General features: G+C 42.3%; 3 protein-coding genes and 1 pseudogene across 4 annotated transcripts in view; all 4 read right to left on the bottom strand.

The window, feature by feature from the left end:
- LOC148003594 (disks large homolog 5-like) overlaps nt 1-4664 on the bottom strand; it is an 8312-nt gene extending 3648 nt beyond the window's left edge. The window contains exons 1-4 of the mRNA XM_087568910.1: nt 4503-4664; nt 3623-3782; nt 2162-2293; nt 1309-1492 (exon numbers count right to left, since the gene is read on the bottom strand). Coding sequence (XP_087425036.1) covers nt 1309-1492; nt 2162-2253 — 276 coding nt within the window. The 5' untranslated portion in view covers nt 2254-2293; nt 3623-3782; nt 4503-4664. The remainder of the gene's footprint in view (nt 1-1308; nt 1493-2161; nt 2294-3622; nt 3783-4502) is intronic.
- Nucleotides 4665-26324: 21660 nt separating this feature from the next.
- On the bottom strand, nt 26325-42097 carry LOC148003593 (disks large homolog 5-like). Of its 2 annotated transcripts, XR_015629383.1 has the most exons (7): nt 41908-42091; nt 41029-41188; nt 39562-39693; nt 38709-38892; nt 34956-35042; nt 31445-31625; nt 26325-27366 (listed from the first exon to the last, which is right to left on the bottom strand). XR_015629383.1 is itself a non-coding variant. In XM_087568883.1 (5 exons), the coding sequence occupies exons 1-5, from the start codon at nt 42035-42037 to the stop codon at nt 35037-35039; spliced, it is 612 nt and encodes a 203-aa protein (XP_087425009.1). In that variant the 5' UTR covers nt 42038-42097; the 3' UTR covers nt 34251-35036. The 2 variants fall into 2 exon arrangements, 1 of the variants encoding a protein (XP_087425009.1); XM_087568883.1 differs by lacking the exons at nt 26325-27366; nt 31445-31625 and having other exon boundaries at nt 34251-35042; nt 41908-42097.
- Nucleotides 42098-43602: 1505 nt separating this feature from the next.
- LOC148003591 (uncharacterized) lies at nt 43603-53870 on the bottom strand. The gene is made up of 2 exons (XM_087568900.1): nt 53458-53870; nt 43603-43894 (listed from the first exon to the last, which is right to left on the bottom strand). Exons 1-2 carry the CDS (start codon nt 53791-53793, stop codon nt 43673-43675), a joined length of 558 nt encoding a protein of 185 aa, XP_087425026.1. The 5' UTR covers nt 53794-53870; the 3' UTR covers nt 43603-43672.
- On the bottom strand, nt 48047-49040 carry LOC148003592 (reticulocalbin-1 pseudogene; annotated as a pseudogene).
- Nucleotides 53871-72089: the final 18219 nt, after the last annotated feature.

The following is a 72089-nucleotide window of genomic DNA, read 5'->3' as shown; positions in this document are numbered from 1 at the left end:
CTGATTCCTTCATAGAAGACTTTGGAAGTATCAGAGAAGGCAGTGACTCATGGTCAGTTCCCAGGAACATTTGATCACATTAGAGTTCCTGTGACATTAAAACAACCTCAATGTCAGTCAGAAAAAGGCTAAATAAATAACATACAGTGAATTTTCTGAAATGCAGCACTGTGTACAATATTGAGAGGGAATCTATCCTGAAAGAATGCCGTGCCCATGATATAGTCAGCAAAGCAATGTCAGCAGAGGGTTGCACTCTAGGATTCCATGCAATATCATGGTGAAGCCAATAAGACAATCCAGAATCTTCCCGGGGGATAACTCTGATCAGGTAAAGTGAAGAAATCTAATCCTTATTTTTAAAATAGCTGAATGGTTTAAGAATGTGTTGAGACAAATAAGAGAGGGGGCTCCACTTGGAACTTGGCGAATGATGCAAAGACTGCTGGCCAGCATAAAACAGGAAGCTTCATGTTTGTTGAGAGACCTAGGCTTAAAGGACTAAGTTAGATAATGACTGGACAAAACTGCATGTCATGAACTGGCCTCCCCGCATGCTCCCTAAGATGCAGGTCAGCACAGCAATGCACCTTTCTTGGTGAGAATTGGGGGTACATACGGATAACTTTGTTCTTGAAGTCTCAAGTCTCTCATGGCAACCCTCAGCCTTTGAGAAACCTTTTCCACATCCTTGCTCTTCTTACCAGCTTCAGGTTGTAAGGCCCAGATATGAACTCTCCAGGAGCACTCAAATAAGACAAGACTGACATGCTGATACACAGGCTCTGTAGTTACCCAAGATCTATGAAGCATGAAGTCACCATCTTCATATACAGGGACATGAGGGGAGGAAGAACAAAAGCCACCACAAATGACAATGAGAACCATTTCTTTGGCATTTCCACCAGGCTCTCCTCCTTGAAAACTACTTACTTCCTGAGTCTCACACGATCCCTGTAAAGAAAATGAGCTCCGGGCTTTTGCTTCATCCCTCAAAGCCCTGTTCTAGTCTAAAGAGGGGCTCCCACATAGCACCCTCCACACATAATGGCATGTAGTGCTGTGCTGTGTGATCAACCTATCTCCCTTAATGAAGTGCAGATTCTCGAAGAGCAGAAGCATTTGCTTTCCAAACATGCAGTTTCCTGAAGAGGGGCTATCTCCACAGAAAGCCTTGTAAACCATCACATGAATGAACACTTGGATGAGACCTAGGTCAGGACATGGATCAGTCAATAGACAGTTACATTGGTTGTCTATGTTTATGGTAAGACATGAGGACAACCTGACCCTGAGCCCTAACCCTACCTGCTGTTGCTTGGCTCTGGGGTCACAGATGTTCATTCCGGCCTCTTCACAGAGCCTCTTTGCCTCCACAGAGGATGCTGGCAGTTCAGTCTGCTCCACCAGCAGTTCTCTCTTCTCATTCAGCAAAATCTGTATATTGTTCTTCAATTGAGCTTGTTCACGCAGGAGCTGGGAGTGCTTGATGCTGAACCACAAACAAAAACTGGTAAATCCCAGCCAGCTTCTATTTGCCTGTCACTCCTGCAAGTCCAGCCATCCCTTCAAGGGCCCTCAGCCCCAGACATCCCCAGAATAGGGCTACACTATCCAAGTTAACACCAATTAGAGGAGGTCAAATCCAGAATCCACATTCCCTGTGATTGAAAGTACTTCTGAAAATCCTGACACTAAGACGGTTTATATAAATCAAGGAAGAAGAAATGGTCCATAAGGGAGCTTGTATGTCCATGGTATGGTGAAACCATCTTCACGTTGTGGGGAAAGCCCCTCTGAGGGTTAGTTGATGACCCAATAGCTATACAATCTTTCCATGTGTTTCTCATGGATCACAGATCTTTAAATCTCCTGTCAGAGTCCTAGAGATTCAGAGTTGATTGATATTCCCATCATGGTGCAAACCTTTTCTATCTAGAGGATCTTTAACAGGGAAAATAACAGTTGGAGGGTCTTCTACACCCTTCACATGTACGACAAATGAGTCCAAGAGCTACAAATCTAAGACCCTTGCCAGGAGGCAGGCTTCTTGTTAAGAGTCAGACACTACAGAACCAGAGCCCTGACTTTTGTTAAAGTCATACAGGACAGAAGCATTTCCTGCCTAGTGCTGGGTTCGTCATCTCTGTCAGCGACTCACCGGTAGGAACTGTTCACTTGTATGAGCTCCTTGTACCTCTCCATGGCATCACTTATTGAGTTGGTCATCATTTGCATAGCCATCATTCTCATCTCATGTTCAGATTGAAGGACTGGCAATTCGACATGCAGCCTGGGTTAGGTCATGGCCAAAGGAACAAATAATGTTTTGAACTCACGATTTCAGAATTAGGTGAATGTAAATAAAAATATATAATAAAAAATTTCAAATTCAAGGAATGGTGGAAGGGAAGAAAATGGCAAACTCAAAAACCAGACCAAAACCCAACAGTGAGACTCAATCCACAGAAAATATTTCTATGTAAATAAGCAAACATTTGTTTTGAAATAAGGACTCCTTGGAATCCTGAGAGATATGGTTCTGCAAAGACTCACTATATAGGAGGGGGCAGAGCCTGAGAGTTGCCTGTTTGGGAATAACAACTGTCAAGACCAAAGTGACCATTTCTAGGTCACAATAAACAATCCCTGGATAGTTAAAAAAAATAAAAAAACTAAAGATCAAAGCAGGTGAAACAAATTTGTTAAAAACAGACTGTTCTCTCTATTACTTAAACTCAGTATGTACCACATACTTGCTCCTTCAAAGTATTTGTACTGGTTAAGTTTATTATCCTGGGCACAGGACAACAGAGCCACGGTACCAGTTGGAGGGACCTGACCTTCAAGAGCTGGCCAGGTGAGCATGATGGAATTGACTAGTTCAGGAAGAAGATTCCTCCAGTCTGTGCCACAGCCTTGGGCCCAAGAGAAAGCTGTGATGACATTTCTCTTGTTTTGAAAGAAGGTATACTCAATCCTTGGTTTCTATCGTTACATGAATTCCCAGAGGGCATAACTAAGTTTGACCAGCAAGAGGATTTGTAGCACCTCCTCCCCTCAGGAGAGTCCTGGGTGCCACCAAGGTATACAGAAGGAGCAAAGTGCTCTGTTGATCAGTGTGGGCCTCCACGTACTCATCACTATCATGACCTACAAAGTGTTGATCAAACAAATCCTCAGACCCCATCAAAGGTCCCAGACGTCCTGATCCTGAGTAAACACCACATATACTTCCACATACATACATACCAACCCATATCCAAACACATTTAGAATGCCAACTACATGCATGGAGGTGCCATAGAATCAGTGTATAATGAACAAATTCGGAGGAAAGAGTGATGACGTGCAGGCATTTCATTCACACACACAGTTGCAGCAAGTGTGACCAGGTCCTTCCAGCTGCTGACAGAACCAACGCTAATCCAAGGATCTCAGGGTCAAGTACAAAAAGGTTGACCTTAAACACACAGCACCTAGCTTATCTCACAAGCAAATGCCTGCCAAATCTCCTTAAAATCCAGGATGAGAGGTGAAACTCTCTCGTGCTATGAGGAAATCTCGGGTTAGCAGAGAGAGAGCACAAGACAGTGAACAGGTTACTGGGCATAATGACTACCTGTGGTCCCACTCATCATAGATATAAAGATCCAGGATTTGGTAAAGTTCATCCCTCTCGAATTGACACTTCTGGATTTCAAATTTGAGTTCCTCCAGTTCCTTTAGACACTCCTCTTGGGTACTGATGACATTTTGGGATGATGCCTTCCTACCAAAACCTGTAGATAGATAAACCCAAGTGAATTTGCATATTTGATGGCCCATGGGCAGAAAAGATCATTCTGAATCCCAAAAGGAGGTTGAGGAAGGGGAAATGGTAGAGTCTGGGTGAATCCTTGAAAGAGCAGAAAAGCTTTCTTAAAGGTGGATTCTTAAGCTATGTCCCTCTTCCCAACCTCTAATGCCATACTCGTAGCACACTCACTAATACAGGACCCTTCAACCTGAACAGTATAACCTGACTGATACATAAACATCTGGGACATTGTTATCTCATATCAGATGTGGAGCAGTCAATCCTGCAGTTCATAATGATTAGCACCATCAAGCTCTAATCATGTGTGTTGCAGCCCAAAGTGTCTGAGAACTCAATTCATGACTAGGGGTGCATCCTTCCTTGTTCTCGCCATCGGAGACTTTATGTAATCTACAGTAATCTAGAGAATGAAGTGCTTCAACTCCCAATCATGTATGGTCACATTGTTAATCTCACAGTGCCTCCTCCTGCCATTCATTGACACTCACATTTAAAAAGCTTCAAGAAAAGACACTGAAGGCTTACCACTTTATGGCTTTCTCTCAAATTAAAGATTAGGAACTCCTGACTCTTGGTTTGCCTTTGAGAAATCCCAAGGCTCCTGCTTGTAAGGCCTAGTCTGAGAAGGCACATCTCAAAACTACCTCCTTGAGGATGTTCCCAAACTCTGCCCAGAACTCACCAAGCCTTCCCCAGAATGATTTCCTCCTTCCTGTTTCACTAGAGAGGGGGTCATCTTCCTTCTGCCTTGGTGTGGTCTCTCCTTGATCTCCACTTTCCTTCCGAAATAGCCTGAGCAGCTGGCGAAATATGCCTGCTTGTGAACCCAAAGGGAACTGAAGGAATATCCCAAAGGCAGTTGGTGTCACCACAACACTGGTGACATCACAGAAGATTCTAGGGAGCTCTTAGATACAAAAGATTGTCCAGTGAACGGCTTACGGGTGATGTCACTGGAAAATTCTATGGCCTACCTACTAACCAGCTTTCCCCACACTGATGAATTTCTGTGGGGACCCTTTCCTCCAGTCTCTCATGTGTCACTGGGAATACCATTTGGCAACCTATTTCAAAGCTAGATATTTCTCTCTGTTTCATTAGAAGTCAACAATGCTTTTGCTGGGGATAGTTGCTTACAACCCTGAATTGGAGAACAGATTTTTCTTAGCACCCAAACCTCTAGGGACCAAGGAGGAGGGAGATTTTTCTTAAAAGTAAATCTACTACTCGAGACAATGCATGTGACACACATTTCGATTCCTAAGGTTTTCCCTTTTTCTGGAGGGCAATATATTTCTTCTATACCTCTGAGTGTATAAAACCTGGAAATATTTGCTTACTGTGCAGTCCTTGACAGCTGACATTGTTTCCATTTACATATCCATGTATTTCACAAAATCAATGGTCTATAATCCTATTTTTTGCAATAAAAACTGCTTTTCCTTGGGAGCATAGGGATCAACTATAGGGCATATATAAAATAATAAATTTCTGTTCCTTTTTTATATTATTCAGACATCTTCCCTTTCTCAAATATAACAAGACAATTAAATTGGACATCAGTGAGCAAATGTCAACCTGGACCTTGTGTTACTACATTGTAACCACATAGCCATCCCTTCTCCATTATCATTCTTCCTGAATAGTCAGGTCTAGGCATGAGAATATTGGGGGCTGCACCATGATCCTTTACTCCTACAAAACATAAGAATCAGGAGGACGGGAAGGGAGTGGAATGGCCTGAGTTCAGGTTGAACCTCAATTTTAATGGGTCCATAAGTTCAGGAGGGAGTCCATTTGGCATTGTGATATATGGATTCTGTATTCTTATCCTTGGTGTTATAATTCCACCTGAATGTGTGCTATAATGCCACCCAACCTCACAGATGTAAGAGTGAAAATCATTTATGACCCTTCTGGGAAGAGCTCTGTCTTTTACTATCATCTGGAGTTATACAACGTCACTATGCAAAGCTCAGAAGAAAGGGGTGCAGATGTGCACCCCTTAGAAGTTGAGGATCTCTTCTGATTAGGGCACTTGTTTTTCCTATGTAATTTTTCCCTTGCTCTTTTACTAATGGTGGCTGACTTCTTTCCTGGCCTGAGGTAAACTGGAGTCCAATCTTTTGATTACCGAAGCTTCTATTTTTGAGATGGCAGGCCCATCAAGGGTCCTACTGCATACAGAAGGTATGAATAAGTGTCAGGGGCTAGAATAAGTTAAAAAGGTCTGTGACAACAAAGAACTGATTAAGAAAACAAGAGCCCAGCTGCTCATCAAGATCACAGTTGTATGATAGTAAGAAAATGTGAATAGGGCATCAGGTGAAAAGATAAATTAATTAGGAGGTCATAGGCCTAGAAGGGGTAGCCTTTGCTCTCAGTGGAGCTGCCATTCTTCTGCCATTCCTCACCCTCTGCCACAGGACCAGAGACTTACCCAAACAACTGGCTGGCCTTGCCAAAGACCTGGCAGGGCTTCTCCCTGTAGAATAGGACACGTAGAGTTCTTGAGGACTCACCAAGAGGTCTCCTCCACACAGGTTCCTTGTTGTCAAAGGGAAATGTTCCTGCAGAATCCTGCCATGGCAGCAGGAATTTCAACCTGGCTGCTCTTGGTCCAGCTCACTGGGTGCAGGCCTGAGGCCCAGGGATATCTGGGGAAAGAAGTAGCAGGCACTACCTCACAGCTCTCTCTTTGTTGGATGCAACTGCTAGGACTGTGATAGGATATTTGTTTCTTTTGTGTTTATTAGAAATACCTACAAAGCTGATTAAAGTTGTAACATGCCTTCATACCCAGCGTGCAGAATGTTTCTACATCGTTGTTGTTCCTGTTTTATGTTTGGATTTTGTTCTTTAATCCCCTCTGGGCCCTGCAGGGGTCGGAGAGGGAGAGAGAGGAGTAAGCTTGGGCGGTGGCGCCCTGGCTGCCGGCACCTGCGGAAGGAAAACTTGCCCAGGCACAGGCGCTGCTGCCGGCACCGAATATAATGATAGAAATATTCTATATCTGCGGTGTTTCTGGCTATGGATTCTGGCTGGCTGTTTGCCTCCTGTTTTTACTGCTGTGACTAAAGAGGCAGATTTTAGTTCTAAGTTTAGTTCATCTCAAATAGCCATGTGTGACCAGTGGGTGCCATTTGGACAGTGTAGCCACAGAAAACTGAAGCAGTGTAACCAAAGACTCACCTAGGAGTCAGTTGACCTCCTAGAAGTGACTTGGGAAAATGTTGGCAATGATAGCCTCTTGGGGAGCTCAAATTCACCAAAAGCAAACTGTGAATCCTTTACTCTTCTGCAATAGTCATAATGCAACTGGTCTCACACCTACCCCAACCCTCACCAAAGACACTTGAGAGGGAGCTAAACCCACTGTGTGCTTTAGATTTCAGTGTAGAAAGCACTTCCTTCAAAGTGGAGCAGACTGAGATTGCCAAGTCCTTTGTGTGGCTCCAGGGACTTGGGCCTGACATGGGTGAGGAGGAAATGAAGAATGACATTGGACACACATACATGGGGAAGGCTGGGTCCGTGAGCTGGAGAAAATGCAGCATCCCAGAAGCTCAGCATGTTTATTATATAGAGTTGGCCAGGAAGCAGGGCTGTTGCACAGGGCAGCAAGGAGGTGGGCATTACATGCAGATAAACAAGGAGGGGAGGACTATGCATATGTAACTGACAAGGGGCAGATTTAGCTAATCTCAGTAGGAGCAGTCTCTGCAGGGAGCAGTCTTCAGGCTTTAAATGTCCAGATGGGGCCAGGGAGAAAGGTAGAGTAGACTTTTTCTGCACACACTATCAACACCATCCTGAGAAGGCTTTGTCATGTCTCTGAGCCTCAAGGGGCATGGGGGCCTTTGCCTTTTCCCCATGGATAAATGGCTTTGGGTCCTTGGCATGGTCATATCATGTTTACAGCACACATCCACTCAAGGCTGCACTTCCTCAGGGCTTCCTCTGTTCCCACAGTGAGATCTCAAAAGAAAAACAGAAACCAACAAACAAAAAATGTTCTTAGTGAACTGGTTAATTCTCTAAACTGTACAGATCCAGTGTCCTAAGTATAGGACTTCCTCAAAGGCTACAGAAAATCCTGTAGACCTAAAATAAGCAAAAAACAAACAAACAAAAGAACCCCCCCAAAAAAACAAAAACCAAACAAAGACCCTTGCCCCCCACAAAAAATGAATAGGAGAAAAAATTATTAAAGGTTTTCATAGAAAATTGTTTAAGAAAACCACATGGGAATTGTACTTATAGAGTTAGTGTGCTGAGATGTGAGGCCCACTCACAGCATGCAGCATTTGGAAGTCTCAGACAACTTAACAGAAGAGCACACCTAATTATTCTTTGTGACCACTCTCCACATACTTCTCACAGCTTAATACTAACCTTCATAATTGAGTTGGGGACAGTATTCACCATAGCAGATAATTGAAGCATTAGTGCACACAGACACAGACACACACACACTCATACACACAGTCACACACACACACACACAAAACACACACACTCACATGCATACACACACACTCACACATACAAGCACACACTCACACACATACACACATAGACACACAGACACACACACAAGCACACACACATACACACACACACATACACACAAAACACATACAAAACACACTCAGTAGCACACAAAAGAGAAATGTATATTCTATGAAGTTTCTTGGCATATTTTTATTTGTAAGACTCAATGCTGGAGTATTCTTGGTTTTGCAAAAAGTGGGGGGAAAAGTCAGGCTTCATTTTCCCCCTTTTGAAATGACAGATATCTGTGTGTTAAACATACTCTGATGGCTGTCCAGGCTGCCTCGGCCTGTTTGACAGCATCCAGGTCACCTTGGTCAGGACAGTGTTTGCTCTTCTTATTGGCAGCTTGTTTGCATCACAAGAGATTTTCACATCCTTACCAATGTTAGAAGTTTGGTGACACAAGCAGCTTGAGAAACAGTAAAATTATTGTGGTTTTGCCTTTCTGGAGGACATTAAAATTTACAAGTTTTGCATATGGCTTTTTTTCTTAGCATTTAGTCCTGCTTTAGTGCTGTTCAAATGTGGCCATGCAGCCAGCATCCCTTTGCTCCAGGCTCTCAGCACCCCATTCCTGTCACTGATCTGATACATACTTGGTCCCAGAGATGGGCAGCAGAGGGATTTGACACACAGCATCCACTCTGCTCCACTGCTTTGCTTTTTGTAAATTCTTTACAATGGCTATTTCATGATTTATTATTACTACAAACTTGACTTGACTTGATATTTTGAGATAGGATCTTATTACGCAGCCCAGGGTGGCCTTGATTTCCCAATTCTCTGGCCTTAGTCTTCCACCATTCCCTGATTCTCAGTTTGTTATTAGAGGTAGTTGAATGGCCCCATTTCCAAATCAAATGTTCTTCTGGCTTTATTATTTTGCCCTTTCCACAGACTTTTATTAATTATGCAAAGTAGATGGTGTTTCATGTTTAAATACTAGATATATTGACTCATCAGTCCCAAAGACAACTCTGTGAATTAAACACTCCTTATCATCCTCACTGGGCTGATAAGGGAATTGAGTCACACAAAGGTAAAATAACTTCTCCACAGTTGAACATCCAATGGGTGTGAGAGCCAAGCTTTGAGTCCAACTACAAAGTAGATCGGCCTATAATGTGTCTACTGCTGCTGTATATTCAAATGCTAAATTCTGTACCTTAAGGTCTGGTTGCTCCAAGACAAGGAGATCCTCATGTATACCAGATTTTCTTTTCTTTTTTTTTTTTTTTTTTTTTTTTGCCTCCTAAGTTATCCCTGATTGGTTAATAAAATCCTTACAACAAGGGCTGGGCAGAAGAGAGGGGACAGAGCAAAGTTTCTCTGGGCCTGGGGGCTCAGGCAGGGTCCACAAGGAGAGGGAAAAGACATGGAGGAGAAGGAAGGAGACAGCACCCCATAGGGTAGGTGGATCGTGAGTGTATTACCATGAGGGCCAGCCTGTCAGAACAGGCGTGGCCCAGGCAGAGCATGGCAAGCAATACCTCGGGGTTATTGACAGGGAAGCAGAAAAAATAGCACAGAAGGTTGATGTCTGCCCAGCTCTAGTACTTTAAGGCTTATTCTAAATCTAAAAGTTTTGTGTCTTTTATTTGGGAACTAAATGATCTATGGTGGGGTAGAAACCCCCTAATAATATTTACTGTAGCAATGGCCACTCAATTATTGTGGTATTTTAAATATAACACACATTGAATTTCACAATTCAGATGCAAGGCTTTTTATATTTCCAATGTGACTGTACACCTGAGGTCATGTCTAGGTATAGAGACAGAACATGGCAGAAATGCCTAGAACATTTTAAGGTCACCACACTGACCACAGGAAAGCCACAGGCTATACAGACTATGATGGATGAGGAGAAGGCTTAGTGCTCTCTGGAGTCCCCTTCCCTAGTCTTGGGATAAGACTTCCAGTAAGCCAAGACCATATTCCTCTTTCATTTCTCAAGGAGCCAGGGGTAGACCCACATGTATGATTTCTTTGCCTGCAGGGTTTTTTTTCCAAGTGCTGCCCTGTTTGAGGACTTGGCAAAGTAAGCACCATCAGAGGAAGGCCAGCATATGAATTCTGTATAACTCTGCTGTGACAGCATGTACCTATCAAGTACTGGAAGCCTTGCTGGATAGATTAATCAACCTCTAGGATCAAAAGGAAGCAACCCGATGGCCACATGGCTGTAAATCAAGTCTGAAACCATAACCCATTATGGAAGTTCATCCTTGGATCTTATGTCAAACAGCAGTAGCATCGAAAAGAAAAACAAAAGTGAAATGGCAAGGTGACGGGTAATGACCCCATGGCAAGGATATCTAAGTCATGTGGAAAGATCCCAGTGCAAAGACAACTAGCAAACATACATATCCATGAAGCTTTCACCAAGAATCCCCATTTTGTGTTCTAAAACATTATATATATACACACACACACACACACAGTGAATCCTCATTCATGGTCAGCTATAGGGATTGATTCTCTGGGAACCTGACTTTGAGATTGAGATAGATGTATAAAGGTATTTGACAAGTGCTCTTGGGGACAATGGCTGTGACAAAGAGGAGAGAAGGGGATTGGGCAGAGAGCACTCTGGCTCTAATGCAGTCACAAGGGCATGCAGGCAGCCCTGTGTGGGGCTCAGGAGCTGGCCTGACCCTGAAGTCTTAGCCTGCACTGGAACAAGCAGGAGGCCTGGCCTTGAAGTCCCCATTGGCTAAGGATGAGGTTCCTGGTCAGAAACTAGTTACCACATTGTAACCACATGGCCATCCCTTCTCCAATATCATTCTTCCTGAATTTCCAAGTCCAATCATGAGGATATTTGGCGCTACACTCTGATCTTTTACTCAGAGCAAACATAAAACTCAGGCAGATGGGCAGTGAGTGGAATGGCCTAAGGTTAGGCTAAACCTCAATTTTAATGGGTCCATAATTTCAGGAGGGAGTCCATTTGGCATTGTCATCTGTGGCTTCTGTGTTCTTATCCCGGGTGTGGTGACTCTGTCCCGCACTGTCTCTTTCCAGCAAGAATACGCAGGAACCCTTCATGATAAAAGTCCTGGAAAGAATAGGAATTCAAGGCCCATACCTAAACATAGTAAAAGCCATATACAGCAAACCAGTTGCTAACATTAAACTAAATGGAGAGAAACTTGAAGCAATACCACTAAAATCAGGGACTAGACAAGGCTGCCTACTCTCTCCCTACTTATTCAATACAGTTGTTGAAGTTCTAGCCAGAGCAATCAGAAAACAAATGGAGGTCAAGGGGATACAGATCGGAAAAGAAGAAGTCAAAATATTACTATTTGCAGATGATATGATAGTATATTTAAGTGATCCCAAAAGTTCCACCAGAGAACTACTAAAGCTGATAAACAACTTCAGCAAAGTGGCTAGGTATAAAATCAACTCAAATAAATCTGTAGCCTTCCTCTACACAAAAGAGAAAAAAGCCGAGAAAGAAATCAGGGAAACGACACCCTTCATAATAGACCCAAATAATATAAAGTACCTCGGTGTGACGTTAACTAAGCAAGTAAAAGATCTGTACAATAAGAACTTCAAGACTCTGAAGAAAGAAATTGAAGAAGTCCTCAGAAGATGGAAAGATCTTCCATGCTCATGGATTGGCAGGATTAATATAGTAAAAATGGCCATTTTACCAAAAGCAATCTACAGATTCAATGCAATCCCCATCAAAATACCAATCCAATTCTTCAAAGAGTTAGACAGAACAATTTGCAAATTTATCTGGAATAACAAAAAACCCAGGATAGCTAAAACTATCCTCAGTATAAAAGGACTTCAGGGGGAATCACTATCCCTGAACTCAAGCAGTATTACAGAGCAATAGTGATAAAAACTGCATGGTATTGGTACAGAGACAGACAGATAGACCAATGGAACATAACTGAACACCCAGAAATAATCCCACACACCTATGGGCACTTGATTTTTGACAAAGAAGCCAAAACCATCAAATGGAAAAAAGATAGCATTTTCAGAAAATGGTGCTGGTTCAACTGGAGGTCAACATGTAGAAGAATGCAGATAGATCCATGCTTATCACCCTGTACAAAGCTTAAGTCCAAGTGGATCAAGGACCTCCACATCAAGCCAGACACACTCAAACTAATAGAAGAAAAACTAGGGAAACATCTGGAACACATGGGCTCTGGAAAAAATTTCCTGAACAAAACACCAATGGCTTATGCTCTAAGATCAAGAATCGACAAATGGGATCTCATAAAACTGCAAAGCTTCTGTAAGGCAAAGGACACTGTGGTTAGGACAAAATGGCAACCAACAGATTGGGAAAAGATCTTTACCAATCCTACAACAGATAGAGGCCTTATATCCAAAATATACAAAGAACTCAAGAAGTTAGACCGCAGGGAAACAAATAACCCTATTAAAAAATGGGGTTCAGAGCTAAACAAAGAATTCACAGCTGAGGGATGCCGAATGGCTGAGAAACACCTAAAGAAATGTTCAACATCTTTAGTCATAAGGGAAATGCAAATCAAAACAACCCTGAGATTTCACCTCACACCAGTGAGAATGGCTAAGATCAAAAACTCAGGTCACAGCAGATGCTGGTGAGGATGCGGAGAAAGAGGTACACTCCTCCATTGTTGGTGGGATTGCAGACTGGTACAACCATTCTGGAAATCAGTCTGGAGGTTCCTCAGAAAATTGGACATTGAACTGCCTGAGGATCCAGCTATACCTCTCTTGGGCATATACCCAAAGGATGCCCCAACATATAAAAAAGACACGTGCCCACTATGTTCATTGCAGCCTTATTTATAATAGCCATCTGGAAAGAACCCAGATGCCTTCAACAGAGGAATGGATACAGAAAATGTGGTACATCTACACAATGGAATATTACTCATCTATCAAAATCAATGACTTCATGAAATTCGTAGGCAAATGGTCGGAACTGGAAAATATCATCCTGAGTGAGGTAACCCAATCACAGAAAAACACACATGGTATGCACTCATTGATAAGTGGCTATTAGCCCAAATGCTTGAATTACCCTAGATGCCTAGAACAAATGAAACTCAAGACGGATGATCAAAATGTGAATGCTTCACTCCTTCTTTAAGAGGGGAACAAGAATACCCTTGGCAGGGAATAGAGAGGCAAAGATTAAAACAGACACAGAAGGAACACCCATTCAGAGCCTGCCCCACATATGGCCCATACATGTACAGCCATCCAATTAGACAAGATGGATGAAGCAAAGAAGTGCAGGCCGACAGGAGCAGGGTGTAGATCTCTCCCGAGAGACACAGCCAGAATACAGCAAACACAGAGGCATATGCCAGCAGTAAACCACTGAATTGAGAATAGGACCCCCGTTGAAGGAATCAGAGAAAGGACTGGAAGAGCTTGAAGGGGCTCAAGACCCCATATGTACAACAATGCCAAGCAACCAGAGCCTCCAGGGACTAAGCCACTACCTAAAGACTATACATGGACTGACCCTGGACTCTGACCTCATAGTTAGCAATGAATATCCTAGTAAGAGCACCAGTGGAAGGAGAAGCCCTGGGTCCTGCTAAGACTGAACCCCCAGTGAACTAGATTGTTGGGGGGAGGGTGGCAAGGGGGGGAGGATGGGGAGGGCAACACCCATAAAGTAGGGGAGGGAGGAGGGGGATGTTTGCCCGGAAACCGGGAAAGGGAGTAACACTCGAAATGTATATAAGAAATACTCAAGTTAATAAAGGAAAAAAAAAAAGAATACGCGGGAACACACGAATCCTTCTGTAGCCAAAATGCTTATATTTATTAATAATAGAGGGCGGCGGGGCGCCAGCATGGTGCGGCTTATATATACCATAGCGGGGCGCATCCACACCTGATTGGTTGCTTACCCATGATCTCATTAGGCACGCCCCAGAGTGGGCAAAGACCTGGCACAAAGGTACTCTTGCACATGCGCATACAATTAACTTCCTGAAAGGAAGTCGGCTGACGCCATCTTGTAATGGCGAAACTATCTCGGCTTTCCACATGGGGCACAGTGGAAGCCAGCGCCATCTTGTGGTGGCGAATGTTATTGCGGCCCTCTACATCTACCCCTTATTATTTTATTAATTAATAATAAATTATTTTCTAGGCTGGTCTACGTCTCTGCAGTTATGTCCATCTGCTGTGGCTCCTGTCTTAGGTCGTTCCTCTACGTCACAGCCTTATCTGTCGAAGGGTAACCCTATCGCCACCGGGCCCCATGTACTGTGCATGAGGAAAGTTGCCCATCTCTGGATACCACAGTGCTGTGTGACAGTAACTGTTAAGTGACCTAGGGCAAACTCTAAAAAGAGGCCAGCCAGAAAATGAGTTAGTGGGGAAGTCATGATCACCCTATCGCGTGCAATGAGGAAACCTCAGCGATGTGGAAAGGCTGATCAAAGAATCATTGAGTGTCTCTCATCCCAGTGCAATGGATCTACAGATCCATAGGGTGCAAGAGCAGAGAACTCAGATACCGACTAATTTTTGAAGATAGATAACCAAATTTCAGCGGGGGGGCCCTTGTTCAATGGCCACAAGTGCTTGAGTGACAACGAACTCGTCAAGTTTCTGTTGAGATCTGATTTTGCAAACCAACCATAGCATGAACACTAATCCACAGCATAGGGCTGCACCAAACAGAGCCACTCCAGATAAGTAGTGGGCACCTCATCTGGTTCACCTCAGCTGTTACCACCAAGGGCCATAGTCAAGCCGCTCCTATAATAAAATTTAGAATTCCCAATTGTTAACAACTACTCCGGATAGTTCACCCACTGTGCTTCTCTAACCATAGATTGGGGGAGGGTAACTCCAGACACTGTAGACACAATGGCTATAGCAGTAAATGGCTGCTACAATAGCAGCGAAAGTGTCAAGGTCTTTCCCAGGACAGTTCAGGATCAGTCATTCTTCTCTGGAACAACCAGCAGGCAATGGAACCATGTCTGAGATCTGCATAACCAGGACAGAGTTCCCCAGTCCACAGCAGCTTTATGCAGGTGGCATTCCTCTGAAGGTATAGACTGCAAGATGACAACACCAGTTAAGGCAGCAAGAGTCACCAGGGGAATGAGGGGGGCAGCAACGGCTGGAGTCCAGTCTTTTACAGCAAGCAGCAGTGCACAGAGGGTCAGAGAGCAGGCCACAGTGGGACGGGACACACGCAGCGGTAACACGGACTGCAGCAATGCCAAAATCTCTGTGATGACAAAAGATGAGGGGGAATCTTCCATCTTCTTCTCAGGGTAGAGGAATGACTCCAGGGACCCGAACCAGGAGAGCTGAATTTTTATGTAACCAGGATCAGCAAGTCTCAGCAACCACCTCTGGCAGCTGGCACACTCTTGTAGCATCCTGTAGAAAAAACACAAACATTCCCTCTTCCCCATATACAATATCTGGACAGGATCATGTCAATATGTGAATCTTTCTATTTCACCTAGACAGAAGTATGCCTAGTTGTAGGGTGCCATAAAGTTTGGCATCCAAATTTTAAAATTGAAATAAAAGGAGCATTATTTAGCATACAGGGATAACTCCCCCTTTTTATTTATTAAGATATAGTTAAGATATTATTTATTAAGGTAAGTCCTCGAGGATTGAATTGAGGACACTGAGCACTTGTATTTATAAATTGACTTGTATACCAAATTATTGTTTCTAGCATTATTGTTTTGGATATATAAAGAATGAGATTTTTTGACTAATTGTTCCTATGTAAGGCCTATAATCTGTCTGGTATCATTGTCCTCCCTTGTTAAGGAGTCTAGGCAATCTAGTTTGAGTTCTTAAATGGTCTGTTAAGGAACAGTACTTAGTGCTCTTAACCACTAAGCCATTTCTTCAGCCCCTCACCAGCTTTATTTACCTAAACATAAGCATTAATTAGAAATGTCAAAACCTGTAAATATTGCCTAGATTTAGTTGTACTAGAAATCCCTGAGCTGGGAGGGTGAGGCTGAAAATTGAAAGTAAGCAAATGGAGTCTTCTTCTTTTCATATTAACTCCATTACCATTTTCAAAGAGCTGGGTCTATGGTTTTGTTTAGTTGTCTGAGCCAGAGCACTGAAAGGACAGTGAGTTGTCAGACAATCACACTGAAATCACTCATTGATTTTAAATAGAAAACCTGTCTCTAGTAAAGAATTAAGTAATTGAAATCAATTGTAAACCACAAGCCATACATTGGCTATCAGTATGTGAATTGAAAGCTTGATTTAAAAACAGTGGCTAAACCACAGAAATTAATAATCTGTGTTGAAGCAGCAGAAACTCAAGAGAATAAACAAGTGATCCAATCATATATGTAGCCTTTTCATTAGATGAACCACCTATAAACACAGTAAGCTCATTTCCCATGGGTTGTATGCACAAATATATAGGAAGTACAAAAGCATGTAAAGAGTAAAATTATCAATTTTGCCTGAAAAATTTGTATATGTAATAGGCCAAATATCAGTATTTTGTAATAACCAATTTAACTGTTGTTTGGAATAAGATGTTTTACCAGGTTTCTTTTTAAAATACTTCCATGACTCTAGCCTACAATTTTGTATTAACACAACTGAAGCTTTATCTCCAATGTGGATAACAAAGACCTAAGTCCTCTGGTAGGTGAGGTACTTAGCCAATTAACATATCCTTAGAAGCTTAAAATTAGTTTCAAATATTCTTTTCTGGAGTAGTGCAACAGCTACTCCCCAAATATTAAAGCTTATTTTGAGAGCAAAAGTTTGTAGTAAAAGTTTCCATATACACTGAAAGATTTAAAGTTCTGACTTCTTACATTGAAGAAGTGACAAAATTACATAATGTAAGGCTATTAGCCATTCTTTTGTAAAAATTTTTAATGATATCACTTTATGGGCTCTCTAAAATTATAAGCAAGCTCACGAAATGGAAACTCACAATCGCCAGGACGTAAATAAATTGCATAAAAACAATCCTCTGAATCAATCTTGAAATGGCAGTTGGAGTAAACAAACTGGCTGTAATGCTCTCACAAGTTTCAAAACCTCATCAATCCTTCGTAAATCTTGTAACAATCTCTATCTGTTTGATTTTTTCTTAATTACAAATAAATTTGAGTTAGTCAATGTAACACTGGCAATCCTTAATCACAATCTTTAAGTTCTCCTTGTAACACCAGAACACAGCCACAACTTTGGAAAGTCACCTGAGTCCTGAGTATGTGACTAGGCAGCTGTTCTTGGGGCAGTGGAATTAGCATCAAAATACAGATAACTTCAGGGCAAATCACAACTTTGGAAAGCAAAACTCAACTTCTAACAAACTAGCCTCTAAAATCCAGTCTCCAAAACACCGTTACAAAGTTTGACTGTCAATTCCTACAAATGAATGCACGATGGTGTGGTCTCCAATACCTGAACAAAGAGACATTGCCCTAAAATCTTTTAGAAGCCTGGTTTCTAGAATAAGAATTCCATAAAAATATTATCTCAATTTAGACCTGTTTCCCTAGGTTGGCCCATGTCACATGTGGTCTAGAATGACTTTATCCAAATTAGTTTTAAGCCAACTTTCTGTTACCAATGTTATACCTTTTTAACCATATCTAATAACTTGAAAGACAATAGCCCATAACCAAGGCAAGTAGAGCATATTTACACATTTAAAACCAATGAGAAACAAAATTGAAGTGGCTACACATATCTTAATATTTAGACCAAACACCATTTTTACCTTTTTAGCTATGATTTTAAGAGAAGCACCTTGTCACCTGTTGAGTCAAAGAAGAAGTCAGGGATTTTTCTAAGAGAAACAGCTATCAGCTCTTGCACCAAAGAAGCTGAGGAGCTGCTGGTGCCTTTAAGATCAGCTCGTGCAGACGCTTAGACCCTGGGCAGCTTCTCCAGCTGACCTAGACTCCTGGCTACATGTGCAGGGCTTCAAAGGCCGATAGAAGCTGCTTTTTATTCATTTGTTCCTTTTTGAAACGAGTTAAAACCAAATCAAGATGTGAACGATTGACAGATAAAGTTTTCACCATTTTTTTCTTTTGAACATGAAACATAAAACATTTAAGCAACAAGAAACAAAAACCACAGACATAAACTGACATACAGGGACAGCTTGGTGCACCAAGGACAGACAATAGACAAAGAGGGGAAAAAACAGATGGTATCAGCAGAGAGGTAGGATTTTCCCTTTCCCACCACTTCCATGGTGACTATCCACTCGAATGGAGTTGATATGGACGATGGATTGCCTCAATTCCTGGACTAGTCCATCAACGTGTTGAAACCAAATTCCTGTAAGATACTGAGATATATTACGGTATATCTAAGCAGCCCGACTGACATTCACAAATGGTATGGAAGTGAAACACAGTCCTGAATATTTTTACTCACAACCCAATTACATTAACTCCATCAAGCTGTGCGTGGGCGTTGAGATGTCTTTTTGTTTGATTCTCCTGAATAAATTTTCAGGCGGTCTACCTCTATCAAGTCTGATCAGTATGACTCTGTGAAGCTTCCAGAGCCTATACACACCTTTTACAAGCACAAAGACAAAATTTTTCTCCTAAAATACTGTGTTCCTTTTATCTCCTCCTTTTTTCTCTCCCGGGGCATTTTTTCCCCAATCTCTCACCTCTGAAGATCTGAAGTCTTCAGAGGGGACTGTCTGCTTATTATCTTTTTTCCTTGAGCTCTTTAATTTTTTACCCAACGCTGTTTCTGACATGCCGCCTTGTACCTCCTCCAGCACTCTCTGCTTTGCTATTACAGCTGGGCAGCTCCCATGCGACCTCTGACGCCATCTGGCAGTAGCTAGAAACTCAAAGGCCAATAAAGAAAGCCCGAGGGCTGCCAAAACGATAATAAAAACTTCTGCCGCATCTAGCAGGGGGGTGAAGTAGAACAAATCAAGACGCATGTCTCTCAGGGCCTACCTTTATACACTACAGTTCTGGATTCCTTCCACAGGCGGAAGACCCCCTCTTGGCGCCTGGCGATGGCGTGGCGTCCCGGGTTCTCGGCACCAAATGTCCCACGCTGTCTCTCGCCAGCAAGAATACGCGGGAACACACGAATCCTTCTGTAGCCAAAATGCTTATATTTATTAATAATAGAGTGCGGCGGGGCGCCAGCATGGCGCGGCTTATATACACCCTAGCGGGGCGCATCCACACCTGATTGGTTGCTTACCCATGATCTCATTAGGCACGCCCCGGAGTGGGCAGAGACCTGGCAGGAAGGCACTCTTGCACATGCGCACACAGTTAACTTCCTGAAAGGAAGTCGGTTGGCGGGGAGGAGGCCAGTGCCATCTTGTAATGGCGAAACTATCTCGGCCTTCCACGTGGGGCACAGTGGAAGCCAGCGCCATCTTGTGGTGGCGAATGTTATTGCGGCCCTCTACACTGACTCTGTGAAACGATGCCAACTAACCTCATATATGTTAGGGTGAAAATCATGTATGACTTTTCTGGGAAGAAATCTGCCTTTTCCTACCATCTGGAGTTATACAACATCACTATGTCAAGCTCAGAATAGAGGGGTGGAGATTGTGGAGGCCTTAGAAGTTGAGGATCTTTTCTGATTAAGGCACATATTTTTTCCTATGTAATTATTACTTTGCTCTTTCACTAATGATGGTTGACTTCATTCCTGGCTTGAAGTAAACTGGATTCCAAGGTTTTGGATTAGGGAAGCCCCTCTTTTTGAGATGACAGGCCCAGCAAGGGATCCCACTGCATACAGGTTCCTATTCCCAAGGAAGTTGTTGCTGCAGAATCACAGCATGGGGGCAGCAGCACAGGACATCTCCCAGCTTTCTCTCCTGCAACTGCTGCAACTGTAATAAGGCTGTTTGTTTGTTTGTTTGTTTGCTTTTTATTGGAAATACCTACAAAGCTGAGCAGAGTCAATACATGCCTTTAATTTCAGGACCCACAAGGTATTTTTTTTTTTTGCTTTTGTTTTTGTTTTTTTTTTTTTTTTCGTTTGATTATCTGTAATTGTTTTTAGGATTCTTATTGTTTTCTTTGGTAATTCCCTCTAGCTCTTCACTCTGTACCTAGAATGTGAAGCCCATGCTCTGCATGGGCCTATTATTCATGTTAAGCATTTTATTCTTACCACCAACACCACAGATGATCACATTATTTACTTTCAAATCAGGAAAACAGGTAGAAAGAAGAGAGCTATGTTGTTTGGTCTCAGGTAACCAGCCAATCAGGAGTGTAGGATGGCTTCCCAATGTTTTGGATTAGGTAAGCTTCTGTTATTGAGATGAAAGGCCTCTGCTGAAGCCTCCAGTTGAGTAACAGAGAGCCTGGAAAGACTGAAAGAGTGGTTGTGCCCTGAAGGTGAAGGCTGGCCCTTCAGTGCCTCTGCAGCCTGAGGCAGAGTTCTATTGGGAACAGAAGAGCACTTGGCCAGAGATCATAGGGGACTGCATTTTGGTTGAGCCCTAACACCTGGATGAGCAGAGGCCTCCACAGTCCTGATAAAGGGAAACAGATCCACATAGATGTGAGGGAACAGTGGATCTTTGAACTGCATGTTATCTACTTCATATATCTTTGCTGTGAACATAGTATATGTAAATGACAAGGGCATCCTACTTTATCACATCTAGTCTCTCTAGATTTTCAAATGTGTGCAAGTTTAAACACAGTAGAGTTAGTTCAGCAACACATTGTGTCCCATTTTGTTAAAGACTTTATTTTATTTCTATTTATATATTTTTTCTTTTTCACTTTACATCTTGCTCACTGACTACTGATACCTAATTACTCTCTCCCACAATCCTCCCCCAATTCTCCTGGCACAGTCTTCTCTGACTGTATGTGGGCCAACTGTCTCAGTACCTCCCTTCTTTTAACAAAGCCTTTCCTGGGGGCATTGGTGAGGATGCTGGTTTTGAATGCCTTGGACTTGGCTTTCTTCATGCTCCAGTTTGCTGGCTTTGGGAAATTTGTGAAGAACTGTCTGTGAACTTGGTACTTCCTTCAGATGGTACACAAGAAGCAATGGTTGTTAATATTTCAATCAAACCTATCCTACTAATATCCTAACAATGACAAAGGTAATGGGAGGCTACACATCTATTCCATTAGTTTTCAGTTCTTCTCAGAGCAGCAGTGTAGAAGCCCACAAAGCTGGCAAAGTGAAGTGAGGTCACGCAGGGGTCCTAAGAGCACAGTCCTACTATCTTAGAGTAACTCCTAGGGACTTACCAGATCCACACACCCATAGCTCCATATGCACTGGACCCCAGGGAAGTGCTCAACATTCATATCTTTTGTCACTCAGTTTGCCACAAATGTTAGAAATCTGAAAAGTTCAGGAAACTTGAAGGTGTGAATAAGTCCCAGTGACTGGAGTAAGCTCAAACAGTCTGTGACAACAAAGAACTGATTGAGCATCCAAGAAACAAGACGCTCACCAGGATCATAGTTTTATCCCAGTAAGAAAATTTTAATATTAAGGCTTCAGGTGAAAAGGTAAATTAGGAGGTCTAGGCCAAAAAGTTTATCCTCTGGCCCCAAGGTTGCAGCCTTTCTTTCAGACTTTCCTGGCCTTTTGTCACACGATCAGAGTTCTCAACAGGAAGCAGGGTTATCTGGAAGGCGCATAATACATATCCACAGATTACTCTTTAGGTACAATCTGATAGGCAATTTCAAGTCTTAACGTGATTCTCTCTGTCACTCTCTCTCTCTCTGTCTCTCTCTCTCTCACTCTGAATCTCTCTCTGTCTCTCTCACTCTGTCTCTCTGTCTCTGTCTCTGTCTCTCTCTCACACACACACACACATACACACACACAGTTTGTGGCTACAGTCACTTTGCATTCTTTTGTTCACTCTGCCTTTTTTATTACAGTTTTCTTTTCTCAAACTCCCACTCTCATGCACACGTCTGTTCATTACCCTTTCATTCTCACACACACTCTTCAAACACACCTCACATTCAATCTCCACTCACTCTTCACATGCTCTTCTCATGCTCTCTCATTCGCTCTCACATTTGTTCTTACATTAGCTCTGTCATGTACTCTCTCATTCACTCCCTGATGCTCTCTCTCATTTACTCTTCACATGTTCTGTAGCCTTTCTCTTGCCCCACTCCTTTATTCATGATGCAAAAGCGTGTAGAAAAATGACATTTTATAATCATTGCCAAATCAAATGCAAAGAATGACTACATCCCACCAAGAACTAAGAATTACAACTGTTCCCCAAAGTTTCAGGCTTGCCCTATACCGAGGCCTGTGGCCAATATAATAATAATAATTGTAAACGTATCATTATTTGAACTTTAACTCTTTACTTTTATACTTCAGAGTCCAAAGCTCCCAGATCAGCTAATTGCATTTTCCTGTGACACTCTAATGATAAATGACATAGGCAAAACTGCCAGGCAGTGGCCAGAAAGAATCAAGGTAACCCTTAGCACACTATTCCACTAGCGTTCTGTTCCTTGCACACAATGACTCTCATAAGGGTTCCAGTAGTTAGACTTAGTTTACTAGTATATTATTTTATATATTCTATACTTCCTTAACCAGTCTATAATATTATGTAAAACTTACTTCCTAACTTCAATAACTTTTTCCTTTCTTAGGGTCCCAATGTTGGCTCTAATTCATTTTCTCTTATTTTCTTCAAGCTGTCTTTGCAAATCAAACCCTAATCTAGAACTACAATTAAGCAGTTATTACATTTTTTCCAAGATGAGAACACACAGTATGCACCTGGGCCACTAGGGCTGTGCTGTGCTGTGCCCCTATGCATCAATTTCCAATTGTCTAAGAATCATAACATCAAGGAACATCTAGTTTCACAGAATTCACCAGAGCAGAAGGAGAAAGAAGTAGGAAAGTCAGATATAATACAACAATTGTGCACACCAAGGCCAACTGATAGGCAGTCACACAAATGAAATCTATTCAGCTGTTGTCCAGGGCTAAGGTTTGGAGAAATGGAAACAACCAGTTTTTACAAAAAGCTACTGCGGGCTACTGAGATGTCTCCATAGTATGTTGTCCCCAGCATTAGCCGAAACTCAGACAACAAAGGGAGGTCAAAAGGATACAGATTGGAAAGGAAGAAGTCAAAATATCACTGTTGCAGAGGATAGGGTAGTATACATGGGATACCCCAAAAGTTACAACAGAGAACTCCTAAGCCTGATAAACAACTTCAGCAAGGTGGTTGGGTATAAAATTAACTCAAACAAGTCAGTAGCCTTCCTCTACACAAAAGATAAACAAGCTGAGAAAGAAATTAGGGAAATGACACCTTTCATAGTAGTCCCAAATCATATAAAAATACCTCAGTGTGACTTTTATCAAACTAGTGAAAGATCTGTGTGACAAGAACTTCATGATATGAAGAAAGAAATTGAAGAAGATCTCAGAAAATGGAAAGATCTCCCATGTTCATGGCTTGGCAGTATGAAGATAGTAAAAATGGCCATTTTCCCAAAGTGACCTACAGGTGCAATGCAATCTCCATTAAAATTCGATTCCAATTCTTCATAGGGTTAGACAGAACAATTTGCAAATTCATTTGGAATAACAAGTAACGCAGGATAGCTAAAACTATCCTCAACAATAAAAGGACTTCCCTGGGAATCACCATCCCTGAACTCAAGCAGTTCACAGAGCATTAGTGATAAAACTGTATGGTATTGGTACAGAGACAGGAAGATAGACCAGTGGAATAGAACTGCAGACCCAGAAATGAACCAGCACACCTATGGTCCCTTGATTCTTGACAAAGGAGACAAAAGCATCCAGTGGAAAAAGGATAGCATTTTTAGCAAAGGGTGCTGGTTCAAATGAACGTCAGCATATGGAGGAGTACAAATCATCCCCTTCTTATTGCCCTGTGTAAAGCTTAAGTCCAGGTGGATCAAGGACCTCTACATCAAACCAGATCACTCAAACTAATAGAAGCAAAAGCAGGGAAGAATCTTGAACACATGGACACTGGAAAAAATTTCCTGAACAAAACACGAATGGCTTGTGCTCTAAGATCAAGAATAGACAAATGGGACCTCATAAAGCTACAAAGCTTCTGTAAGACAAAGGACACTGTGGTTAGGACAAAACAGCAACCAACAGATTGGGAAAAGACCTTTATAATCCTACAACTGATAGAGGGCTAATATCCAAAATATATAAAGAACTCATGAAGTTGGACTGCAGGGAGACTAATAACCCTATTAAAAATTGAAGTTCAGAGCTAAACAAAGAATTCATAGCTGAGGAATATGGAGTGGCTGAGAAGCACCAAAAGAAATGTTCAACATCTTTAGTTATGTGGGAAATGTAAATCAAAACAAGCCTCAGATTCCACCTCACACCAGTCTGAATGGCTAAGATAAAACACTCAGGCGACAGAAGATGCTTGCACGGATGTCAGAAAGAGGAACATTCCTCCATTGTTGGTGAGATTGCAGACTGGTACAACCATTCAGGATATCAGTCTGGAGGTTCCTCAGAAAATTAGACATTGCACTAGCTGAGGACCCAGCTATACCTCTCTTGCACATACACCCAAAAGATGCTCCAACATACAACAGGGCACATGCTCCACCATGTTCATAGCAGCCTTATTTATAATAGTAATAAAATGAAAAGATCCCAGATGCCCATCAACAGAGGAATGGAAATAGAAAGTGTGGTACATCTACACAATAGAATACTACAGAGATATCAAAAACAATGACTTCATGAAATTCATAGGCAAAGAGAATGAACCAGAAAATATCATCCTGAGTGAGTTAACCCAATCACAAAAACACACACATGGTATGCACTCATTGATAAGTGGATATTAGCCCAAATGCTCAAATTCTCAGAGATTCACAGACCAAATGAAATTCAGGAAGGATGACCAAAATGCTGGTTCTTCACTCCTTCCTTTAAAGGAGAAGAAGAATCCCTATTGAAGGGATAGGGATGCAAAGTTTAGAACAGAGCCTAGAGGAATGGCCATTCAGAGTCTACCCCATATGTGACCTATACACATACAGCCTTCAAACTAGATAAGGTGGATGAAGCTAAGAGGTGCAGGCTGACAGGAACTGGATATAGATGTCTCCTGAGAGGCACAGCCAGAGCATGTCAAATGCAGTGGCGAATGCTAGCAGCAAACCATTGAACTGAGAACAGGACCTCAGTTGGAGGAATTACAGAACGATTGAAAGAGTTGAAGGGACTTGCAACCCCATAAGAACAACCATGCCTGCCAAGCAGAGTTCCCAGAGACTAAACCACTACCCAACCACTATACAGGGACTGTGCCATGGCCTCATCTGCATGTGTATCAGAGGATGGTCTTCTTGGGCACAAATGGAATGAGCAGCCCTTGGTCCTGCCTAGGCTGGGAAAGTGGATGGCTGGTGAAGGGAATACTTTTATAGCAGAGGGGGAGGGCGATGGTATTAGGACTTATTTCTGGGAAAAAGGAAAGAATAACATTTGAATTCAAAAAGAAAGATATCCAATTAAAATTCAACAACAAAATGGTGTTTAGAGCTTCGAATCAAAAAAAGCCACAGTCAGGAAACAGAGAATTGTATGCCTCTGGTTTTCTTCAAATATGCTCAGGGCCCAGGTAGGTTCTGGGCCCAGGCTGAACCAAGCAGGTTCTTGCCACTGACTGCTCCTCTATTACTGTTTCCAGAGGCATCATGCAGATTAATATTGGGCCAGAGATGTGGGCAGAGCTGGGCAGAAGTGGCTTTCTGTCCTGTGGTCTCAGGATTATCTGCATTCCTGGGTGTTCAGCACTCTCCACCACGGGATTTGGGTGCAGGCTTCCCGATTGCTTTAAACTCCCTTATGCCATGTTTATATGTCCTGGGAGATATTGCAGAGAAATTAATTTTTATCCCATTAATTTGTTCAACACTCTCATCCACAGAGTATAATTTAGAGGTAACTATATATTTGAGAGCAAGCATACACAGTGGGTAATATATGCAATATGAAGTTGAAATTCATAGAGTTTGGAACACAGTGAACAGTGACTGTATAATTGCCTTTGAATCTCAGTCTGACTGGGAAGTGATTTTGATGCCCAGTCCCCATGAGAATGCAGAGATCCATCCCTCCCTGATCGCTGTGGGACTTCAGATGTTGACACTAGTGATCAATAAAGAAGGTTCTTAAGAGTGAAGAGTTTGAGATTACTCTTTTTTTCACCAGGATACATCCAATTTACTTGATAGTAACCAGATGCAGGTAGTCAATATATACAGTCTATATCCTTATCAAAATAGAAAACAAAATGAACAAAACAACAACACATAAATAACAAAACTTCAAATGAATAGGAGGAAAACGAAATAACCAAAATAATCAAAACTCAGCCACACTTTAAATAGAGGAATTGCACTAAGCATTTTTTGCTGCTCCTTCTGCAGAATAGATTTATAGCCTGTGTCTCTCCTTGGAGACATAGTAGACCAGCAGTTACTGATGGTAATAATCTTTTCAAGAGGAGTGGAAGTAGGTCTGTTTTGTTGGAGTGGGGGCATTAAGGACAAAGCCATCCAATACTGAGTAGAAATGATATTACAGACTTTGTCACAAAGACTTTCCAATATTGTGAACTTATCTCCATGAAACTCTTCTGCATGACCCATCAGGACAATACAAATTTACACGTGCACAGTCTTTCTGGATGACCAGCAGCTCTTGATTGATGTGCATCAACACTTCTCTGGGTCCCTCCAAAAGTATACACTTGCTGGAGAGAGCTGAGGTGAAAGTACGGCCTATTCAATCCAAAGAAATCAAACTAAAGGAGGAAAATGCAGTCCACAATTGCTATGGACATTACAGATGAGATGCAATAGTGGTGTATTTGTTGTGCACATTTAGTTCTCCTCCTGTAGCTCTTCTCTCCAAGGGAGATCTTGTCCTGGTCTGTGTCATGTTCGAGTTTCTGCTGGAGAATTTCAGACCTAGCAGAGCAAGGGAATAAAGGTTTAGTGAGTGGTTTCCAATTCAGCTCTCCCTCTTACATCAGCTCTATTCAGTTGGACAATCCAGCATGACCTGTCAGCTGAGGTCAGTCCCTGCATCCCCAAGTGTCATAGAGTACCTGGGCTTGGATTTATATCTCAGGTTTTCAAACTGCTAGAATTTGAACTGTGGACTATGGACTGTACTGGGATTAAGAGAAAAATGAGCATATTTTGTCACTGGTCCAGGTATATTATATTGAATAATAACACTGTAGCTGGGTCTGAATCTGAGTTCAAGAGAGGTATGAGCAACCTAGAATACCATGTGGATGCCTTCTGGAGAACATGCCCAGAATTGAGGTGAAAGTTCTGATAATATTAGCACTGAAGGAACCAGTCTAATTTCCATTTGTAACCACTGAATCTGTAAATACACAGAGAAACCATCTCACTTCAAATCCATGGGAAGTGCATAGATCCTGTAATCACTGAGAATGTGCTCCATGCAAATCTTCCCAGCGTACACATGGACATTAAAGGTGATTGTGATGTAGAAACACACCAGCACCCCTGTAAGTCTATGGCTAGTGTAAGGCAATTTGTGAGAGGACAGAAGAGAAAATGTCCTCAGATCTTTCCAGAGAGATCACAGGAAGAAAGGAGTAGAACATAGCAAGAAATCCAGAGGATCATATATATTGTTTCATGGGCAAAATTCATTTGAACTGTACCAGAACTATACTCTGAGTAGCTCTTTAGCTGCCTAAGGCTGAAATCCATGTAGTTGGTCATTCACCCAAAACGGGTACTTATATAGGGAAAGGATATTCAAATGGATTCCAGCCTGTGTTCCTACCTGAACATTAATGCTTAATGTAAAGATTCCCCAGGATTCGCTGGAGGCATAAAAAAAATGTTGAGTGGGATATGTACATAGTGAATAGAGCCTATAGATAGCTCAGTCAGTGATGTGCTGTCCTCTCATAAACCGACAGACTCAGGGTTCTTTCCCCATTAACAATCTTGCTTTGCAAGTTCCCAAGGCTGTGTAGAGCAGTCTTGTTCCCCAGCAAAGGATCATATGTTGGTGGTAGACTAGACTCTTGTTCTTGTTCACTGTTTCAGACTTTCCCCAAAGTGTGCAGCTTCTTCTAATCTGAGCTGTCTTTACCATAGACTGAGTGACTTCATGCCCAAAGCTAGAATCATAGGAAATCTCCATAACCAGGATCCAAATCAACAATTTTTCTCCCTGTAATGTGATTGTGCCACAGATATTTTGAGTAAGTACGTAAAAGCTTGCATGGATTTTCTCAGACTGAATCAGAATCTATGGAAGGGCTCCACCCTATGCTACACTTTTACTCCTTGCCTGATGGACGTCTGGATAGATTCTCCTTCAGGGCTACTCTGGGACCACTACAACACTGATGTGCCCTAGTTGCAATGGCAATACCTACTCCTTGTTGTGGAATCACTGGGTTAACTAAAATTTCTGTTCCACTTTCTGAACATGGCTTCTCATAGGGCTACCTGTTCTTACACTCCCAGACCCATCTGAATTTCATCATTTCTCCTAACTCCATTGAGGCTGAAATTAACTGAGAGAAAATGATGTTGATTGACAGCACTTGCAGAATGCTACACAGATAACATAGGGGAGAGCTTTAGATTATCTGTGAACCTAAAGGGGCTCCTGACACTGCCCTGTTCTTGCACCACAGCATAGCTATGGGACTTTTGCTGGATGACAACACAACTCCAAGCAACTCAAAATCTCAGTGAATATAATCCAAGCCAAACTCCCAGGGGAAGCTGTAGTGTGCCAAGGTAGCTGGGAAGAAATGGTAGCAGGCAATGTGGAAAGCAACCTTGGAGAAGACACAGTGAGTGACACAACCTTCCAGTGGGCTTTCACCATTCACAAAGAACAGAGAAGCCGCATAAACTCATGGATTTTATAGAGAAGCCTAGCCCTTACCTCCCTTAACTCCACTCCTATGATGTGCTCCAAAGGATTTCAATGCAGATCAGTAGTTTTGCCCACAATCACTTGAAAATCTAACTTTACAGGTGTTTTTTGTGTCCTCTTTTTGGGGGTTGCATTTCTACAGGACTTTATTGTCCTGCTTCTACACCATAACAAAAAGGGACCTGCAAGCTCCAGGCCTGTACCATTTGTTACCAATGTGAAACACGACTCACTTGAACATATTTCCCACTCCTCCCCCACACTTCACAAGATAATTCTGTTGCGATTTTTTTGTAAACAGAATAAATTAATAACTTAGGTGTCCTTTTGCTGTACAGAGCTACATGGAGATGCCAAATGACTGGGCAGCTGTATTTCATGTTTCATGGATGTAAAGTGAACTCTTAGAATTCTTTTCTTATGATACTTGGAAATAGAGGGAAACACATTCACTACTGCAAACACAAACACACACACACACACACACACACACACACACAAATACACACTCTCATGCACAAATGAAAACTTTGCTCTTACGCAGCACATTTCCTGTTGAGTGAGAAATTAGTGGGAACAATGCTGTGTACGAGTCTCTTAGACTGAAGCAGGCTGTGCTGCGCTGGTCTGTACTCATTTCCACTTCAGGAAACCTTTCTATGCAGATACTTTCTGGTCCTACGAGTAAGTTACATGTTCTGCACAGATAGCCTAAACAACACAACATCAAATTCCCAAGAGAGAGGGAAAAGACTCCATCAAGCTCTATGTTGACTCATCATAGGCCCCTCACTAAAACTACCCTGTTTCCTTCTTAGAAGACCTTGGAAGCATCAGAGAAGACAGCGATTCACGGTCATTTACCAGGAAATTTTCATCACATTAGTGTTCATGTGATGTTAAAACAACCTCAATGCCAGTCAGAAGGAGGCTAAATAAATAACATACAGTGACTTTTCTGAAATGCAGCACTGTGTACAATATTGAGAGGGAATCTATCCTGAAAGAATGCCGTGCCCAAAGTCAGCAAAGCAATGTCAGCAGAGGGTTGCACTCTAGGATTCCATGCAATATCATGGTGAAGCCAATAAGACAAACCAGAATCTTCCTGGGGGATTCCTCTGTTCAGGTAAAGTAAAGAAATCTAATCATTATTTTTAAAATAGCTGAATGGTTTAAGAATGTGTTGAGACAAATAAGAGAGGGGGCTCCACCTGGAACTGGACTGGTGATGCAAAGACTGCTGGCCAGAACAAAACAGGAAGCTTCATGTTTGTTGAGAGACCTGGGCTTAAAGGACTAAGTTGGATAATGACTGGACAAAATTCCATGTCATGAACTGGCCTCTCCACATGCTCCCTAAGATGCAGATCAGCACAGCAATGCACCTTCCTTGGTGAATTGGGGGTACATACGGAAACTTTGTTCTTGAAGTCTCAAATCTCTCATGGCAACCGTCAGCCTTTGAGAAACATTTCCACATCCTTGCTCTTCTAACCAGCTTCAGATTGTAAGGCCCAGTTATGAACTCTCCAGGAGCACTCAAATAAGACAGGACTGACATGCTGCTCCTCAGGCTCTGTAGTTACCCAAGATCTATAAAGCATGAAGGCACCATCTTCATATAGAGGGAAAAGGTGGAGGAAGAACAAAAGCCACCACAAATGACAATGAGAACCATTTCTTTGGCATTTCCATGAGGGTCTCCTCCTTTAAAAGTATTTACTTCCTGGAGTCTCACAAGATCCCTGAAAAGAAAATGAGCTTCAGGGTTTTGCTTCATCCCTCAAAGCCATGCTCTAGTCTAAAGAGGGGCTCCCACATAGCACCCTCCACACATAATGGCATGTAGTGCTGTGATGTGTGATCAACCTCTCTCCCTTAATGAAGTGCAGATTCTCAAAGAGCAGGAGCATTTGCTTTCCAAACATGCAGTTTCTTGAAGAGGGGCTATCTCCACAGAGAGCCTTGTAAACCATCACATAAATGAACACTTGGATGAGACCTAGGTCAGGACATGGATTCATCAATAGACAGTTACATTGGTTTGTCTATGGTTATGGTGAGACATGAGGACAACCTGACCCTGAGCCCTAACTCTACCTGCTGTTGCTTGGCTCTGGGGTCACAGATGTTCATTCCGGCCTCTTCACAGAGCCTCTTTGCCTCCACAGAGGATGCTGGCAGTTCAGTCTGCTCCACCAGCAGTTCTCTCTTCTCATTCAGCAAAATCTGTATATTCTTCAATTGAGTTTGTTCATGCAGGAGCTGGGAGTGCCTGATGCTGAACCACAAACAAAAAATGGTAAATCCCAGCCAGCTTCTATTTGCCTGTCACTCTTGCAAGTCCAATCATCCCTTCAAGGGTCCTCATCCTCAGAAATCCCCAGAATAGAGCCACACTGTACAGGTTAGCACCAATTAGAGGAGGTCAAATCCAGAATCCACATTCCACATGAATCAAATACTTCTCATAATCCTGACACTAAGACAGTTTATATAAATCAAGGAAGAAGAAATTATCCATAAGGGAGCTCGTATGTCCATGGTATGGTGAAACCATCTTCACGTGGTGGGGAAAGCCCTTCTGAGGGAGGATAGAAGACCCAATAACTGTACAATCTTTCCATGTGTTTCTCATGGATCATAGATCTTTAAATCTCCTGTCAAGAGTCCTAGAGATTCAGAGTTGATTGATATTCCCATTATGGTACAAAACTTTCTATCTAGAGGATCCTTAATGGGGAAAATAACAATTGGAGGGTCTTCTACACCCTTCACATGTACGACAACTGAGTCCAAGAGCTACAAATCTAAGACCCTTGCCATAAGGCAGGCTTCTTGTTAAGAGTCAGACACTACAGAACCAGAGCCCTGACTTTGGTTCAAAGTCATACAGGACAGAAGCATTCCCTGCCTAGTGCTGGGTTCTCATCTCTGTCAGCAACTCACTGGTAGGAACTGTTCACTTGTATGAACTCCTTGTACCTCTCCATGGCATCACTTATTGAGTTGGTCATCATTTGCATAGCCATCATTCTCATCTCATGTTCGGATTGAAGTACTGGCAATTCGACATCCAGTCTGTGTTGGGACATGGCCCAAGGAATAAATAACCACCTGAACTCATGATTTCAGAATTAGGTGAATTATAAATAAAAAAACCCAATAAAAAATTCAAATTTAAGAAATGAGGGGGAGGGAAGAATGTGGCAAATACAAAGACCAAAGCAAAAACACAACAGTGAGACTCCAACAACAATTCTTTCAAGGAAATATTTCTACACAAATCAGCAAAGAATTATTTTGAAATATGGACTCTTTAAAAAGCTGTGGCAATATGGTTCTCCAAAGACCCTCTGTACTGCAGTGGCTTGGGTCCAACAGATAGTTGTGATGACATTTCTTTTGTTATGAAAACAGGGATTCTCAAACCTTGTTTCCTACTGTTCCATGAATTCCCAGAGGGCATAACTACTTTGACAGGGAAGAGGATTTGTAACCCCTCCTTCCCTCAGGAGAGTCCTATCTACCACCTAAGTAAACAGAAGATGCAAAGTGCTCAGTTGATCCATGTGGGCATCCCCACTATCATGACCTGCAAACTGTCCATCACACAAATCCTCAGATCCCATCAAACTCCCCAGACTCCCTGACCGAGAGCTTAAAACCCACAAACACTTTCACAAACATACAAACCTACCCATATACAAGCACAAGCAGAATCCCAACTACATGCATGGAGGTGCCATAGAATCAGTGTATAATGAACAAAATCAGAGGAAAAGAATGATGACGTGCAGGCATTTCATTCCCTCACTTACAGGCAGCAAGTGTGACCAGGTCCTTCTAGCTGTTGACAGAACCAACGCTAATCCAAGGAGCTCAGGGTCAAGTACAAAAGAGGTTGACCCTAAACACACAGCACCTAGCTTATCTCACAAGCAAATGCCTGCCAAATCTCCTTAAAATTCAGGATGAGAGGTGAAACTCTCTCGTTCTATGAGGAAATCCTGGGTTAGCAGAGAGAGAGCACAAGACAGTGAACAGGTTACTGGGCATAATGACTACCTGTGGTTCCAATCATCATAGATATAAAGGTCCACGATTTGATAAAGTTCATCCCTCTCCTTTTTTTTTTTTCCCGGAGCTGGGGACTGAACACAGGGCCTTGTGCTTGCTAGGCAAGCGCTCTACCGCGAGCTAAATCCCCAACCCCTTAAGTTCATCCCTCTCGAATTCACACTTCTGGATTCAAATTTGACTTCCTCCAGTTCCTTTAGATGCTCCTTTTCCTTACTGATGACAGTTTGGGATGATGCCTTCCTACCAAAACCTGTAGATAGATAAACCCAAGTGAATTCGCATATTTTATGGACCATGGGAGGAAAAGTTCATTCTGAATCCCAAAAGGAGGTTGAGGAAGGGGAAATGGCAGAGACTGGGTGAATCCCTGAAAGAGCAGAAAAGCTTTCTAAACGGGAGATTCTTAAGCTATGTCCCTCTTCCCAACCTCTAATGCCGTACACGTGCCACACTCACTATCACAGGACCCCTCACCCTGAACAGTGGGTAATGTATGCATGATGAACTTGAAATTCACAGAGTTGGAAACGCAGTGAACAGTGACTGTATAAATGCCTTTGAATCTCAGTCTCACTGGGAAGTAAGACTGATGCCCAGTCCCCATGCAAATGCAGAGATCCATCCCTCCCTGATCACTGTGGGACTTCAGATGTTGACATTAGTGATCAATAAAGAAGGGTGTTAAGAGTGAAGAGTTTGAGGGGTTGGGGATTTAGCTCAGCGGTAGAGCATTTGCCTAGCGAGCGCAAGGCCCTGGGTTCGGTCCCCAGCTCCGAAAAAAAAAAAAAAAAAAAAAAAAAGAAAAAGAAAAAAGAGTGAAGAGTTTGAGATTACTCCTTTATTGACCAGAATACATCCAATTTACTTGATAGTAACCAGATGCAGGTAGTCAATATATACAGTCTATATCCTTATCAAAATAGAAAACAAAATGAACAAAACAACAACAACAGATAAATAACAAATCTTCAAATGAATAGAAGGAAAACCAAATAACCAAATTAACCAAAACCGAAGCAAACTTTAAATAGAGGAATTGCGCTAAGCATTCGTTTGCTGCTCCTTTTGCAGAATAGACTTACAGCCTGTGGCTTGCCTTGGAGACATAGTAGACAAGCAGTTACTGATGGTAATAATATTTTCAAGAGAAGTGGAAGTAGGTCTGTTTTGTTGGAGTGGGGGTATTAAGGTAAAAGCCTACCAATACTGAGTATAAATGATATTACAGACTTTGTTTCATAGTCTTTCCAATGTTGTGAACTGATCTCCATGAAACTCTTCTGGATGACCCATCAGGACAAGTAAAAATTTACACGTGCACAGTCTTTCTGGATGACCAGCAGCTCTTGATTGATGTGCATCAACACTTCTCTGGGTCCCTCTAAAAGTGCACACTTGCTGGAGAGAGCTGGGGTGAAAGTATGGCCTATTCAATCCAAAGAAGTTAAACTAAAGGAGGAAAATGCAGTCCACAATTGCTATGGACATTACAGGTAAGATGCAATAGTGGTGTATTTGCTGTGCACACTTAGTTCTCCTCCTGTAGCTCTTCTCTCCAAGGGAGATCTTGTCCTGGTCTGTGTCATGTTCGAGTTTCTGCTGGAGAATTTCAGACCTAGCAGAGCAAGGGAATAAAGGTTTAGTGAGTGGTTGTCAATTCAGCTCTCCCTCTTACATCAGCTCTATTCAGTTGGACAATCACCTGAGGTCAGTCCCTGCATCCCCAAGTGTCATAGAGTACCTGGGCTTGGATAAATATCTCAGGTTTTCAAACTGCTAGAATTTGAACTGTGGACTATGCACTGTACTGGAATTAAGAGAAAAATGAGCATATTTTGTCACTGGTCCAGGTTTATTATATTGAATAATAACATTGTAGCTGGGTCTGAATCTGAGTTCAAGAATGGCATGAGCAACCTAGAATACCATGTGGATTCCTTCTGGAGAACATGCACAGAATTGTGGTGAAAGTTCTGATTATGTTAGCACTGAAGGAACCTGCCTAGGTTCAATTTGTAACCACTGAATCTGCAAATACACAGAGAAGCCATCACACTTCAAATTCATGCTCACTGCACAGATCCTGTAATCACTGAGAAGGTGCTCCATGCAAATCCTCACAGCATACAAAAGGAACAGTAAAGTTTATTATGATGGAGATACATCACAGCACCCCTGTAAGACTATGCTTATTGTAATGCAATTTGTGAGATGACAGAAGAGAAAATGTTCTCAGATCTTATCAGAGAGTTAACAGGAAGAAAGAAGTACAAAATACAAAGAAATCCTGAGGATTATACATATCCTGTCATGGACAAAATTTACATAAACTGTACCAGAACAATACTCTGGGTAGTTCTTTAGGTGACTGAAGGTGAAAACCTTGTCAGTGGTCAGCCATCCAAAAAGGATAGTTATATAGGGACAGGAAATCCAATTGGCTTCTGCCAGTCTGTGGTCCTGCCTGATCTCAAAATATCAGAATGCTTCTACAATGTTCCTCCCAAGTCACTTTCCTGGTTGATCGGTTCTTTCTGCTTCAGAATATCCTGCATTCTTTCCTCTAATACTTATTCTGGTCATCAGATGAGTGTACTGTCAATGGAAGCATGCATGCATGTGTGCACACACAAACACACACACAGACACACAGACACACTAATACTAACTCGCAAACACACAAGACGTTTGTGTTTACACAATATAAACATAGTACATTGCAGTGTTTACTTTCCCTTTTAATGCTTAATATAATGATTCCCCAGGATACTCTGCAGGACTAAAAACAAATGTTGAGTGGGTTATGAACATAGTGGTCATAGCCTATAGACAGCTCAGTCAGTGATGTGCTGTCCTCCCATAAACCGACATAGAATCAGGGTTCTTTCCCTATTACCAATCTGGCTTAGCAAGTTTCCAAGGCTGTGTAGAGCAGTCTTGTTTCCCAGCACATGATCATATGTTGGTGGTGGACTAGACTCCTGTTCTTGTTCACTGTTTCAGACTTTCCCCATAGAGTGCACCTTCTTCTAATAGGAGCTCTATTTACCATAGCCTGAGTGACTTCATGCCCAAAGCTATGCCCCCAGAATCATAGGAAATCTCCATAACTAGGATCCAAATGAACAATGTTTCTACCTATTATGTGATTGTGTCACAGATATTTGGAGTAAATAAATAAATGCTTATATGGATTATCTCACACTGAGTCATAATCCATTGAAAGGCTCCAACCTCTCATACAGTTTCCCTCCTTGGACCACTACAACCCAGATGTGCTCTAGTTGCACACCTATTCTTTTCTCTGGGATCTCTGGGTCGACTAAGACTTCTGTTCCACTTAAAGAACATGGCTTCTCACAGGCCTTTCTGATCGTCCACTAACAGACCCGTCTGAATTTCATCATTTCTCCTAACTCCATTAAGGCTGAAATTAACTGAGAGAAAATGATGTTGATTGACAGCACTTCCAGAATGCTACACAGATAACATAGGGGAGCGCTTTAGATTATCTGTGCACCTAAAGGGGCTCCTGAAACTGCCCTGTTCTTGCACCACAGCATAGCTATGGGGCTTTTGCTGGATAATGATACAACTCCAAGCAACTCAAATTCTCAATGAATAAAATCTAAGCCAAACTCCCAGCGGAAACTGTAGTGTGCCAAGGTAGCTGGAAAGAAATGGTAGCAGGCAACCTTGGAGAAGACACAGTGAGTGATGCAACCTTCCAGTGGGCTTTCACCATTCACAAAGGACAGAGAAGGATCATAAATCAATGGATTTTATAAAGCAGCCCCCCTTACCTCCATGTACTCCATTCCTTTGATGTGCTCCAAAGGATTTTGATGCAGACCAGTCATTTTTCCCTAATCACTTGAAAATCTAACTTTACACGTGTTTTGGGTTCTTTTGCTGTACAGAGCTAGGTGGAGATTCCAAGTGATTGGGGTGCTACATTTGATATTCATGGAGGCAAAGTGAACTCTTAGATTCTTGTTCTCATAAAACAGGGCAATAGAGACTCACCTGTGCAATTATGCACAGGGAAACACACACACACACACATACATACACACACACATACACACACACACACACATACAAAAGAACCCATACTAGAAACACTTGGAAAATCATCCAGAATTAAACCCACAACATGAGCATAAACATGCTGAGCCACAGCTGGTACACACAAACAGACACACACACACACACACACACACACTCACACACACACACACAAAGTCACATATAAACACCCTAACACACACTCACAGACACACTCACACACACATACACACATACACACACTCACACACACATACACCCACTCACACACATACTCTATCACACACCCATACAGACACACACACAAACAACCACAAACAGACACACACACACACACACACACACACACACACACGCACCCCAAAAATCGCAAGTCGGCAGAAAACAATGAAGATCCCATCACACTGGAGGAACAACATAATATAGACTATTCAAAGCAGGTATTTTAAGAATCACTACTCAGCCATTTTTCCTGAGAGGAACAAAAAGGCCTAGATAGCACTCTTCTTGATGAGAATGGGGGTAGATAACTCTGTTCTTGAAGTCTCAAATCTCTCATGCCAATTGTCAGGTTTTGAGAACACCTTTCCACATCCCTGCTTTCCCAAGCATCTACAGAGTATAAGGTCAAGATATGAACTCTCCAGCAACACTCGAACAAAACAGGACTGACATGCTGCTACTCTTTCTCTGTCAGGTACCATGATTTAGGAAGCATGAAGAGATGGTCTTGATATACAGGGAAAATGGTGGAGAAAGAACAAATCCACCAAAAGATGACAATGACAACCATTTCTTTGGCATTTCCACCAGGCTCTCCTCCTTCTAAACTATTTAGTTCCTGGAATCTCACAGGACCCCTGCAAAGAAAATGGGCTCTGGGCTTTTGCTTCATCCCTCAAAGCCCTGCTCTAGTCTAAAGAGGGGCTCCCACATAGCACCCTCCACACATATGGCATGTAGTGCTGTGATGTGTGATCAACCCATCTCCCTTAATAAACTGCAGATTCTTGAAGAGCAGGAGCATTTGCTTTCCAAACACGCAGTTTCTTGAAGAGGGGCTATCTCCACAGAAAGCCTTGTAAACCATCACATAAATGAACACTTGGATGAGACCTAGGTCAGGACATAGATCCCTCAATAGACAGCTACATTGGTTATCTATGTTTGTGGTAAGACATGAGGACAGCCTGACCCTGAGCCCTAACCCTACCTGCTGTTGCTTGGCACTGGGGTCACAGATGTTCATTCTGGCCTCTTCACAGAGCCTCTTTGCCTCCACAGAGGATGCTGGCAGTTCAGTCTGCTCAACCAGCAGTTTTCTCTTCTCATTCAGCAAAATCTGTATATTGTTCTTCAATTGAGCTTGTTCACGCAGGAGCTGGGAGTGCCTGATGCTGAACCACAAACAAAAAATGGTAAATCCCTGCCAGCTTCTATTTGCCTGTCACTCTTGCAAGTACAATCATCCCTTCAAGGGTCCTCATCCCCAGAAATCCCCAGACTAGAGCCACACTATACAAGTTAGCACCAATTAGGGGAGGTCAAATCCAGAGGACACATTCCCTGTGAATGAAAGTACTTCTGAAAATGCTGACACTAAGACGGTTTATATAAATCAAGGTAGAAGAAATGGTCCATAAGGGAGCTCATATGTCCATAGTATGCTGAAATCATCTGCAAGTAGAGGTCAAATCCCCTCTGAGGGAGGATAGACGACCCAATAGCTATATAGTCTTTCCATGTGTTTCTCATGGATCACAGGTCTTTAAATCTCCTGTTAGAGTCCTAGAGATTCAGAGTTGATTGATATTCCCATCATGGTGCAAACCTTTTCTATCTAGAGGATCCTTATTGGGGAAAATAACAATTGGAGGGTCTTCTACACCCTTCACATGTAGGACAACTGAGTCCAAGAGCTACAAATCTAAGACTCTTGCCAGGAGGCAGGCTTCTTGTTAAGAGTCAGACACCATGGAACCAGAGCCCTGACTTTTGTTCAAAGTCATACATGACAGAAGCATTCCCTGCCTAGTGCTGGGTTCTCATCTCTGTCAGCTACTCACCGGTAGGAACTGTTCACTTGTATGAGCTCCTTGTACCTCTCCATGGCATCACTTATTGAGTTGGTCATCATTTGCATAGCCATCATTCTCATCTCATGTTCGGATTGAAGTACTGGCAATTCGACATCCAGCCTGGGTTAGGTCATGGCCAAAGGAACAAATAATGTTTTGAACTCATGATTTCAGAATTTGGTGAAGTGTAAATAAAAAATATATAATAAAAATTTCAAATTCAAGGAATGGTAGAAGGGAAGAAAGTGGCAAACTCAAAAACCAGACCAAAACCCAACAGTGAGACTCAATCCACAGAAAATATTTCCATGTAAATAAGCAAATTTTGTTTTGAAATAAGGACCCCTTAAAAGACTGGGGAGATATGGTTCTGCAAAGACTTACTATATAGGAGTGGGCAGAGCCTGAGACCTGCCTGTTTGGAATAACAACTGTCAAGAATTTATTCCCACAGTGACCCTTTCTAGGTCACAATAAACCATCACTGGATAGTTAAAAAATAAAAAATTAAGATCAAAGCAGGTGAAACAAATTAGGTGAAATCAGACTGTTCTCTCAATTACGTAAACCCAGTATATAGCACATACTTGCTCCTTTGAAATAGTTGTACTGATTAAACTTATTATCCTGGGCACAGGAGAACAGAGCCACGGTACCAATTGGAGGGACCTGACCTTCAAGAGCTGGCCAGGTGAGCATGATGGAATTGACTAGTTCAGGAAGAAGATTCCTCCAGTCTGTGCCACAGCTTTGGGCCCAAGAGAAAGCTGTGATGACATTTCTCTTGTTTTGAAAGCAGGTATACTCAATCCTTGGTTTCTATCGTTACATGAATTCTCAGAGGGCATAACTATGTTTGACAGGGAAGAGGATTTATAGCACCTCCTCCCCTCGGGAGAGTCCTGTGTGCCACCAAGGTATACAGAAGGAGCAAAGTGCTCAGTTGATCAATGTGGGCCTCCACGTACTCATCACTATCATGACCTGCAAACTGTTGATCAACCAAATCCTCAGACCCCATCAAACGTCCCAGACCTCCTGATCCTGAGTAAACCACCAACAAGTACTTCCACATATATACATACCAACCCATATCCAAAAACATTTAGAATGCCAACTACATGCATGGAGGTGCCATAGAATAAGTGTATAATGAACAAATTCAGAGGAAAAGAGTGATGCCGTGCAGGCATTTCATTCACACACACAGTTGCAGCAAGTGTGACCAGGTCCTTCCAGCTGCTGACAGAACCAACGCTAATCCAAGGAGCTCAGGGTCAAGTACAAAAAGGCTGGCCCTAAACACACAGCACCTAGCTTATCTCAAAGGTAATGCCTGCCAAGGCTCCTTAAAATCCAGGATGAGAGGTGAAACTCTCTCGTGCTATGAGGAAATATCGGGTTAGCAGAAAGAGAGCACAAGACAGTGAACAGGTTACTGGGCATAATGACTACCTGTGGTCCCAATCATCATAGATATAAAGGTCCAGGATTTGGTAAAGTTCATCCCTCTCGAATTGACACTTCTGGATTTCAAATTTGAGTTCCTCCAGTTCCTTTAGACACTCCTCTTGCTTGCTGATGACACTTTGGGATGATGCCTTCCTACCAAAACCTGTAGATAGATAAACCCAAGTGAATTTGCATATTTGATGGTCCACAGGCAGAAAAGATCATTCTGAATCTCAAAAGGAGGTTCAGGAAGGGGAAATAGTAGAGACTGGGTGAATCCCTGGAAGAGCAGAAAAGCTTTCTTAAAGGTGGATTTTTAAGCTATGTCCCTCTTCCCAACCTCTAATGCCATCCACGTGCCACACTCACTATTACAGGACCCCTCACCCTGAACAGTATAACCTGACTGATACATAAACATCTGGGACATTGTTATGTCATATCAGATGTGCTGCAGTCAACCCTGGAGTTCATAATGCTTAGCACCATCAAGCTATAATCATCTGTGTTGCAGATCAAAGTGTCTGAGAACTCAATTCATGACTAGGGGTGCATCCTTCCTTGTTCTCGCCATCAGAGACTTATGTAACCTACAGTAATCTAGAGGATGAAGTGCTTCAACTCCCAACCATGGATGGTCACATTGTTAATCTCACAGTGCCTCCTCCTCCCATTCATTGACACTCACATTTAAAAAGCTTCAAGAAAAGACACTGAAGGCTTACCACTTTATGGCTTTCTCTCAAATTAAAGATTAGGAACTCCTGACTCTTGGTTTGCCTTTGAGAAATCCCAAGGCTCCTGCTTGTAAGGCCTAGTCTTAGAAGGCACATCTCAAACCTACCTCCTTGAGGATGTTCCCCAACTCTGCCCAGGACTCACCAAGCCTTCCACAGAAGGATTTCCTCCTTCCTGTTTCACTAGAGAGGGGGTCAGCTTCCCTCTGACCTGGTGTGGTCTCTCCTTGATCTCCCCTTTCCTTCCGAAATAGCCTGAGCAGCTGGCGAAACATGCCTGCTTGTGAACCCAAAGGGAACTGAAGAAAGATCCCAAAGGCAGTTGGTGTCACCACAACACTGGTGACATCACTGAATATTCTAGGGATCTCTTAGATACAATAGAGTGTCCAGTGAACGGCTTACTGATGATGTCACTGGAAAGTTCTATGGCCTACCTACTAACCAGCTCTCCACAAAGTGATGAATTTCTGTGGGGACCCTTTCCTCCAGTCTCCCATGTGTCACTGGGAATACCATTTGGCAACCTCTATTTCAAAGCTAGATATGTCTCTCTGCTTCATTAGAAGTCAACAATGCTTTTGCTGGGGAGAGTTGCTTACAACCCTGAATTGGAGAACAGATTTTTCTTAGCACCCAAATCTCTAGGGGCCAAGGAGGAGGCAGTTTTTTCTTAAAGGTAAATCTACTAGCCGAGACAATGCATGTGACATACATTTCGATTCTTAAGCTTTTCCCTTTTTGTGGAGGCCAATATGTTTCTTCTATACCTCTGAGTGTATAAAACCGAGAAATAGTTGATTAGTGTGCAGTCCTTGACAGCTGACATTGTTTCCAATTACATATCCATGTATTTCACAAAATCAATGGTCTATAATCCTATTTTTTTTTGCAATAAAAACTCCTTTTTCTTGGGAACATAGAGACCAACTACACGGCATATATAAAATAATAAATTTCTTTCCCTTTTATATATTAAGTAGGGCATCCTCCCTTTCTCAAATATAACAAGACAATTAAATTGGACGTCAGTGAGCAAATGTCAACTTGGAGCTTGTGTTACTACATTGTAACTATATAGCCATCACTTCTCCAATATCATTCGTCCTGAATAGGCAACTCTAGGCATGAGAATATTGGGGGCTGCACCATGATCCTTTACTCCTACTAAACATAAGAATCAGGAGGATGGGAAGGGAGAGGACTGGCGTGAGTTCAGGTTGAACCTCAATTTTAATGGGTCCATAAGTTGAGGAGGGAGTCCATTTGGCATTGTGATATATGGATTCTGTCTTCTTATCCTTGGTGTTATAATTCTACCTGAATGTGTGCTATAATGCCACCCCACCTCACAGATGTAAGAGTGAAAATCATGTTTGACCTTTCTGGGAAGAACTCTGCCTTTTACTACCATCTAGAGTTATACAACATCACTTTACAAAGCTCAGAAGAGAGGGGTGCAGATGTGCGGGCCTTAGAAGTTGAGGATCTTTTCTTCTAATTAAGGCACTTGTTTTTCCTATGTAATTTTTCCCTTGCTCTTTTACTAATGGTGGCTGACTTCTTTCCTGGCCTGAGGTAAATTGGAGTCCAATCTTTTGGATTACTGAACCTACTATTTTTGAGATGACAGGCCCACCAAGGGTCCTACTGCATACAGAAGGTGTGAATAAGTCTCATGGGTTGGAGTAAGTTAAAAACGTCTGTGACAACAAAGAACTGATTAAGAAAACAAGAGCCCAGCTGCTCATCAAGATCACAGTTGTATGATAGTAAGAAAATGTGAATAGGGCATCAGGTGAAAAGACAAATTAATTAGGAGGTCATAGGCCTAGAAGGGTTAACCTTTGCTCTCAGTGGAGCTGCCATTCTTTCTGCCATTCCTCGCCCTCTGCCACAGGACCAGAGACTTACCCAAACAACTGGCTGGCCTTGCCAAAGACCTGGCAGGGCTTCTCCCTGTAGAATAGGAAATGCAGAGTCCATGAGGACTCACCAAGAGGTCTCCTCCACACAGGTTCCTTGTTGTCAAAGGGAAATGTTCCTGTAGAATCCTGCCATGGCAGCAGGAATTTCAACCTGGCTGCTCTTAGGTCCAGCTCACTGGGTGCAGGCCTGAGGCCCAGGGGTATCTGGGGAAAGAAGCAGCAGGCACTACCTCACAGCTCTCTCTTTGTTGGATGCAACTGCTAGGACTGTGATGGGATTTTTGTTTCTTGGGATGTTTATTAGAAATACCTACAAAGCTGATTAAAGTTGTAACATGTCTTCATACCCAGCATGCAGAATGTTTTTACATCGTTATTGTTCCTGTTTTATGTTTGGATTTTGTTTTTTAATCCCCTCAGGAAATTTCCCTGTGCTTAGAATGTTAAGCACATGCTCAGGAGGGATCGATTATTCAAGTTAGGCAAAGCTTTTGTTCTCCCCATCCACTCCACAGATGATGCCATTACTTACTTTCAAATAAGAAAACAGTCATAGAGAAGTAAATTAACCTGTAAGCTATCACAGAAGAAACACATCATGATTGTGGAATGACACCGCAGTATTTTGAATTTCCTAAGTTATTTTTATTTGAAACTTTTTTATTGGATTTTTTGGGTACTTTTCATTTTTTTTAAATCCTTAAAGGTATCTTTTATTCTGCTCGTCCCATTTACAAGGTGGAATTTCACCTGTGATTGTTAGTCTAGATAGTTTGGTCAATGGCTTAGCTATCACCTTGGCCTAGTTTCCTTGGCATAAGCTGAGTTAGAAGCAGGCTCAAAGGTTCAGGACTCAACAAATAATGAATTCCACTACATCTGGATACCTAGCCTCACACCCAGGAAGGGACTGTATTTCCATTCACTATTTAAAAAAAAGATGCAATTCAGTAACATGTAAAAAATTTCTCACATATATTAAAGTGTTTACCATGGTCATACAGTTTTTCAAATACCTGGCATTCATCTTTTCCAAGTCCTAAAATTTCTTTCTTATTCACAGTTTCTTTTTTTCTTGATTACTTCTTACTATTATTATCATTTTTTAAAATTTTGGTTTTTAATAGATATATACTTTTTATTTACATTTCAAACCTTATTCCCTTTCCCAGATTTTGGTCCATAAGCCCTCCTCCTGGGACCCTTCCCCATATGTATGGTCCCCCAATCCATGCCCCTTGAAACCCCTTCCCGGACATTCCCCTGCACTGAGGGTCCAACCTTGTTAAGAACAAGGGCTTCCACTTCCACAGGTACCCCAACAAGTCTATTCTCTCCTACATATGCAGTTAGACCCCTGGGTCAGTCCATGTATAGTCTTTTGCTAGTGGTTTATTTGGTTGGCATTGTTGTTCTTATGGGGTTGCAAGCCCTTCAGCTCTTTGAATCCTTCCTCTAATTCCCATAAAGGGGGTCCTGTTCTCAGTTCAGTAGTTTACTGCTAGCACTGACCTCTTTATTTGACATGCCCTGGATGTGTCTCTCAGGGGAGATGCATATCCAGTCCCTTTCAGTAAGCACTTTTTAGCTTCATCAATCTTACCTAGTTTTGGTGGCTGTATATATATGGGCCACATGTGGGGCAGACTCTGAATGGCTTTTCCTTCATTCTCTGCTTTAGATTTGGCCTCCATATCTCCTTAGTGCTCATGTCTTCGAGACTCTTCCCTACTTTTTATCTATTACTTTCAGTGTATCTGGTTTGATGTGGAGGCCCTTGGTCCACTTGGACTTAAGCTTTGTCCAGGGCAATAAGAATGGGTCAACTTGCATTCTCCTACATGCTTACCTCCACTTGATCCAGCACCATTTGTTAAAAATGCTATGTTTCTTCCATTGGATGTTTTACCTCCTTTGTCAAAGATCAAATGACCATAGGTGTGTGGGTTCTTTTCTGTGTCTTCAATTATGTGCCACTGAGCTGCCTGTCTGTATGCCAATACCATACACACTATTGCTCTGTAATACTGCTTGAGGTCAGAGATGGTGATTCCCCCAGAAGGTCTTTTATTGTTGAGTATAGTTTTGCTGTCCTGGGTTTTATGTTATACCAAATGACGGCAAATTGCACTCTCTACCTTTATAAAGAATTGAGTAGGAATATTGTTGGTGATGGCATTGAATCTGTAGATTGCCTTTGGCAAAATGGCCATTTTTTACCATATTCATCCTGCCAATCTATGAGCATGGGAGATCTTTCCATCTTCTGAGATCTTCTTCTATTTCTTCAGAGATTTGAAGTTCTTGTCATACAGAGTTTTTACTTGCTTGGTTCAAGTAACAGCAAGTTATTTTATATTATTTGGGACTGTTGTGAAGGGTGTCATTTTCCTAATTTCTTTCTCAGCCTGTTTACCCTTTGAGTAGAGGAAGGCTACTGAATTGTTTGAATTAATTTTATACCCGGACAGTTTGCTGAAATTGTTGATCAGGTTAAGTAGTTCTCTGGTGGAATTTTGGTGTTGCTTAAGTAGACTATCATATCATCTTCGAATTTTAGTATTTTGACTTCGTCCCTTCTAATTTTTATCCCTTTGACCTACTTTCATTGTTTGATTGCTATGGCTAGGACTTTAAGTACCATATTGAAAAAGTAAGGAAAGAGTGGGCAGCCTTGTCTAGTCCCTGATTTTAGTGGGATTCCTTCAATTTTCTCAGTTTAGTTTGATATTAGCTACTGGTTGGATGTATTTTGCCTTTTCCTATATTTAGATATGGGCCTTGAATTCCTGATCTTTCCAGGACTTTATTAATGAAAGGTTACTGAATTTTGTCAAATGATTTCTCAGCATCTAATGAAATGATCATGTGGGTTTTTTTCCTTTGAGTTTGTTTATATGGTGAATTTTGTTGATGAAATCTGTATATTAAACCATCCCTGCATCCTTGCCATGAGGCCTACTTGATCATGATGGATGATTGTTTGGATGTGTTCTTGGACTCAGTTTGCAAGAATTTTATTGAGCATTTTTTTCATCAATATTCATAAATCAAATTGGTCTGAATTACTCTATCTTTGTTGTATCTTTGTATTGTTTAGGTATAAGAGTAATTGTGGCTTTATAGAAGGAATTTGGTAGTGCTCTGTCTGTTTCTATTTTGCGGAATAATTTGGGCAGTATTGCTATGAAGTCTTCTATGAAGGTCTGATAGAATTCTGCACTAAATCCATCTGGTTCTGGGCTCCTTCTGGATGGGAGATGTTTAATAACAGTTTCTATTTCTTTATGAGTTATGGGGTTGTTTAGATGGTTTATTTGTTCCTGATTTCACTGTGGTATCTGGTATCTGTATAGAAAATTGTCCATTTCCTCCACATTTTCCAGTTTTGTTGAATATATGTTTTTGTAGTAGGATCTGATGATCTTTTTAATTTCTTCAGAATTTGTTGTTATGTCTCCCTTTTATTTCTGATTTTATTAATTTGGATATATTCTCTGTGACCTTGGTTAGTATGGCTAAGTGTTTATTTATCTTGTTGATTTTCTCAAAGAACCAGTTCCTGGGTTTGCTGATTCTTTTGATACTCGGTTTTGTTTCTTCTTGTTTGATTTCAGCCCTGAGTTTGATTATTTCCTGCCTTCTACTCCTCTAGGGTTTATTTAATTGTTTTCTAGAGCTTTGAGGTGTGCTGTCAAGCTGCTGAGATATGCTCTCTCTTGTTTCTTTTTGCAGGCACTCAGAGCTATGAGTTTTCCTCTTAGCGCTGCTTTTATTGTGTCCCATAAGTTTGGGTATGTTGTATCTTCATTTTCATTAAATTCTAAGAAATCTTTAATTTCTTTCTTATGTCTCCAGTGACCAAGTTGTCGTTGACTTCAACTTCCACGTATATGTGGGCTTTCTGTCCTATTTGTTGTTATTGATCAGCAGCCTTAGTCCGTGGTTTTTTGAAAGGATGCATGGGATTATTTCTATCTTCCTGTACATGTTGAGGCTTCTTTTGTGACCGATAATATGGTCAATTTTGGAGAAGGTACCATGAGACGCTGAGAAGAAGGTATATCCTTTTGTTTAAGGGTGGAATGTTCTAAAAATATATGTTAAATTCATTTGTTTCATAACTTCTGTTAGTCTTTCTATGTCTCTGTTTAATTTCTGTTTCCCTGATCTGTCCATTGATGAAAGTAGGGTATTTAAATCTCCTACTATTATTGTTTGGTGCAATTTATGATTTTTTTAGAAAGGTTTCTCATTGTTTAGGGACACAACTGCTATATACTTGACAAAAACAGCAATAACCCAGAACATCCGTAGGAAGCCTGTGACCGTTGGCCACATGAGGATGAGCTTCTTTCAAAATTCATCATGATTTTTGGTAAGATCTTCCCTGTAATTGGTGGCATGGCTTCCCACAAACATGGTCCAGTTGTCTAGAATCTCCTCTTGGACAGCATCTCATGCTTGTTTTTGTCTGACTCATACACCAGATGCCGGGCTTCAGCCTGTGCATGGTCATAGTCCTGAGGGAGGATCCAATGGAGAATCTCATCCTAGTCCAGCTTCCCATCCTTGTTCAGATCTGGGAAATCATTGAACTGCTCCCCAGACAAAACCCAGTCTGTCTTAGGGCAATTGTCCTCGTGAGAAAAAGATGTCCACAATGTAGTCATCCTGGTCCACATAACCATCCCCGTTCTTGTCGATATCCTCCAGGGTTTCCAGAACTACAATCTCCTTCATATGTTCTAAATCCTCTTACTGCAGAAAAGCAATGAACCCGTCCTGAGTAGCTGTCAGGTCACCGTCAAGGCCTTAAACCTCCTCTCATCTCGTGGAGGCATCTTTTTAAAGTTGTGATCATCACAGCCGTCTTGGAAATCAACAAGGTGTCCCAGGGAATAGACATAGGTGGCCTGCTTGTATTTTTCCCAGGAGATTTTACAACTATGTGCCTATCATAATCCTTCCAGAGTTTAGCCACATTATGGTAGATGTATCTTTTTTGTACCTGTTTGATCCAAACTTTCAGGTCTTCAGTAGTAACAAGGCCACGTCCATCACTGTCAATTGGGTCAACAATTTTCCCCAGCCTCTCCTGCTCTCGTCCAGGCTTAGCTATCAAAGGTCTTGGAGTCCTCCTTGCCCAGGAAGACCTCATGATCGTACAGGATGCTGTGCTTGTCATCTGGTGGCCACTGGCCCAGCTCTGAATCCGGACAAACCATGTGCTCCTTGCTCATCATACTCTTGGCCCTGAACGCCAAGTCCAGTGCCAGGAGCAGCCCATGGAGAGTCCCAGGCTGACACCATGCACCACTGTCTGGATCAAAGGGAGGCAGCAGGGAAGTAGGGGCTCAGAGCACCTTAGCACTGTCCATCCCCAGAGAGGGCTTTTGTTACATTTCAAATGTTAACCGTTTTCCTGGTATCCCATCCACAAAACCCCTTATAAAACCCCCTCCTTCTTCTACTATGTTGGTGTTACCACCCACCCAACCACCCAGGCCTACCTGCCTCCCTGTTCTGATTTCCCCTACACTGGGGCATCAAGCCTTGACAAGACCAAGGGCTTCTCCTCCCATTTGTGCCCAAGAAGGCCATCCTCTTCTACATATGCAGCTGTAGCCATGGGTCTATCTGTCCATGTGTACACATTGGATGGTGGTTTCAGTCCTGGGAGCTCTGGGTGTTTCTTATTGTTGTTCTTATGGGGCTGTACACCCCTTCAGCTCCCTCAATCCTTTCTCTTACTCCTCCATTGGGGATCCTGTTCTCAGCCAAATGGTTGGCTGCAAGCATCTGCCTCTGTATTTGTCATGCTCTTTACCCCACTCTTTTGAGCAGATCACCACAGAGCAATGAAGATGTATTGTCTTGGCGTGATGATGTACAGACAAATAGATGATTTCTTAATTCTTAATGATGGTTCTATAAGAATTCCTAAAATTAGATTAGTAATTTTAAGTTTTTAAAATAGGACTGCTATTATGTTTCTCTGGTAATCAAAATTGCATTGAGAACCCTGCCATTCTTAAAGTGTCATGAGTGAATCGCTTCTGCAATACAAGCAGGCATCTACAAATTATAGCCCATCCTAAGAGGGTATAAACCAATTAACCAAAGTTCATAAAAAGAGAACTAATGATTTACTATAGGTACAAGGACTTAACATAATTGACTGGATTTGCCTATAGGTAATGTTCCTTATTCTTTTCTCATAAAAATTACAGCTTTTAATTCTCCATGAACGTGCAGAACTAGTGACAGATGGTGATGATTTATCCTGATGATTACTCTTCATGGATATGCATGTAAACATTCCCTGTCGTAAACTGATTATCCAACTTATGATTTGAATTCCTGTGCAAACTTGTGGTGAACTTTTCACCATGTGATGCTGTGTTCAGAAAGATATACAAATGCTGAGGACAAAGAGAGAGAAGCTTTTTAGACAGAACTGAACTGAAGAGAACAGAACTCAAGAAGAACTTAGAAGTAAAGGCATAGCGTTGAGAGTAAGGCATTGAGAGTAAGGAAATTATTGTGTCATAAGAGCAAGAGGAAAGGAGATAAGAAGAAGAGAGCAAGGAGAACTTTTTAAGCCATACTTTATGGAGGCAAACTTTTGTCTTTTAGGAAAACTGAAGAACTTAGAAATAAAGGTTAAAATCACTGCTCTTCAGCCTTCAGCCTGGCTCAGTGGCTAGCCTCTGCTCTTCAGTCAGGCTCACTGGCTAGCCTCTGCTCTTCAGTCAGGCTCACTGGCTAGCCTCTGCTCTTCAGTCAGGCTCACTGGCTAGCCTCTGCTCTTCAGTCAGGCTCACTGGCTAGCCTCTGCTCTTCAGTCAGGCTCACTGGCTAGCCTCTGCTCTTCAGTCAGGTTCACTGTCTAGCCTCTGCTCTTCAGTCAGGCTCACTGTCTAGCCTCTGCTCTTCAGCTGGGCTCACTGGCTAGCCTCTGCTCTTCAGTCAGGCTCACTGGCTAGCCTCTGCTCTTCAGTCAGGCTCACTGGCTAGCCTCTGCTCTTCAGTCAGGCTCACTGGCTAGCCTCTGCTCTTCAGTCAGGCTCACTGGCTAGCCTCTGCTCTTCAGACTGGCTCACTGGCTAGCCTCTGCTCTTCAGTCAGGCTCACTGGCTAGCCTCTGCTCTTCAGTCAGGCTCACTGGCTAGCCTCTGCTCTTCAGTCAGGCTCACTGGCTAGCCTCTGCTCTTCAGTGAGGCTCACTGGCCTATGGGGCCCTAGCACATCGCTTAACCATCTGCTCATGACTGCCTGACCACACTGACGACCTGACCGCCCTGACTTCTTAAAGTTGTCCTCTAGAAAGAGGACAAGAAACCAAAGAGAAACACCACAGGGACCTTTTCCAATGGGCTTTTTTCAACCTTTAGTACTTTCGTTATTTCTTTAAAAAAGTGAAATATAATTTCTGCTATTCATATGGCCAAGAGAGCTGTGCAGTAGTCATTGCTTTATGGAATTTGGTGCTAAATCAAAAGATTCCTTTATTCTATTACGATGTTATCTGTTTGCTGTACGATGTATGTTTAGAAAACACAACACTAAAATCCTAAAATCTAAATGTTTTAAGACATTACCTCATGGACAAACATAACTGCTTACCTATCTAGACTGGCCTTTTTTGCTATAATGCAGGTACAATCAATTTTCCACACTACTTCCATGATTTTCAAGAATGATTAAGAGTAAAATAAGTTGAACATAATGGCCAGAAAGGGGGTTCTGTCAAGTTGTCTTATATTGGACAAGATACCAAACTTTGACTGGTAAGCCTAAAACCACCTGTTCCCAAAACTAACAGAACTTATAGAAAATACATACTTTCTTATCATTCCTCCTCCCCAATGGTCAGTGATTTATTGAGCACCTACTACAATCCTAGCACTGTGCATCTAAGGGTGTAATGGTGAATAAAAACTTAATAAAAAGCCTCAGTAAGGAATAAAGAAAAATGAAACATAACTTTGAAACTCAGAATTCAATATAAGCAAAACCACCATATCTTTAACTGGTGATATCTGAAAACTTCATCATTTTTTCCATGGGCTTCTACAGTAATGATACTCAGTCTTGATTTTGTAAGTCACAAAAAGCAAGTCACACTTCTTTCTTGGCTCCCTTAACTGTCATTTAGAACAGAACTGTCACTGTCCATTTTGCTTCCCTATCAATCCTGCTATGGATGGTAATGAATTCCAGACTTTTCAATGTGAAAACAGGCCACCACTTGAGGGGAAAGGTTATTACAATTACCCAAACCGGTATATTCTCTAAAATTTTCACATAGCATTTTACTGATATCACAATGCAAATTCACCACAAATATTTAACCAATGAAAATATTGAATAGCTCTGCAAATAGGAGCGATAATCATATATACTTGAAAACAACTATTATGGAAACAAAGGACGTACTAGGAGAAAAGATACATCACTAAAAGCTACACAAGCAGCAAAAAAAGACACTACATTTCTTGGTTTGAAAGTTAGGTGATACACTTGATCTTTAAAGACAGGCAATGTACTTGATCTTTAAGCCCTTCAACTGTGCCCTGTCCACATAGAAACTGCAGTAGATGACAATCTTTTGTAAGATTTATTTATTTATATGTGAGACAATGCAGCTGTCTTCAGACACACGAGAAGAGGGCATCAGTACTCATTACAGATGGTTGTGAGCCACCATGTGGTTGCTGGGATTTGAACTCAGGACCTCTGGAAGAACACTTGGTGCTCTTACCCACTGAGCCATCTCTCCAGCCCTCACAATGGCCTCTTACACAGCATCATTTGGTCTATTTCACTAGATGGCTCCAGGGTGATAACAGAGAAACTTTCACAGTTCCTGAGCACTTCTGAGTTCAAATACCACCAGTGCCCACTCTGTGCTGTTGGCACATTCTGACCTTCTCCTAAGGGTTGTCAGCCACAAAAGGGACAGGTTAGCCCCAGACAGCATTCACTGCCCAATCCTAAAAACCCCCTCGATTCTGAAAAAGCCACATTCCATGCTTGCTCCATATTTGAGGAAGCCAAATGGTTGATCTGGCTCAAGGCTCTACTTTCCTTAGCTCATCAACTTTCTTTTTCCACTTCTTGTCACAAGAAGTATTTTTTTTATGCTGCAATTACACTGCAATGTGTGAAGGAAACCACCATCAACTCTGGGTGCCACCTCTTGAAATTTAAAATTCACAAAACAATTCGTGGCTTTCTAATCAGCACCATGGAAAATAAACAAAAACAAGCAAAACCATTCCAAAGGAACTTGCTGATCTGGAGACCTGCTCATAGCAGGTAGGAAAGAATTAAATTATGCAGAAGTGTAAGCTCTCAGAGCTTTGGAGGTTAAAAAAGAAGAAATCCCTGTTTATGTTCCCTTTCTCCAAGTAATTGAAGGAGGGTCTTTTACATCCTCCAAATACAATCTCTTTCAAGGGGCAACCAATTACAAAGTAGATCAGAAGAAATCTATTAAATAATACATTCATTGCCTGAGGTTTTAAGAAAATATTTTCCAACGATCCCCGTCCTTCAACAGCACACTCCAGATTACCTCTCCATTCTTTCCCAATGCCATGGGCTTTCCAACCCCTAATTCAGCTCTCCATATATCCCTGAACCCTCCTTTCCCCTACCAAATGGGCTCACTTTGCATTGCCTCCTTCTGCCACTGCTTTCCCAGGGCCGGGGAGGGGGGCCAGAAGGAGCCTAAGGACGGACGCGGGTCTCCTACCTACCTTGATTCTGCTGGTCTGGCGGTGCAGCCCGCCCTGCTTGCTGCTTGCTGTCCCTGGGGTCCAGACCCGAGGTCGCGCAATGAGTCCACGCAAGCGGCAGGCCTCGAGGTCCCCTGGCAGGGCTGGCCTGGGCTTTGTCCTTGGACACTGGGAGGCTGCAGTCTCCGTTGGAAACGCCGCCGCTATCATAGCGCGCCCTCCCGTGGCGGAGGTGACCCCCAACGCCGCTAAGGCCCCCTTCCCTGGCCGCTTCTTCTGCTTTTTCTTTTCTTTTTTTCTTTCTCTTTTTGTTCGCGATGTGGCGCGGGAAGAGCTCGCCTCCAGCAAGGAGGACATCGTGCAGGCAGAATCACCTCTGGGCCCTGCCGGGGTCGGAGAGGGAGAGAGAGGAGTCAGCTTGGGCGGCGGCGCCCTGGCTGCCGGCACCTGCAGAAGGAAAACTTGCCCAGGCACAGGCGCTGCTGCTGGCACCGAATATAATGATAGAAATATTCTATATCTGCGGTGTTTCTGGCTATGGATTCTGGCTGGCTGTTTGCCTCCTGGTTTTACTGCTGTGACTAAAGAGGCAGATTTTAGTTCTAAGTTTAGTTCATCTCAAATAGCCATGTGTGACCAGTGGGTGCCATTTGGACAGTGTAGCCACAGAAAACTGAAGCAGTGTAACCAAAGACTCACCTAGGAGTCAGTTGACCTCCTAGAAGTGACTTGGGAAAATGTTGGCAATGATAGCCTCTTGGGGAGCTCAAATTCACCAAAAGCAAACTGTGAATCCTTTACTCTTCTGCAATAGTCATAATGCAACTGGTCTCACACCTACCCCAACCCTCACCAAAGACACTTGAGAGGGAGCTAAACCCACTGTGTGCTTTAGATTTCAGTGTAGAAAGCACTTCCTTCAAAGTGGAGCAGACTGAGATTGCCAAGTCCTTTGTGTGGCTCCAGGGACTTGGGCCTGACATGGGTGAGGAGGAAATGAAGAATGACATTGGACACACATACATGGGGAAGGCTGGGTCTGTGGGCTGGAGAAAATGCAGCATCCCAGAAGCTCAGCATGTTTATTATATAGAGTTGGCCAGGAAGCAGGGCTGTTGCACAGGGCAGCAAGGAGGTGGGCATTACATGCAGATAAACAAGGAGGGGAGGACTATGCATATGTAACTGACAAGGGGCAGATTTAGCTAATCTCAGTAGGAGCAGTCTCTGCAGGGAGCAGTCTTCAGGCTTTAAATGTCCAGATGGGGCCAGGGAGAAAGGTAGAGTAGACTTTTTCTGCACACACTATCAACACCATCCTGAGAAGGCTTTGTCATGTCTCTGAGCCTCAAGGGGCTTTGGGTCCTTGGCATGGTCATATCATGTTTACAGCACACATCCACTCAAGGCTGCACTTCCTCAGGGCTTCCTCTGTTCCCACAGTGAGATCTCAAAAGAAAAACAGAAACCAACAAACAAAAAATGTTCTTAGTGAACTGGTTAATTCCCTAAACTGTACAGATCCAGTGTCCTAAGTATAGGACTTCCTCAAAGGCTACAGAAAATCCTGTAGACCTAAAATAAGCAAAAAACAAACAAACAAAAGAACCCCAAAAAAAAAACAAAAACCAAACAAAGACCCTTGCCCCCCACAAAAAATGAATAGGAGAAAAAATTATTAAAGGTTTTCATAGAAAATTGTTTAAGAAAACCACATGGGAATTGTACTTATAGAGTTAGTGTGCTGAGATGTGAGGCCCACTCACAGCATGCAGCATTTGGAAGTCTCAGACAACTTAACAGAAGAGCACACCTAATTATTCTTTGTGACCACTCTCCACATACTACTCACAGCTTAATACTAACCTTCATAATTGAGTTGGGGACAGTATTCACCATAGCAGATAATTGAAGCATTAGTGCACACAGACACAGACACACACACACTCATACACACAGTCACACACACACACACACAAAACACACACACTCACATGCATACACACACACTCACACATACAAGCACACACTCACACACATACACACATAGACACACAGACACACACACAAGCACACACACATACACACACACACATACACACAAAACACATACAAAACACACTCAGTAGCACACAAAAGAGAAATGTATATTCTATGAAGTTTCTTGGCATATATTTATTTGTAAGACTCAATGCTGGAGTATTCTTGGTTTTGCAAAAAGTGGGGGGAAAAGTCAGGCTTCATTTTCCCCCTTTTGAAATGACAGATATCTGTGTGTTAAACATACTCTGATGGCTGTCCAGGCTGCCTCGGCCTGTTTGACAGCATCCAGGTCACCTTGGTCAGGACAGTGTTTGCTCTTCTTATTGGCAGCTTGTTTGCATCACAAGAGATTTTCACATCCTTACCAATGTTAGAAGTTTGGTGACACAAGCAGCTTGACAAACAGTAAAATTATTGTGGTTTTGCCTTTCTGGAGGACATTAAAATTTACAAGTTTTGCATATGGCTTTTTTTCTTAGCATTTAGTCCTGCTTTAGTGCTGTTCAAATGTGGCCATGCAGCCAGCATCCCTTTGCTCCAGGCTCTCAGCACCCCATTCCTGTCACTGATCTGATACATACTTGGTCCCAGAGATGGGCAGCAGAGGGATTTGACACACAGCATCCACTCTGCTCCACTGCTTTGCTTTTTGTAAATTCTTTACAATGGCTATTTCATGATTTATTATTACTACAAACTTGACTTGACTTGATATTTTGAGATAGGATCTTATTACGCAGCCCAGGGTGGCCTTGATTTCCCAATTCTCTGGCCTTAGTCTTCCACCATTCCCTGATTCTCAGTTTGTTATTAGAGGTAGTTGAATGGCCCCATTTCCAAATCAAATGTTCTTCTGGCTTTATTATTTTGCCCTTTCCACAGACTTTTATTAATTATGCAAAGTAGATGGTGTTTCATGTTTAAATACTAGATATATTGACTCATCAGTCCCAAAGACAACTCTGTGAATTAAACACTCCTTATCATCCTCACTGGGCTGATAAGGGAATTGAGTCACACAAAGGTAAAATAACTTCTCCACAGTTGAACATCCAATGGGTGTGAGAGCCAAGCTTTGAGTCCAACTACAAAGTAGATCGGCCTATAATGTGTCTACTGCTGCTGTATATTCAAATGCTAAATTCTGTACCTTAAGGTCTGGTTGCTCCAAGACAAGGAGATCCTCATGTATACCAGATTTTCTTTTCTTTTTTTTTTTTTTTTTTTTTTTTTTGCCTCCTAAGTTATCCCTGATTGGTTAATAAAATCCTTACAACAAGGGCTGGGCAGAAGAGAGGGGACAGAGCAAAGTTTCCCTGGGCCTGGGGGCTCAGGCAGGGTCCACAAGGAGAGGGAAAAGACATGGAGGAGAAGGAAGGAGACAGCACCCCATAGGGTAGGTGGATCGTGAGTGTATTACCATGAGGGCCTGCCTGTCAGAACAGGCGTGGCCCAGGCAGAGCATGGCAAGCAATACCTCGGGGTTATTGACAGGGAAGCAGAAAAAATAGCACAGAAGGTTGATGTCTGCCCAGCTCTAGTACTTTAAGGCTTATTCTAAATCTAAAAGTTTTGTGTCTTTTATTTGGGAACTAAATGATCTATGGTGGGGTAGAAACCCCCTAATAATATTTACTGTAGCAATGGCCACTCAATTATTGTGGTATTTTAAATATAACACACATTGAATTTCACAATTCAGATGCAAGGCTTTTTATGTTTCCAATGTGACTGTACACCTGAGGTCATGTCTAGGTATAGAGACAGAACATGGCAGAAATGCCTAGAATATTTTAAGGTCACCACACTGACCACAGGAAAGCCACAGGCTATACAGACTATGATGGATGAGGAGAAGGCTTAGTGCTCTCTGGAGTCCCCTTCCCTAGTCTTGGGATAAGACTTCCAGTAAGCCAAGACCATATTCCTCTTTCATTTCTCAAGGAGCCAGGGGTAGACCCACATGTATGATTTCTTTGCCTGCAGGGTTTTTTTTCCAAGTGCTGCCCTGTTTGAGGACTTGGCAAAGTAAGCACCATCAGAGGAAGGCCAGCATATGAATTCTGTATAACTCTGCTGTGACAGCATGTACCTATCAAGTACTGGAAGCCTTGCTGGATAGATTAATCAGCCTCTAGGATCAAAAGGAAGCAACCCGAGGGCCATATGGCTGTAAATCAAGTCTGAAACCATAGCCCAGTATGGAAGTTCAGCCTTGGATCTTACATCAAACAGCGTTAGCATCCAAAAGAAAAATGAAAATGAAATGGCAAGGTGACTGGTAATGACCTCATGGCAAGGATATCTAAGTCATGTGGAAAGATCCCAGTGCAAAGACACATGTCCATGAAGCTTTCACCAAGAATCCCTATTCTGTGTTCTACAACATTATATATATATATATACACACACAAAGAATACTCATTTATGGTCAGCTATGGGGATTGATTCTCTGGGAATCTGACTTTGAGATTGACATAGATGTATAAAGGTGTTTGACAAGTGCTCTTGGGGACCATGGCTGTGACAAAGAGGAGAGAAGAGGACAGGGTGGAGAGCACTCTGGCTCTAATGCAGTCACAAGGGTATGCAGGCAGCCGTGTGTGGGGCTCAGGAGCTGGCCTGACCCTCAAGTCTTAGCCTGCACTGGAACAAGCAGGAGGGCCGGCTTTAAAGTCCCCATTGGCTAAGGACGAGGTTCCTGGTCAGAACCTGAAAGAATAAAAAAATGCAGCTAAGAAGTCAGAAGTTTAAAAAAGCCCTAATTACCTCAAATTCCAAACCCTGCCCTCTACATGTACTAGGTGACCATAAAGTTAGATTAAAATCTCAGAGAATAATCTTGAGAAGCAGGAAGTTTATCCTTGTGATTTTTCACTGGCATTCTCGACATTTTCCAATGACGCCCTCCCTACCCGCTGGGGTTGAGGTTTCTTCCTTTAAATTCCCCTTGTGTTAGTTACTGGGCGTCGAACTCCACTGCCCCTGCGTGGGATACAAGTCTCGACCCCAGTGCACTGGTTCCTATCAATAAACCTCATGTTTATTACAGCAAGGACGGTTTCATGTGAGTTCTTGGGGGGTTGCATCATCCCGAGACTTGAGTGAGGGTCTCCCTGCTCTGGGGGTCTTTCAAACCTAGATACCACATTGTAACCACATTGCCATCCCTTCTCCAATATTGTTCTGTAGAACTAGAGTTTTTAAAAAGTTTACTCATTGTCAGAGTCCGGATGTGCAGGGCCGGACGTGCCTGAGGGAGAGCCAGAGATAGGACTTGCCAAACCAGCTATCAGCCCCAAGGACATTGACCATCTGTAGCCACCCCCTCCCCTTCCTTCACCCCCCTGAGTGAGATGAGCCACCCTACCTCCCTGCCAAGCTGCTAGAGAGCACGTACTCCTTGCTGATGTAATTTTGCGCCCAAAAGTAACTGTGCACCATTTGAATTGACCAATCATGTGTCACCGCGTGAATGCTCCTATATAAACCACCGAGTTTGGAAGCTCGGGGTCGATTCCTCTGTCTCCTGTGTGAGATACATGTCGACATAGGATCTCGCTAAGACAGGGGATCTCGTTAATAAAGCTACCTCTTGCTGTTACATCAAGAATGGCTACCCGTGATTCCTGGGGGCACCCCACCCCGCGATCGGAGCAAGAGACACGGCTCCCCGTTTTTGGGGTATACTCTTTCAGTTCTTCCTGAATTTCCATCAAATCATGAGGATATTTGGGGCTACACTCTGATCTTTTACTCAGAGCAAACATAGAAATCAGGCGGATGGGCAGGGAGTGGAATGGCCTAAGGTTAGGCTAAACCTCAATTTTAATGGGTCCATAAGTTCAGGAGGGAGTCCATTTGGCATTGTCATCTGTGGCTTCTGTGTCCTTATCCCGGGTGTGCTGACTCTGTGAAACGATGCCACCTGACCTCACATATGTCAGGGTGAAAATCATGTATGACTTTTCTGGGAAGAACTCTGCCTTTTCCTACCATCTGGAGTTATACAACATCAATATGCAAAGCTCAGAAGAGAGGGGTGGAGATTGTGGAGGACTTAGAAGCTGAGGATCTTTTCTGATTAAGGCACATATTTTTTCCTATGTAATTTTCCCCTTGCTCTTTCCCTAATGATGGATGACTTCATTCCTGGCCTGAAGTAAACTGGATTCCAAGGTTTTGGATTAGGGAATCCCCTCTTTTTGAGATGACAGGTCCAGCAAGGGATCCCACTGCATACAGGTTCCTATTTCCAAGGAAGTTGTTGCTGCAGAATCACAGCATGGGGCCAGCAGCACAGGATATCTCCCAGCTTTCTCTCCTGCACTTGCAGCACTTTTAATAAGGCTGTTTGTTTGTTTGCTTGCTTTTTATTGGAAATGCCTACAAAGCTCGTCAAAATTAATACAAGCCTTAAATTCCAACACCCACAAACTATTGTTGTTTTTGCTTTTGTTTATGTTTTATTTCATTTCATTATTTCTGTAATTGTTGTTAGGATTCTTATTGTTTTCTTTGGTAATTCCCTCTACCTATTCAATTTGCAAGTAGAATGTAAAGCCATGCTCTGCATGGTCCTCTTATTCATGTTAAGGATTTTATTCTTACCACCAAGACCACAGATGAGCACAATATTTGCTTTCAAATCAGGAAATCAGGCAGAAAGAAGAGAGCTATGTTGTTTGGTCTCAGGTAACCAAACAATGAGGAGTGTAGGATGGCTTCCCATTGTTTTGGATTAGGTAAGCTTCTGTTATTGAGATGAAAGGCCTCTGCTGGAGCCTCCAGTTGAGTAACAGAGAGCCTGAAAAGGCTGAAAGAGTGGTTGTACCTTGAAGGTGAAGGCTGGCCCTTCAGTGCCTCTGCAGCCTGAGGCAGAGTTCTACTGGGAACAGAAGAGCACTTGGCCAGAGATCATAGGGGACAGCATTTTGGTTGAACCATGAGACCTGGATGAGCAGAGGCCTCCACAGTTGTGACAAAGGGAAGCAGAGTCACATAGATGAGAGGGAACAATGGATCTTTGATCTGCCTGTTCTCTGCTACATTAATCTGAGGACCCAGCTGTACCTCTCTTGCACATATACCCAAAAGATGCTCCAACATACAACAAGGCACATGCTCCAGTATGTTCATAGCAGCCTTATTTATAATAGTCAGAAAATGAAAAGATCCCAGATGCCCTTCAACAGAGGAATGGAAACAGAAAGTGTGGTACATCTACACAATGGAGTACTAAAGTGATATCAAAAACAATGACTTCATGAAATTCATAGGCAAATAGAATGAACTAGAAAATATCATCCTGAGTGAGTTAACACAATATAAAACACACACATGTTATGCACTCATTGACAAGTGGATATTACCCCAAATGCTCGAATTCCCCAAGATTCACAGACCAAATCAAATTCAGGAAGGATGACCAAAGTGTTGATGCTTCACTCCTTCCTTTAAAGGAGAAGAAGAATCACTATTGAAGGGATGGGGAGGCAAAGTTTACCGCAGAGCCTGGAGGAATGGCCATTCAGAGTCTACCCCACATGTGACCTATACATATACAGCCTTCAAACTAGATAACGTGGATGAAGCTAAGAGGTGTAGGCTGATAGGAACTAGATATAGATGTCTCCTGAGAGGCACAGCCAGATCATGTCAAATACAGTGGCGAATGCTAGCAACAAAACATTGAACTGAGAACTGGACCTCAGTTGGAGGAATTACAGAAAGATTGAAAGAGCTGAAGGGACTTGCAACCCCATAAGGACAACCATGCCTGCCAAGCAGAGTTCCCAGAGACTAAACCTCTACCCAATCACTATACAGGGACTGTGCCATGGCTCCATCTGCATGTGTATCAGAGGATGGTCTTCTTGGGCACAAATGGAATGAGCAGCCCTTGGTCCTGCCTAGGCTGGGAAAGTGGATGGATGGTGAAGGGAACACCTTATAGAAGAGGGGGAGGGCGATGGTATTCAGACTTATTTCTGGAAAACAAGGAAGGAATAACATTTGAATTCAAAATGAAAAATATCCAATTAAAATTCAACAACAACAAAATGATGTTTAGAGCTTCAAATAAAAAAAGCCACAATCAGGAAACAGAATTGTATGCCTCTGGTTTTCTTCAAATATGCTCAGGGCCCAGGTAGGTTCTGGGTCCAGGCTGAACCAAGCAGGTTCCTGCCACTGACTGCTCCTCTATTCCTGTTTCCAGAGGCATCATGCAGATTAATATTGGGCCAGAGATGTGGGCAGAGCTGGGCAGAAGTGGCTTTCTGTTCTGTGGTCTCAGGATTATCTGCATTCCTGGGTGTTCAGCACTCTCCACCACGGGATTTGGGTGCAGGCTTCCCGATTGCTTTAAACTCCCTTATACCATGTTTATATGTCCTGGGAGATATTACAGAGAAATTAATGTTTATCCAATTAATTTGTTCAACATGCTCATCCACAGAGTATAATTTAGAGGTAACTATATATTTGACAGCAAGCATACACAGTGGGTAATGTATGCATGATGAACTTGAAATTCACAGAGTTGGAAACACAGTGAACAGTGACTGTATAAATGCCTTTGAATCTCAGTCTGACTGGGAAGTAATTTTGATGCCCAGTCCCCATGAGAATGCAGAGATCCATCCCTCCTTGATAGCTGTGGGACTTCAGATGTTGACACTGATGATCAATAAAGAAGGTTCTTAAGAGTGAAGAGTTTGAGATTACTCTGGAGGTTCCTCAGAAAATTGGACATTGAACTGCCTGAGGATCCAGCTATACCTCTCTTGGGCATATACCCAAAAGATGCCTCAACATATAAAAGAGACACGTGCTCCACTATGTTCATCGCAGCCTTATTTATAATAGCCAGAAAATGGAAAGAACCCAGATGCCCTTCAACAGAGGAATGGATACAGAAAATGTGGTACATCTACACAATGGAATATTACTCAGCTATCAAAAACAACGAGTTTATGAAATTCGTAGGCATATGGTTGGAACTGGAAAATATCATCCTGAGTGAGCTAACCCATTCACAGAAAGACATACATGGTATGCACTCATTGATAAGTGGCTATTAGCCCAAATGCTTGAATTACCCTAGATCCCTAGAACAAACGAAACTCAAGACGGATGATCAAAATGTGAATGCTTCACTCCTTCTTTAAATGAGGAAAAAGAATACCCTTGGCAGGGAAGGGAGAGGCAAAGATTAAAACAGAGACTGAAGGAACACCCATTCAGAGCCTGCCCCACATATGACCCATAAATACACAGCCACCCAATTAGAGAAGATGGACGAAGCAAAGAAGTGCAGGCCTACAGGAACCGGATGTAGATCGCTCCTGAGAGACACAGCCAGAATACAGACAAAGACAGAGGCGAATGCCAGCAGCAAACCACTGAACTGAGAATAGGCCCCCGTTGAAGGAATCAGAGAAAGAACTGGAAGAGCTTGAAGGGGCTCGAGACCCCAAAAGTACAACAATGTCAAGCAACCAGAGCTTCCAGGGACTAAGCCACTACCTAAAGACTATACATGGACTGACCCTGGACTCTGACCCCATAGGTAGCAATGAATATCCTAGTAAGAGTACCAGTGGATGGGGAAGCCCTGGGTCCTGCTAAGACTGAACCCCCAGTGAACTAGACTATGGGGGGAGGGCGGCAATGGGGGGAGGGTTGGGAGGGGAACACCCATAAGGAAAGGGAGGGGGAGGGGGAGGGGGATGTTTGCCCGGAAACTGGGAAAGGAAATAACACTTGAAATGTATATAAGAAATACTCAAGTTAATTAAAAAAAAAAAAAACCTCATATGCTTTTAACCTCAGACCATTTTTTATTTTCTGCAGTGTATACTTAACCCCTAGGACATAACGGGCAAATGCTTGGCACCCATTAAACAGTCTGTGATCAAAAAAAAAAAAAAAAAAGAGAGTAAATATTGTGTTCATCTGTGGTGTTGGTGGTAAGAATAAAATCCTTAACATGAATAACAGGACCATGCAGAGCATGGCTTTACATTCTATGTACAAATTGAATAGCTAGAGGGAATTACCAAAAAAACAATAAGAATCCTAACAACAATTACAGAAATAATGAAATGAAATAAAACAAAAACAAAAGCAAAAACAACAATACTTTGTGGGTGTTGTAATTTAAGGCACGTATTAATTTTGACCAGCTTTGTAGGTATTTCCAATAAAAAGCAAACAAACAAACAAACAAACAGCCTTATTAAAAGTGCTGCAGGTGCAGGAGAGAAAGCTGGGAGACATCCTGTGCTGCTGCCCCCATGCTGTGATTCTGCAGCAACAACTTCCTTGGGAATAGGAACCTGTATGCAGTGGGATCCCTTTCTGGACCTGTCATTCCAAAATAGGGGATTCCCTAATCCCAAACCTTGGAATCCAGTTGACTTCAGGCCAGGAATGAAGTCATCCATCATTAGTGAAAGAGCAAGGGAAAAATTACATAGGAAAAAATATGTGCCTTAATCAGAAAAGATCCTCAACTTCTAAGGCCTCCACAATCTCCACCCCTCGCTTCTGAGCTGTGCATAGTAATGTTGTATAACTCCAGTTGGTAGGAAAAGGCAGAGTTCTTCCCAGAAAAGTCATACATGATTTTCACCCTGACATCTGTGAGGTGAGGAGGCATCGTATCACAGAGTCAGCACACCCGGGATAAGGACACAGAAGCCACAGATGACAATGCCAAATGGACTCCCTCCTGAACGTATGGACCCATTAAAATTGAGGTTTAGCCTAACCTTAGGCCATTCCACTCCCTGCCCATCCACCTGATTTGTATGTTTGCTCTGAGTAAAAGATCAGCGTGTAGCCCCAAATATCCTCAGGATTGGACTTGGAAATTCCGGAAGAACGATATTGGACAAGGGATGGCTATGAGGTTACAATGTGGTAACACAAGGTCCAGGTTGACGTTTGCTCCCTGATGTCCGATTTCACTGTTTTGTTATATTTGAGAAAGGGAGAATGTCCAACTTAATATATAAAAGGTACAGAAATTTATTATTTTATATATGCCCTGTAGTTGATCCCTATGTTTCAAGAAAAATGGAGTTTTTATTCATACACACCTCATACATATCTCACACACACCACATGCACTCTCCTTTCACGCACACACACAGTCTTCATACACACCTCATACATATCTCACACACACCACATGCACTCTCCTTTCACGCACACACACAGTCTTCACACCACCTCATACATATCTCACACACACCACATGCACTCTCCTGTCACTCACACACACAATCTTCATACACACCTCACATTCTCTCCTCACTCATTCTCACATGCTCTCCTCATGCTCTCTCCCTGGCTCTCACATTTGTTCTCAGACTCGCTCTCTCATTCGCTCCCTCATTCACTCTTCTCGTTCTCTCTCCACTCACTCTTCACATGCTCTTCTCATGCTCTCTCATTCGCTCTCACATTTGTTCTTACATTAGCTCTGTCATTTACTCTCTCATTCACTCCCTCATGCTCTCTCTCATTTACTCTTCACATGTTCCGTAGCCTTTCTCTTGCCCCATTCCTTTATTAATAATCCAAAAGCAGGTAGAAAAAAGACATTGTGTAATCATTTCCAAATCAAATTCAGAGAATAACTACATCCCACCAAGAACTAAGAATTGCAATTGTTCCCCACAGTTTCAAGGGTTGCCTATCCCCATGCCAGTGGCCAAAATAATAATAATTGTAAACTTATCATTATTTAAACTTTAATTATTTACTTTTATACTTCAGAGTCCAAAGCTCCGAGATCAGCTAATTGCATTTTCCTGTGACACTCTAATGATAAATGACATAGGCAAAACTGCCAGGCAGTGGCCAGAAAGAATCAAGGTAACCCTTAGCTCATTAATTCAGCTAGCTTTCTGTTCCTTGCACACAATGACACTCATAAGAGTCCGACTATTTTGACTTAGTATTTTTTTGGTTCTTCTTTTTCGGACTTGGGGACCGAACCCAGGGCCTTGTGCTTCCTAGGCAAGCGCTCTACCACTGAGCTAAGTCCCCAACCCCTTAACTTAGTATTCTAGTATATGATTTAATATACTTTATACTTCCTTACCCAGGAATCACTCTCATATGTTATGTAAAACTTATTTCCTAACTTCAATAACCTTTTCCTTTATTAGGGTCCCAATGTTGTCTCTAATTCATTTTCTAATAATTTTTTAAAGTTTCTTTGCAAGTCAAACCTTAATCTGGAACTTCAATTGTGCAGTTATTACATCTTTTCCAAGATGAGAACACACACTATCCACCTGGGCCATTAGAGCTGTGCTGTGCTGTGCCCCTATGCATCAATTTCCAATTGTCTAAGAATCATAACATCAAGGAACATCTAGTTTCACAGAATTCACCAGAGCAGAAGGAGAAAGAAGTAGGAAAGTCAATATAATACAATAATTGTGCACACCAAGGCCAACTGATAGGCAGTCACACACAAATGAAATCTATACAGCCCTTGTCCAGTGATAAGGTTAGGGAAATGGAAACAACCAGTTTTTACAAAGAGCTACTGCGGGCTACTGAGATGTCTCCATCCCGGGCTGCTGCAGGCAGCCTCTTATTTCAGATGGTGGGTCCCATGGAGGGATGTGTCTCCTGCTTCTCAGGGTTCCAGAAGCCACCCTACTTTACAAGGAACTGCTGCAGGCTTCAGAGATGTCTCCATCCTGGCCTACTGCTGGCAGTCTCTGTCATTGTATGTTGTCCCCAGCATTAGCCAGAAAATCAGACAACAAGGGGAGGTCAAAGGGATACAGATTAGAAAGGAAGAAATCAAAATATCATTATTGCAGAGGATAGGATACTATACATGAGACACCCCAAAAGTTACACCAGAGAACTCCTAAGCCTGATAAACAACTTCTGGAAAGTGGCTGGGTATAAAATTAACTCAAACAAATCAGTAGCCTTCCTCTACACAAAAGTTAAAGAAGCTAAGAAAGAAATTAGGGAAATGACACCCTTCCTAATAGTCTCAAATTATATAAAAATACCTCAGTGTGACTTCTATGAAGCAAGTGAAAGATCTGTGTGACAAGAACTTCCAGTGCCTGAAGAAAGAAATTGAACGTCTCAGAAGATGGAAAGATCTCCCATGCTCATGGCTTGGCAGGATGAAGAGAATAAAAATGGCCATTTTTCCAAAAGTGAACTACAGATTGATAGCAACCCCCATCAAAATACCAAATCAACTCTTCATAGGGTTAGAAGAAATAATTTGAAAATTCATGTGGAATAATAAGTAAGGCAGGATAGCTAAAACTATCCTCAACAATAAAAGGACTTCCCTGGGAATCACCATCCCTGAACTCAAGCAGTTTACAGAGCATTAGTGATAAAAACTGTATGGTATTGGTACAGAGACAGGAAGATAGACCAGTGGAATAGAACTGCAGACCCAGAAATGAACCCACACACCTATGGTCACTTGGTTTTCCACAAAGCAGACAAAAGCATCCAGTGGAGAAAAGATAGCATTTTTAGCCAATGGTGTTGGTTCAACTGGAGGACAGAATACGGAGGAGTAAAAGTCATCCCCTGCTTATCACCCTGTACAAAGCTTAAGTCCAGGTGGATCAAGGACCTCTACATCAAACCAGATACACTCAAACTAATACAAGCAAAAGTGGGGAAGAATCTTGAACGCAAGGACACTGGAAAAAATTTCCTGAACAAAACATGAATGGCTTCTGCTCTACGATCAAGAGTAGACAAATGGGACCTCATAAAAGTACAAAGCTTCTGTAAGGCAAAGGACACTGTGGTTAGGACAAAACAGCAACCAACAGATTGGGAAAAGATCTTTACTAATCCTACAACTGATAGCGGGCTTATATCCAAAATATACAAAGAACTCATGAAGTTGAGTTGTAGGGAGACTAATAACCCTATTAAAAATTGCGGTTCAGAGCTAAACAAAGAATTCACAGCTGAGAAATATGGAGTGGCTGAGAAGCACCAAAAGAAATGTTCAACATCTTTAGTTATAAGGGAAATGGAAATCAAAACAACCCCGAGATTCCACCTCACACCACACTGAATGGCTAAGATCAAACACTCAGGCGACAGAAGATACTTGCACGGATGTCAGAAAGAGGAACATTCCTCCATTGTTGGTGAGATTGCAGACTGGTACACCATTCTAGATATCAGTCTGGAGGTTCCTCAAAAAATTAGACATTGCAATAGCTGAGGACCCAGCTATACCTCTCTTGCACATATACCCAAAAGATGCTCCAATATACAACAATGCACACCCTCCACTATATTCATATCAGCCTTAATTATAATAGTCAGAAAATGAAAAGATCCCAGATGCCCTTCAACAGAGGAATGGAAACAGAAAGTGTGGTACATCTACACAATGGAGTACTACAGAGATATCAAAAAAAATGACTTCATGAATTTCATAGGCAAATAGAATGAACTAAAACATATCATCCTGACTGAGTTAACCCAATCACAGAAACACACACATGGTATGCACTCATTGACAAGTGGATATTAGCCCAAATGCTCGAATACCCCAAGATTCACAGACCAAATGAAATTCAGGAAGGATGACCAAAATGCTGATGCTTCACTCCTTCCTTTACAGGAGAAGAAGAATCCCTATTGAAGGGATAGGGAGGCAAAGTTAAGAACAGAGCCTGGAGGAATGGCCATTCAGAGTCTCCCCCACCAGTGGCCTATACACATACAGCCTTCAAACTAGATAACATGGATGAAGCTAAGAGGTGCAGGCTGACAGGAACTGAAAATAGATGTCTCCTGAGAGGCAGAGCCAGATCGTGTCAAATACAATGGCGAATGCTAGCAGCAAACCATTGAACTGAGAACTGGACCTCAGTTGGAGGAATTACAGAAAGATTGGAAGAGCTGAAGGGACTTGCAATTCCATAAGAACAACCATGCCTGCCAAGCAGAGTTCCCAGAGACTAAACCACTACCCAATCACTATACAGGGACTGTGCCATGGCCTCATCTGCATGTGTATCAGAGGATGGTCTTCTTGGGCACAAATGGAATGAGCAGCCCTTGGTCCAGCCTAGGCTGGGAAAGTGGACGGATGGTGAAGGGAATATCTTTATAGAAGAGGGGGAAGGCGATGGTATTCAGACTTATTTCTGGAAAACAAGGAATAACATTTGAATTCGAAATGAAAAATATCCAATTAAAATTCAACAACAACAGGGGTTGGGGATTTAGCTCAGTGGTAGAGAGCTTGCCTAGGAAGCAGAAGGCCCTGGGTTCGGTCCCCAGCTCCGAAAAAAAGAACCAAAAAAAAAAATTCAACAACAACAAAATGTTGTTTAGAGCTTCAAATAAAAAAAGCCACAATCAGGAAACATAATTGTATGCCTCTGGTTTTCTTCAAATATGCTCAGGGCCTGGGTAGGTTCTGGGTCCAGGCTGAACCAAGTTGGTTCCTGCTGCTGACTGCTCCTCTATTCCTGTTTCCAGAGGCATCATGCAGATTAAATTGGGCCAGAGATGTGGGAAGAGCTGGGTAGAAGTGGCTTTCTGTCCTGTGGTCTCAGGATTATCTGCATTCCTGGGTGTTCAGCATTTTCTGCCCCGGGATTTGGGTGCAGGCTTCCCGATTGCTTTAAACTCCCTTATACCATGTTTATATGTCCTGGGAGATATTACAGAAAAATTAATGCTTATCCAATTAATTTGTTCAACATGCTCATCCACAGAGTATAATTTAGAGGTAACTATATATTTGACAGCAAGCATACACAGTGGGTAATGTATGCATGATGAACTTGAAATTCACAGAGTTGGAAACACAGTGAACAGTGACTGTATAAATGCCTTTGAATCTCAGTCTGACTAGGAAGTAATTTTGATGCCCAGTCCCCATGAGAATGCAGAGATCCATCCCTCCTTGATAGCTGTGGGACTTCAGATGTTGACACTGATGATCAATAAAGAAGGTTCTTAAGAGTGAAGAGTTTGAGATTACTCCTTTATTGACCAGAATACATCCAATTTACTTGATAGTAACCAGATGCAGGTAGTCAATATATACAGTCTATATCCTTATCAAAATAGAAAAGCAAATGAAGAAAACAACAACACATAAATAACAAAACTTCAAATGAATAGAAGGAAAACCAAATAACCAAAATAATCAAAACTCAACCAAACTTTAAATAGAGGAGCTGCGCTAAGCATTTTTTGCTGCTCCTTCTGCAGAATAGACTTATAGTCTGTGGCTTGCCTTGGAGACATAGTAGACAAGCAGTTACTGATGGTAATAATCTTTTCAAGAGGAGTTGAAGTAGGTCTGTTTTGTTGGAGTGGGGGTATTAAGGAAAAAGCCTACCGAGTATAAATGGTATTACAGACTTTGTCTCATAGTCTTTCCAATGTTGTGAACTGATCTCCATGAAACTCTTCTGGATGACCCATCAGGACAAGTAAAAATTTACACGTGCACAGTCTTTCTGGATGACCAACAGCTCTTGATTGATGTGCATCAACGCTTCTCTGGGTCCTTCCAAAAGTGTACACTTGCTGGAGAGAGCTGAGGTGAAAGTACGGCCTATTCAATCCAAAGAAATCAAACTAAAGGAGGAAAATGCAGTCCACAATTGCTATGGACACTACTGATGAGACGCAATAGTGGTGCATTTGCTGTGCACACTTAGTTCTCCTCCTGTAGCTCTTCTCTCCAAGGGAGATCTTGTCCTGGTCTGTGTCATGTTCGAGTTTCTACTGGAGAATTTCAGACCTAGCAGAGCAAGGGAATAAAGGTTTAGTGAGTGGTTGTCAATTCAGCTCTCCCTCTTACATCAGCTCTATTCAGTTGGACAATCCAGCATGACCTGTCAGCTGAGGTCAGTCCCTGCATCCCCAAGTGACATAGAGTACCCGGGCTTGGATTTATATCTCAGCTTTTCTAACTGCTAGAATTTGAACTGTGGACTGTACTGGAATTAAGACAAAAATGGTCATATTTTTCCACTGGTCCAGGTATATTATATTGAATAATAACATTGTAGCTATGTCTGAATCTGAGTTCAAGAGAGGTATGAGCAACCTAGAATACCATGTGGATTCCTTCTGGAGAACATGTCCAGAAATGTGGTGAAAGTTCTGATTATGTTAGAACTGAAGGAACCTGCGTAGGTTCAATTTGTAACCACTGACTCTTCAAATACACAGAGAAGCCATCTCACTTCAAATCCATGCTCACTGCACAGATCCTGTAATCACTGAGGATGTGCTCACAGCATACACAAGGAACAGTAAAGTTTATTGTGATGGAGAAACATAACAGCACCCCTGTAAGACTATCGTTATTGTAATGCAGTTGGTGAGATGACAGAAGAGAAAATGTCCTCAGATCCTATCAGAGAGTTAACAGGAAGAAAGAAGTACAAAATACAAATAAATCCTGAGGATTATACATATCCTGTCATGGACAAAATTCACATAAACTGTACCAGAACAATACTCTGGGTAGTTCTTTAGGTGACTAATGGGGAAAACCTTGTCAGTGGTCAGCCATCCAAAAAGGATAGTTATATAGGGACAGGAAATCCAATTGGCTTCTGCCAGTTTGTGTTCCTACCTGATCTCAAAAATATCAGAATGCTTCTACAGTGTTCCTCCCAAGTCACTTTCCTGGTTGATCAGTTCTTTCTGCTTCAGAATGTCCTGCATTCTTTCCTCTAATCCTTCCTTATCCTGGTCATCAGATGAATGTACTGTCAATGGAAGCATGCATGCATGTGTGCACACACAAACACACACACAGACACACAGACACACTAATACAAACTCGCAATCACACAAGCCATTTGTGTTTACACAATATAAACATAGTACACTGCAGTGTTTACTTTCCCTTTTAATGCTTAATATAATGATTCCCCAGGATACTCTGGAGGCATAAAAACAAATGTTGAGTGGGATATGTACATAGTGGTGATAGCGTATAGACAGCTCAGTCAGTGTTGTGCTGTCCTCCCATAAACCGACATAGAATCAGGGTTCTTTCCCTATTACCAGTCTGGCTTAGCAAGTTCCCAAGGCTGAGTAGAGCAGTCTTGTTTCCCAGCAAAGGATCATATGTTGGTGGTGGACCAGACTCCTGTTCTTGTTCACTGTTTTGACTTTCCCCATAGTGTGCAGCTTCTTCTAATAGGAGCTCTCTTTACCATAGCCTGAGTGACTTCATGCCCAAAGCTATGCCCCCAGAATCATAGGAAATCTCCATAACCAGGATCCATATGAACAATGTTTCTACCTATAATGTGATTGTGTCACAGATATTTGGAGTAAATAAATAAATGCTTACATGGATTATCTCACACTGAGTCATAACCCACTGAAGGGCTCCAACCTCTCATACAGTTTCCCTCCTTGGACCACTACAACCCAGATGTGCTCTAGTTGCTCTAGTTGGACACCTATTCTTTTCTCTGGGATCTCTGGGTCAACTAACACTTCTGTTCCACTTAAAGAACATGGCTTCTCACAGGCCTTTCTGATCGTCCACTAACAGACCCGTCTGAATTTCATCATTTCTCCTA

The sequence above is a fragment of the Rattus norvegicus genome, chromosome 9 (genome assembly GCF_021556685.1).
Source record: "Rattus norvegicus strain SHRSP/BbbUtx chromosome 9, alternate assembly SHRSP_T2T, whole genome shotgun sequence".
Classification (NCBI taxonomy): domain Eukaryota; kingdom Metazoa; phylum Chordata; class Mammalia; order Rodentia; family Muridae; genus Rattus; species Rattus norvegicus.
The sequence above is the reverse complement of the archived record's forward strand: the minus strand, read 5'-3'. Positions and strand labels throughout refer to the sequence as shown.

Coding starts and splice junctions, on each gene's coding strand:
- LOC148003593 (XM_087568883.1), bottom strand. CDS start 42,037: ATGTTTCGCCAGCTGCTCAGGCTATTTCGGAAGGAAAGGGGAGATCAA. Junction 41,189..41,907: donor ATCCTTCTGTGGAAGGCTTG/GTGAGTCCTGGG, acceptor ATCTATCTACAG/GTTTTGGTAGGAAGGCATCA. Junction 38,893..39,561: donor CAAGTGAACAGTTCCTACCG/GTGAGTAGCTGA, acceptor TTTGTGGTTCAG/CATCAGGCACTCCCAGCTCC.
- LOC148003591 (XM_087568900.1), bottom strand. CDS start 53,793: ATGTCCTCCTTGCTGGAGGCGAGCTCTTCCCGCGCCACATCGCGAACA. Junction 43,895..53,457: donor GCCAGACCAGCAGAATCAAG/GTAGGTAGGAGA, acceptor TTCTTTCCCCAG/ATACCCCTGGGCCTCAGGCC.